Genomic DNA, 72,089 nt, shown 5'->3' on the forward strand with positions numbered 1-72,089 from the left:
CTCCAGGACCTTTTGTTTTGCTGAATGAGGGATACAAGTTGAGGGGGAAAGCTAAGTTGCTCAGGATGTAAGAAGGAATTCTTAGAGGCTGTACAAGGGGTAAGTAAGAGGAGAAAAGACACCACTGGCAGGGGAGAGAAATGTGGGCAGCAGGAGTAGGGAGTAGAATTAAAAAAAAGTTTGATGGGAAATTTAATTTACTAAGAGGTGTGAGCTGGGATCTTTCATCTCTGTTTTTTCATTTGCTGAAGATTTCAGTAAAATAAGTACTTCTTCCTAAACACACCATGGAATGCATTCATTTTATGGGATGCTGATTTTGGACCCAGGTGGATGTGGGGTGAGAGCTGAGTTCCCTGCCCCAGCTAAGTTATACTTTTGAATAAACTGTTTCCGTGGAACTTCCCATGCCAGGATCTCAGGCCTTTGACCAAAGTGCCAACTTGGCATGAATAAAGGAAAATAATTTTTTCCCTTATCTCCACTCCCAGAGCTCTGCAATTGCAGTTAAAGCTAGATGATTTATTAATAATTTAGTACAGTACTTATTCAGAAATTTTGTGCTTTGTTTTTCACTGTGGCAGACTAACTAGGCAAGAATAGAGTTGAAAAAAAGAGAAGTTGCTAGGCAGGGCCTAGGAGGAAAAACCAAAATAGACTTTTTATCCCCCCAGGTGTAGGCCCAGTGAGGATAATTAGGCCAGGTTGTCCCAGGGGGTAGATGTGGATAAAGTCTGGGTAGTTCAAAGGCTGAAGACAGAAGGGATTGACTAAAGAAGAAATCGAAAAAGAACTGGGCAGGTGTGGGCTCCACAGTCCAGGAACCCTAGCTGGCTGGATGACTGGGTTGGGAAGGAACTCAGATGGGACAGCAGTACGGGTACCTGTGAGGCCTTGGGAGCTTTAGTAGTCAGGATAAGCCAAGTTATGCTGCATTACAGATACACTCCGAAACTTCTGAAATACAAAGAGAGTCAAGCTGCTGTTAAAGCAGCTTCCTTGGTTAGTTCTTCTCCATATGACTACCAAAGGCCCCAGGCTGCTTCAATCTTGTAGCTATGCCTTGCAGAACACACGACTTCCAAGGACACTGTCGAACAGGAAAGAATTAATAGTAAAGAGATGTATTGCCCACTGTGGTAGCCACTAGCCACATGTGGCTAATTAAATTTAAATTGATTAAAATTAAATAAAATTTTAAATTCAAGTCTTTGGTCACATGAGGCCAGTGGCTACCACAGTGGACAGCACAGATATAAAACATTTTCATCATTGCATAGAGTTGTGGTGGACAGAGCTGGCCTGGAGGTTTACACAGGGGGCTTCATTGCCCTTCCAGGAGGCGGCCTTCATCACTTCTGCCACATCCCATTGGCTGGAACCCAGTCCCTTAAACCCAACCTCACCACTGTGTAAGCTGGGGTGTGTCCGCCCAGAAGGGAGTGGGATTGGTGAGGCTCTAACCACCCCCACAGGGGGCCTTGAGGGAATCTCACTGGGCCAGCTTGGAGGGACCCAAAAACTGCCCACCTCCAAACGGACCGAGGAGCAGACTGCCGAGCGCAGGAGCACAGACTGACTGAATTATACAATGAGTTCCTTCCTTGTACAATCCAAAGATGGAGTGAGAGGAGGGGAGAGGGAGAGGGAGAAAGCCCTGAACAATGGCTGAAATAGAATTTTTCCCCAAGCTTGCATAGTAGAAAATTAAGTCCAATTTTATTTGATTCAGAAAAAATAAAGAAATAGAGCATTTTTTCCACTTCAATGGATCCTGGGCATTTTTTTTGTTTTTGTTTTTGTTTTTGTTTTTGTTTTGTTTTGTTTTGAGAGGGAGTTTCACTCCTGTTGCCGAGGCTGGAGTGCAATGGCGGAATCTCAGCTCACCGCAACCTCCGCCTCCAGGGTTCAAGATATTCTCCCACCTCAGCCTTCCGAGTAGCTGGGTCTACAGCGCCCGCCACCACATCTGGCTAATTTTTGTATTTTTAGTAGAGATGGGGTTTCACCATATTGGCCAGGCTGGTCTCAAACTCCTGACCTCAGGTGATCTACCAGCCTCGGCCTCCCAGAGTGCTGGGATTACGGGCGTGAGCCACCGCGCCCGGCCAATCCTGGGAAATTTTTATCCACCACATCGTTTAAATTGTGAAAGTGTATGAGGAACAGCAAACATGTCCCTAAAGGTTAGTGCCGGAAGCCAAGTGACGGCCACAGACCACCCGCCATTCCTCTCCCACCAGAGATACCCTAACTTTTCTCTCAGAGGGGATCTGCAGGGAGGGAAAAACACAGAGTTTAAAATCCAGCAGGTGTGAGATCCCCTCCTGACACCAAAGTCAGGTCCCGTCAGCAGGGTGGGGCGGGGCCTGGCAGCCCTGATGTAGTGGCCACACGTGGAGTCTGTGCTGGGACAGAGAATTTTGCAAACGGCCAGACAATGCGGGCAGGACCAGGCCCCAGGCCACAGGGGCAGCAATACCGTAACTGGGAACGCAATTCAGGATGTCAGAAGCCGGGTGAATCGGGGAAATTCAGGAAGCACAGTGCAAAGAAGGTCCGGGCAAAGGTTCACGCCGAACTTTGTGCTCAGCCCAGGGCCTCTGAGAGCAAGCTCCGAAAGCAGCGGCCAGAAGACGTGGAGTGGGACCAGACCTTAGCCAGATCCTCAGCCTCTCCGCGTCTCAGGTCCCCATCTTAACCAAAGGAAATGATCTTTCCTACCTCCAAGTATTGTAATGAAGTTTAGATAGCACCTAATAAACGTTCTTTGTATAATCTTCTTTTATTGTGGATTTCTATTTGACTGTTGTCTTCAAAGACCTAGCTATAGCCCTGCCTTCTTCATGAAGCTTACAACATTTTCTTCTCTGACCTGTTTCAAATTAATTTGAATTTCATAAGACTACAGGCTGGTTTTCTAATTATCCCACAATTAAGTCACTACATAGATGTTTCTTATTGTTTTTCTCACTACTTTTTTCTTGTGTGTGTGTATATATATATATTTGTTCTCTAACTAGGAGATTATTATAAGTAGCAAGCCCTCTTAGAGTAGATTTACAATAGGTTCTCAGGGAATTATTTTATGAATTTAGATAGACGAGGGGCCCACTCTGGTGAACTGTGAGGTCTATTTTGGTTTGAATATAATTCATATGAGTATTATTGATAACCCAGATATCACTCTGAATCCTTGTGTTAAGGAAATCTGAATCAAAAAGCACAAAGATGTTATAATTTTTGAAAAAGGGAGTCTCAAGAAAACCATGGCTTGTTTCTAGAATATTGTAGATAGTTCCACTTCCAAACATCAAAAAGAACGTCTAACAGCCCAGAGAGGGACAAGGAAGCAAGCGACCCCAGGGTCCCATGAATGAGCAGCTTCCACCAGCAGGAGGGCCTCACGCAAGTGGATGCCTCTGCCTGAAAAGAAGGGGCTGGGAGACTTCAGGAGGAAGATGTCAGAGAAGGGCCTGGCCAGTCTCAAAATCTTGGAACCCTAAGCATAAGTCAAAAGAGATTGTCGTGGTGACAAGTAGAGGAAATATTGTTTACTACACTAAGTTGTAAACATATGGAGCAGATTATGCTAAGAATGTCAGGGGAAAATATAAATAGATTTTAAGTGGATTCAGATCAATTCATGCATAATGGAGCTTATTATTAATAGGTTCTTAAGGGAAAGTTGGAAATATTCTGCGGTTGTCGTCACGAATCCTTTGAGATCAACGTCAGATAGCAAAACTCTACGACTCACCCAACAAACCTCTCCCAGCACCATGTCGGAGGCAAACACTGACCCTAGCCTGACATTCTACAGCACTGATTCAGTTCTTATCTCTTTATATCTTGCAGCCAAGAGCCTTGAGCTTTATCTACATTGAATGGAATTAATTAAATTTAGAGACAGTGGAGTGGTTGGTTGAAAAATGGCTCGTCAATACTAAATAACTTATAAATACAGACAACCTCCCTCATTCCAACTCAGTGAAATCAATCCAACAATTTATTCAACCCCCAAAGTAGTACATTCCACCTTGGGGTGTTGCCGACTAGAGGTACATGACCACCTGCCATCAGACTTATCTTGATCTTGAGACAGCAGTCAGCCAATATTTTAAACCAAACTCAAGTGGAAAACACAAGAGAAAGAGGAAGTAGCTAGAGTCTACTGTTCCTAGACACAAAAAGAATTAACTTGACTACAGACAGGAAGGGTTGCAACTGGCAGGGGAGTTAGGAATGGGCTAGAGTAGAACCATTGCCTCAGTTTGTGGCTTAGGAAAAGAAATGCCAAAGGGGGATGATCGGCCAAGGATGCACATTGTGGGTTGAAGGTGGGGCCAAGGGCCACCTCCTCTCTCCCATGCAGGGTTCAATCCCATCTGAGACAAAACTATTTTCACACTATGCTGATTAGTTTATTGGAGTCCAGGATAAAGAATTTTATACCTTGATGTCTGGAACTGAGATTGAAATCACTCCAGAATTTTGTTGGAAATGCTAACATTAAACAAAAGGTGTGGGCTAGAAACAGTTTGAAGAAAGTCTGGACATTCTGGCATTCGGGGAGATGTGTTCAAGATGGCTTCTCCCAACTTCTCCCACACACCCCAACTTGTATAGCAGTGAGGTTGGGGTTAAGGGACTAGGTTCCAGCCAATGGGATGTGGCAGAAGTGATACAGGCTACCTCCTGGAGGGACAACAGAGCCCCTTGTATAAACCTCTAGACCAGCTGTGTCCACTGGAACTCTCTGCACTGATGGTGATGTTCTGTACTACACTGTCCACTGTGGTAGCCACTGGTCTTATGTGACCAAACACCTGAATTAAAATTTTGTTCAACTTTAATTGAATTAAATTAATAGAATTAAATTAATTGAGAGGTTGGAAAGGTTGGGAAGCAGACTGTCAAGAGGACCAGCAATAGAACAATAGTACTGATACTGGCCTCAAGTAAACAGAGAGAGAACACCTGCTCCCCCACACCATTGGTGGAGCTGTGGGATGACACCAGTACATCTCCTCTGCTCTGAATTTTTAAACTCTTCTGTTTTCACTAATAGCAAAGTTCTGGCTGTTGTCATCTTTCTCCCTTCATTTGTTCAAAAAGGTTGTTGTACAACTTAGCATATCATTGTCTGATATTTTCTAAATTCGGCACTCATGGTTCACACAGGATGAAGGTTGTTCAGCCACATTCACTGGGGAACCCATTAGCAATACAGGGCCATTTCAATCCTGTCTGATCTTGGCCTAAAGTAAGAACTACATTTTATGTCATGGATTAAGATACATAGTACATTCAAACACACAACTGAAATAAAGTTTTTATGAAATAACACTAGCCTCACTACAGAAAAGCCACTTGGTTATTTTCTGTTCTATTTATTCACTTATGTAAATGCTCATCACCACACGCTCAATGAACCACAAACGGTTCGTGATCTACAGTTTGAAAACCCTCAGCATGAGGAGAATATAGACATTCAGCCCACTCCTCACAGCCACCATGTTCTTGCGGGGGACTGTCAGGGTCTCCCGGCTCAGCCAGACTCACAGCTGGTGGGATCTGATAGATAAATGGTGCTCCTGCTTATCCCCATGGCTGCTTCCAACTTGGGCTTCCTTCTGGGCTCCCTCTCCTTGGAGGAGCCCCTGGAGAAGGCCCTTTCACAGCCCGCAGGCTGATTCTGGCGGGAATGATGAAACAGATCAAGGAGTCCTCCATGACCATGACCACGTCCAGATCTGAGGGCAGGAGCAGATCTGCTCACGGTGGCTTAGCAGACACTGATAAGGAGGATTTGGGAACAGCCATTCTTCTTTTCGCTATGATTTTAAAACTTTCCATTCTCAAAACGATGTTCAAATCAAGTCTGCAAATGTCATGAAACAACTTATAGGCTCTCATGTTCTCACCCTCTGTTGAGAGTGAATTGTTCCTCCCCCATGGCCAGGTCCCTCGCGGGGCTGGCATGGCAGGGTGGTCTCTCTGCTCTGCTTTTCTGAGGTTGGGGTGCACTCCCACTTCTGGTGGCCCTGGCAGCCTCCTGGGAGCAGCGGGGAAGCTTCCCTTAACCCACCTTTCTCCCGTTCCTCCACTGCCTTTGCAAGGTTACCCTTGAGTTTCCTGGTACCCTGGCCAGGCAGACCAGGCTGATCAGTTACCTCCTGCAGCTCCCATGTCTGAAATCTGCCCCTCTTTTCCACTAATTGATGCCTTGGGAAATAAGGTTTCTAATGACTAAAAGCAAATGAGGTTGAGCGTGCACTATGATGCAAATAGCAAGGGTCGTGATAATTCTAGACCAAGTAACACCTGCTTGACCACTGTTCAACTCCCGAGCACACTGTGCTGAGCTGAAGCTGGCCTTTGCCTCTGCAGGAGACTTCAGCTGGGATTCCACTGGGCTGGGTCTAGAGGGGGCTTCTCTCAGAAAAAGCTCAGGGCATGTCTCCCCACATTATGGCCAACCCTCTCTAGAAAGACATTTTATTTAAAAACCTATTGGTGTCCTAGTTCTATGAAATTCCTGTTAATATAAGCCCTGAACAAACTTCTTTGGCGGCCAGAGCCCTGGAGCCGTGTTAGAATGCCATCTTCCCTGTGTTCTTTTCTCGGAAAAATCCCAAGAGACTAGGACTCAGCCAGCTTCCTGTTGAAGATTCTAAACCCCTGTGTTTCCCATCAGGACTGCTGACAAAAAAGAGGGGGCTCTCCAGGCAGGACCCCACAGAGGGTGGTGTGAGCAGGGACTGGAAGACAGGAGAGGCAGGGTGTGAGTCTAAACCAGCCTCGGGGCCATTCCTCACTGCTGAGGGAAGAGGGTAGGCAGATGGCTCCGTTAGGAACTCTGGGCCCCCGATCGCTCCAGTTGACTGGGGCCTTGCTATCTTTTCATTTTCATCCTAAAATGATTAGGTTTGAATGCTGAGGTTTCATGTTGAAAATGTAATGAGAACCTTCGTGGATTGGAATGAGATGCAGAAAGCTGCACAGATGGGGTTTCTTTCTGGGGACTGGGCAAAGGGAAACGCTCAGGCAGGAAATGGATCTGGCGCCTTCCAAGACCTTCAGGTTGCTGGGCAGCCACTTCTCGGGATCCTAATTTTCCAGCTCTTTCCTGAGCACTGCCGCCCGCTTTTTTGTCTCATAATCACAGAGACAGGGGAGACACACTGTGGGAAACAGTAGTGTCTGGCGCTGCTAAGCAATTACACGGAATGAAAGGTTTGCCATCTTATAAGTAGCACTAAGCGGGGAAGGGGGAGGTCAAGAAGAGGCCAAAAAGGGAAAAAACCTCAATTTCTTCAGCTACCCCCAAAAGAAAACCAGACAAATGTTTGGCTTGGGCATTGTGGGTGCCCAAACAATCAGGTAAAAAATTTTAAATCTGGTGACTATAACCATTTTGAATTTGTGATGCTAAACAGCTAGCTTTTTATGGTGTTTTTTTCCCCCAGAAACTTCACAAAGAATAAAAATTTACCTCCACGCCAAGGAGATATATTGGGTCTTTCTTCGAACATCTTTTGAAGGCCTTGAGTGGTGAAAAGCAAATCACGTCCCATCGCTTCAAAAATGCTGATTTCAAAAATTCCCTTGTTTTCAATATCACTCCCAGATACAACTCCACATACTCCCTTAAAGAAACTTCTTAAAGAAACTTCTGAATTCACAGCACAGCCAACTGAAATTTGTGGTCGTCATTTCTGGCTGTATTTGGTCAAAAGGAAAATAGCCCTACTGAGAACGCCAGGCTCAGAGCTATATTTTGGGTACGGTGGTTCTCTGTGGCCTCAACAGCTGCATTGCCCAATTACAGCATGGCGCATGTCCCTGAGCTCTGGGTTTCTGAGTCTGTCCGCACACTTACTTTACTTCCCTGGGCATCATCCATGAAAGAGAGCACAATTCCTCTTGGGTGAGAATAAGAGGAGAGGGAAAGAGCTATTCTCTTCATTGCAATGAGGACATTACTATGCTTACAGGAGTGAAATCTGCACCCTTGGAGATAGTAACTGTGAGAGTTTTGCTCATTTTAATGGCCTTCACTTCACCCTTCCACATCGTAGAAGTGGTCAGAAACAAAACATTGGAGTCATTTATGAAATAGAAAGAGAGTGGAAAGTGATCAGTAATTTGCAAATACGGTTCTCATTTACTCCCCTCAAGTTCATTTGATAAACCTCACCATTCCTGGCTTACTTGACCCAGATCTCTTCAGAGGATTTTACCAAGTGAACAGATTGTCACTGCTTCTTGCCTTCCAAGAGCATTCTTTATCTGAGTGGCTGAAGGTGGATGAAACCAGGTTCCTGCAGTTATGATGTAACCACTGTAAACTCTGTGGAGCAGGAAGTGGGTGTTGTTGTCATGGGGTCATGGGGCTTCTGCTTCTCCACCCACTTATATCTATTAATACTCCAGGCAGTTCAGCAGCTGACTTAGGGAATCAAGGGAAGCCCCTGGGATAGGTAGTTGACACTAAGGGCAGATCTTTCCCACTCTGAGAGATATAGCATGCCCCTTTCTGTCTTGTTCTCCCACAAGATCCTCCCCCATGCTGAGGCCCATTCACTTCCCCTGCTTGAAGAAGAAAGAGGTGAATGGCTTTTTCTATGGGGTATAGGAAAGAAGTGCAAGCACATTTTACCACTTACACCCTGTGTACCACTTGAATCAAATCTTAAAGTTTTCTTGGCATCCAAGAAACAGAATCTTAGCTCTTCTATCCACCATAGTTTTAGACAGATGTGAGAGAGATGCAGCCAAGGTTTTGTCACTTTGCTGAATTCTTCAGTGATGGTTCTCAGTTACAGAACATGCTTCTGACATTGGTGAAGGGGAAGTTTCACAATTTTATTGCTAGGAATATATATATAAATACATATGTATTTGAATATACACATGCTATTAATATAAATTTTTGGCATTTGGAATAACTTTAGTCCCTGAAAACCCAGAGCAGTTACACACTAGCAAAGCTGAAAATGTTTAAGGAGAGCAAAAGAGGAACAGAGTGAGCATGAGCCTTCAGATTCTGCTACACTATAGGCCATGGGGACCTGCACATGCTAGGCAGGAAGGGCTGAACGGCCAATCCACCAAAGCAGGTATTTAATGATGCTGTGAGGGACTTGTCATTACGTGCCACACAACAGAGCATCTGTGTGTGCAGCTTCATTTCCAAGCAAGAAGCAATGCTTGCTAAGTGAAAAAGACTTTAAACATCTCCCCATGGCTAGGGAAAAGGAAAGATGAAAGCTGCTCCCAGGTGGCATAAGGAAAAGACAGCTAGAAAAAGACAAATCAACAAACAGATGTGTATCTGAGTGCCTCAGTTTGAGAGACGCTGAGCGGAACCTGTATCCTAGAGGCTCTCATATTTGTTACACACTCCCTAGGTGAATCCAATGTGCAGCTAGGTTGGGAACCTCCAGGTTTGAGCACATGTACTAAAACAAAGAGAATTCTGGCTGTGGTGTGGACTTATCCATTCTTAACAAATCCTTCTGCTGTCTTCAAAGGGCCCTGACTTCCTCATTCTTAATAAGAGAAAATAAAATCCAGAGTAACTAGAGTTACCTACCAGATTCCTCACTTACTAGATTGGCAAAACCCAAAGATTTGACAATCGACTCTGGGGAGGGTATGGGAAAACAAGCATTCTCATAGATGAGGGTGGAAATGTCGGAATGACAAAATACCTTCCAGGGCAACTTGGCATATCTAGTATAATTTCACTGACTCTTTGACACGGTAATTCTACTTCTGGGAATTGATCCTACAGAAGTAACTGCACACATACAGAATGTCATATTTACAAAGTGATTCACTTTGTAATAACAAAAGATTGGAAACAACCCAAGTACCCATCTATAGAAGATGGGTTTAGTAAATTATGACACTCCTACGTAATGAAATGCTAGGCAGCTGTTAAGGAACAATGAGGACACAGTTTAAATATGGATGTGGAAAGGTGTCAAAGACAAGCAGAAAAGGAAAGGTGCAGACAGAATATATCTGCTCATATTTACATCAAGAAACACTGGACTAATATTCAAGGAGCAAATAGAAGTAGTTACCTATAGGGAAGAAGTGATGGGGAGATAGAGAACAGGGTAGAAGAAAAGATGAGTGGTTATCAGGCTTCTCAATCTATACCTTTTATATTTGACTTTTGAATCATGTGATTATATTAACCATTTCTCCTAAATTTTTTTTTTAAAAAGACCCTGAGGCACTCCCCACCACACACACACACTGATCAAATACAGATTTTTACACTGGATGAGTCTGTTTTGATGATTACAGTCAAGATTCTGGTACCCAAAAAGTACAAAACAGTCATGAATAGTCCTTCAGAACTTGAAAAGAGAAAAAATCTTTGTAAAATAGTATGCTGTAAGCCAAGAGTTTTTTTTTTAATGGAGTAGAAGTATTAAGATTCATAAGAAGTTTAAGAATCAAAGAAATTTAGAAATCAATTGTCTCATTCATTTCTCCTTCAGATAAGGAAACTCCAGTTCACAAGTTTCGGTCACTAGTCCAAGGTCACACGATTAGAGTCAGAGGCAGCCCTGGAATCTAGCCCTCCTGGTCTTAGGTCACTGCTCTGTGTCTAATCCCAGCTCCTCCGGCAATACTGGAGATGAACTCTAAGACCATCCTCAAAATGCTTACAGCTCTAGACTAGAGACCCTATGAGGAAAGATGAGGCAAGAACTGAAATAGTCATAGTCTGGAGGGGTGAAAAGAGAGAAACGTAATAAAAGTGAACCTTATATGATGCCTAATAAGTTGGAAGGAAACCATCTGTTTTCCACTTTTAGTGGAGAGGGAACTAGAGTTTATGCTGTAACGAAGCATGAGCTAGAAAGAGGAAATTCCTAATTTGACTGGTTATGGACAAAGATATCAGCAAAGAAGGCTCTCATGTTGCCTTCACTAGAGATTTTTAAAGACAAGGTTTTATTTCTCATCAGTAGTTCTTTCTAAATCATGTATCGCTTAACACAGCTTGATAATTTGGGAAGGACCTCAACCTCACCTAAGACACGATTACCCCCTCAACTACCCAATACTGACTCTAGCAGCTATGTCAGCATTTCCAGCTCTTTGGGGGAGAGAGGTAGCATGCTGTACTGAGAACAGTTCCCTACTAAATTTCTTTTTTTTTTTTGACAGAATATTGTTTTTTTTTTCATTTAATAGCAAATATTTATTGAGTGCTTACTATGTGTCAGGTACTATTCTTAGTAAATATTCCTGGTAGTTTTTTTCTTCTTTTTTTATTATATTTTAAAATTCTGGGATACATGTGCAGAATGTGTGGTTTGTTGCATAGGTATACATGTGCCATGGTGGTTTGCTGCACCCATCAACCCATCATGTAGGTTTTTATGTTTTTGTTTTTGTTTTTGAGATGGAGTCTCACTCTGTTACCCAGACTGGAGTGCAGTGGCACAATCTCAGCTCACTGCAACCTCTGCCTCCCGGGTCCAAGTGATTCTCCTGCCTTAACCTCCTGAGTAGCTGGGATTACAGGTGCTTGCCACCATGCCTGGCTAATTTTTTGTATTTTTAGTAGAGACGGGGTTTCACTGTGTTAGCCAGGATGGTCTCAATCTCCTGACCTCATAATCTGCCTGCCTCAGGTTTTAAGCCTTGCATGCATTAGGTATTTCTCCTAATGCTATCCCTTGCCTTTTCCCCAACCCCTCAACAGGCCCCGGTGGGTGATGTTCCCCTCCCTGTGTCCATGTGTTCTCATTGTTCAACTCCCACTTTTGAGTGAGAACATGTGGTGCTTGGTTTTCTGTTCCTGTGTTAGTTTGCTGAGAATTATGGTTTCCAGCTTCATCCATGTCCCTACAAAGGACACAAACTCATTCTTTTTTATGGCTGCATAGTATTCCATGGTGTATATGTGCCACATTTTCTTTATCCAGTCTATCATTTATGGGCATTTGGGTTGGTTCCAAGTCTTTGCTATTGTAAACAGTGCTGCAGTAAACATACATGTGCATGTGTCTTTATAGTAGAATGATTTATAATCCTTTGGGTATATACCACCCAGTAATGGAATTGCTGGGTCAAATGGTATTTCTAGTTCTAGATCCTTGAGGAATCGCCACACTGTCTTCCACATTGGTTGAACTAATTTACACTCCCACGAACAGTGTAAAAGCGTTCCTATTTCTCCACATCCTCTCCAGCATCTGTTGTTTCCTGACTTTTTAATGATCGCCATTCTAACTGGCGTGAGATGGTATCTCATTGCAGTTTTGATTTGCATTTCTCTAATGACCAGTGATGATGAGCTTTTATTCATATGTTTGTTGGCTGCATAAGTGTTTTCTTTTGAGAAGTGTCTGTTCATATCCTTTACCCACTTTTTGATGAGGTTGTTTTTTTCTTGTAAATTTGTTTAAGTTCCTTGTAGATTCTGGATATTAGCTCTTTGTCAGCTGGATAGATTGCAAAAATTTTCTCCCATTCTGTAGGTTGCCTGTTCACTCTGATGATCATTTGTTTTGCTGTGCAGAAGCTCTTTTGTTTAATTAGATCCCATTTGTCAATTTTGGCTTTCGTTGCAATTGCTTTTGGTGTTTTAGTCATGAAGTCTTTGCCTATGTCCTGAATTGTATTGCCCAGGTTTTCTTCTAGGGTTTTTATGGTTTTAGGTCTTATGTTAAGTCTTTAATCCATCTTGAGTTAATTTGTGTATAAGGTGTAAGGAAGGGGTCCAGTTTCAGTTTTATGCATACGGCTAGTCAGTTTTCCCAACATCATTTATTAAATAGGGAATCCTTTACCCATTGCTTGTTTCTGTCAAGTTTGTCCAAGATCAGATGGTTGTAGATGTGTGGTGTTACTTCTGAGGCCTCTTTTCTGTTCCATTGGTCTATGTATCTGTTTTGGTGCCAGTACCATGCTGTTTTCGTTACTGTAGCCTTATAATATAGTTTGAAGTCAGGTAGCATGATGCCTCCAGCTTTGTTCTTCTTGCTTAGGATTGTCTGGGCTGTATGGGCTCTTTTTTGGTTCCATATGAAATTCAAAGTAGTTTTTTCTAATTCTGTGAAGAAAGTCAATGGTAGCTTGATGGGAATAGCATTGAATCTATAAATTACTTTGGGCAGTATGGCCATTTTCACGATATCGATTCTTCCTATCCATGAGCATGTAATGTTTTTCATTTGTTTGTGTCCTCTCTTATTTCCTTGAGCAGCAGTTTGTAGTTATCCTTGAAGAGGTCCTTCACGTCCCTTGTAAGTTGTATTCGTAGATATTTTATTCTCTTTGTAGCAATTGTGAATAGGAGTTCACGCATGATTTGGCTGTTTGTCTATATTTACCAAGTAAATGGAAAACAAACAAAAAGCAGGGGTTGCAATCCTAGTCTCTGATAAAAGAGACTTTAAACCAACAAAGATAAAAAAAAAAGACAAAGAAAGGCATTACATAATGATAAAGGGATCAATGCAACAAGAAGAGCTAATTATCCTAAATATATATGCACCCAATACAACAGCACCCAGATTCATAAAGCAAGTTCTTAAAGACCTACAAAGAGATTTAGACTCCCACACAATAATAGTGGGAGACTTTAACACCCCACTGTCAATATTAGACAGATCAATGAGACAGAAAATTAACAAGGATATTCAGGACTTGAACTCAGCTCTGGACCAAGCGGACCTAATAGACTTCTGTAGAACTCTCCACCCCAAATCAACAGAATATACATTCTTCTCAGCACCACATTGCACTTATTCTAAAACCAACCACATAATTGGAAGTAAAACACTCCTCAGCAAATGCAAAATAGTGGAAATCATAACAGTCTCTCAGACCACAGTGCAATCAAATTAGAACTCAGGATTAAGAAACTCACTCAAAACCACACAACTACATGGAAACTGAACAACCTGCTCCTGAATGTCTACTGCGTAAATAACGAAATTAAGGCAGAAATAAATAAGTTATTTGAAACCAATGAGAACAAAGCCACAATATGATAGAACCTTTGGGACACAGATAAAGTTTAGAGAGAAATTTATAGCACTAAGTGCCCACATCAGAAAGTGGGAAAGATCTAAAATCAACATCCTAACATCACAATTAAAAGAACTAGGGAAGCAACAGCAAATAAATTCAAAAGCTAGCAGAAGACAAGAAATAACTTAGGTCAGAGCAGAACTGAAGGAGATAAAGACACAAAAAACCCTTTAAAAAATCAATGAATCCAGGAGCTGGTTTTCTGGAAAAGATTAACAAAACAGATAGGCTGCTAGCCAGACAATAAAGAAGAAAAGAGAGAAGAATCAAATAGACACAATAAAAAATGATAAAGGGATATTACCACTGATGCCACAGAAATGCAAACTACTATAGTATTCAGAGAATACTATAAACACCTCTACACAAACTAGAAAATCTAGAAGAGATGGATATACACCATCCCAAGACTAAACCAGGGAGAAGTCGAATCCCTGAATAGACCAATAACAAGTTCTGAAATTGAGGTAGTAACTAACAGCCTACCAACCAAAAAAAGCCGAAGACCAGACAGATCCACAGCTGAATTCTATTAGAGATACCAAGAGGAGCTGGTACCATTCCTTCCGAAACTATTCCAAACAATAGAAAAAGAGGGACTCCTCCCTAACTCATTGTATGAGGCCAGCATCATCCTGATACTGAAACCTGGCAGAGACACATACACAGAAAAAATTGCAGTCCAATATCCCTGATGAACATCGACGTGAAAATCCTCAATAAAAAATACTGGCAAACTGAATCCAGCAGCACATCAAAAAGCTTATCCACCACGATCAAGTTGGCTTCATCCCTGGGATGCAAGGCTGGTTCAACATATGCAAATCAATAATCATAATCCATCACATAAACAGAATCAATGCCAAAAACCACATGATCATCTCAATGGAAGCAGAAAAGGCCTTGATAAAATTCAACACCTATTCATGCTAAAAACAATAAACTAGGTATTGATAGAACATATCTCAAAATAATAAGAGATATTTATGACAAACCCACAGCCAATATCATACTGAATGGGCAAAAGCTGGAAGCATTCCATTTCAAAACCGGCACAAGTCAAGGACGCCCTCTGTCACCACTCCTATTCAACATAGTATTGGAAGTTCTGGCCGGGGCAATTAGGCAAGAGAAAGAAATAAAGGGTATTCAAATAAGAAGAGAGGAAGTCAAATTATCTCTCTTTGCAGATGACATGATTGTATATTTAGAAATCCCCATCATCTCAGCCCCAAAACTCCTTAAGCTGATAAGCAACTTCAGCAAAGTCTCAGGATACAAAATCAATGTGCAAAAATCCCTACTAAATTTCTGATGTGGTTAGAGTGTAGAACACAGCCTCCTATATGGTGGTGAAGAGGGTCCATCTGAAACCACACTGCCCTGTTCTAACTCAGTTCTGCCACTCTTCAGCTGTGAAGCTGGAACAAGTGACTTAGCTCTCTGTGAAATGCAATAATCAAACCTGCCATGTCAAGAACAGTGCTTGGCACATATTTTGTTTTTTTGTTTGTTTGTTTTTTGAGACAAAGTCTCACTCTGTTGCCCAGGCTAGAGTGCAGTGGTGACATCTCGACTCACTGCAACCTCCACCTCTGGGGCTCAAGTGATTCTCCTGCCTCAGCCTCCTGAGTCGCTGGGATTACAGGTGTGCACCACCACACCCAGCTAAGTTTTGTATTTTGGTAGAGATGGAGTTGTGCTATGTTGGCCAGGATGGTCTCAAACTCCTGTCCTCAAGTGATCTGCCCACCTCAGCCTCCCAGAGTGCTGGGATTACAGGTGTGAGCCACCACACCTGGCCTTGACACGTGGTTAGCTTTCAAGAAATGCTATATTCTGTAGCAAAGCCTGCTGTATTCATCAAAATATGTCTCCTCTCCATCGTTGGCACACACTAGACTATGTGTCCCCACATCTAGGTGGCTTGGCTGTGTTTCCCAATGGGAAGTGGGTGGGAGTGATGTGTGATACTAAGCCAGGCCCTTGTAGACTTCCTGCACATCTTCCTTCATGCTCTTTCCCACTCTGGCTTGATGCAGATGAGCCTGGAGAACTTGAAAGCCCAGGTGCCATAGGAGGGAAAGGGCTAAAGTCTGAATAATTGCATAGAGGAGAGCTAGTCACTGACCAGGAAAGCCCATTTGGGACTTTCACATGACAGACAAGTAAACTCCATTCTGAGCCACTGGCATTTCATCTTCATAGTTTACAGCAGTGAGCCTCACCAAAGCTTATATAAAGAACTCTTAAGGGCAATGGCCTTGCAGCCTTGCCACAGACATCAGTTGTTTGGATCAGCTCCCTCTAGACTTCCTCTCATCATTGCAGTTGATTCTAAAATCTGGGCGGAACAGGAAAGAAGGAGAAGGGACCAGACGGTAGAGGACTACTGCTTCTTCTCATTTGTTATTCTATTTCTGCTGATACTTGCTTCAATTACTATAAGTAGCTCTCTGGCTTTTAGAGAATCTCTGTGTATTTTCTCACCTTCACATCCAGGGACTCCTTGTGGGTGGCTTCTTTGGTCTAGCCTGATTTGATGTTTCTTTTCACACTACAGGGTGGACACGAAAATCACTGGCCATTTTCCACATGACATCAGCCTTGGTGAAGTAGCATGAAGTGCTCCATACAGCACAGAAAAAGTTCTCCTGCTATGAGTAAATATTTGTTGAGTGAATTAACAATCCTTTTGTCAACGCTTATTGACACGAAAGGCTATGATTAATTATCTTATGAATAATCTACCTTGTTTGACATATATTTTACTTGTATTAAATTCTCAATTGAATCAGCTAGTATTTCTTTCTCTGTGCACCGTTTCTTATCAAATATTATGGCATAGAGTTTATTCTTAAATTAATAAATACAATATATGTTAACATTGACAAAGAGGATGATCTATTAGGTTGAAAATTTCCCTTTTTTTCTAGCTGACAAACTCCTGATTATTCGAGTTTTACAACTTCTGAAGCAATGGTTGAAGATGTGAGAAAGGCTTCTTTTTCAGCTTGTTTCCCTTACCACAAGCCTTCTTCATGGTCATACGGCAGTTTCATGGGAAACCCACACTTGACCACTCTCTTTGATGCTCAGACAGCTCACACATCATGAGCCTTTTTTATTTTCAGCTTTAAGCCAGCTTCTGACTCAATGTTCAACACATGAATCAATCGTATGCTGAGCAGTCATGTTGGATTGGGGAGTCTTTGTCCTAATTCCTTGAAATTCATCTCTTTCATGAATATGTCATGTTCTATTTCCTTAAGAGAGTCACTTGTAACTTCCTATAGAACACAGTTTTCTAAGACCAATTCAAAGATATCCTTCCCTCAACCCCTTCTCTTAATGATTAATAAATGAATAATTGGATGTTAGGATGAATGGATAGACGGACGGTGGGTGAATAGATAGATGGATTCTGGTCTTCCAGCCTCTATACCTACTCATCAGAAGAACCCTAGAAACCTCAGCATCATTTCGTACCTTTGGATATGATCCTTCAGGTGCTTAGAATTTAGATCAGGTGGCCTTCCAAATGGTCAACTGTGCTCCCTTGCCAATATTCTAAGGAGCCATATTGAAAAATTTAAACTACTCAGGCAAAAGCTAAACCATTTAGATCATTTTCTCATAAATATAGAGGTATTGGAAGAAAAAATCAAATAATAAATCTTATGCAACCTTTGCCTTTTCTATTCAGAAAAATCTGAAAAATCTAATTTGAAATTTAGTTTCATTAGGTTTTATTAGCATCTTGAGTTTTAGATATTATTTTCATGAGGAAAGTACAATTTTTCTCCATTTTTTCTTCCCTCTGGCATAGTTAGACATGTTGCCTGACTCTGCCTGTTTAACACCATTTATGACTGGTCTGTGATTGGTTCAGAGAATATGTGCATGGGCTTTTTTAAAAGCAGCAGCATTCAAAGTTAGAACGACATTTGTTCATTCAAGCAGCAAGCTCCGCCAATTGGCAAAGACCTCTTTGCAATAAAAATAGGAAGAAACAGCCTTTTTATCATCTAAGGTACTTGTAGCAGATTCACTGAGGAACTTTCCTCACTCTCTTATTCATTCATATTGTGTAGAATGCACTGGATTCCATCTTCTTATAGTCCTTTAGGGAGGAATCATGGTGGCTTTTATCCAGCAAGTCTTGGCAGGCTCCAGCTATACATTGTTATTTGATTAAGGATTTGGCATATGAGCTAAGGTAAGCCTTTTTATGGCATTATCCAGAATCGGCTTCCTAGTAAATGACATACTCCCCAAAGAATGTTTCCAAAGAGGCTGTTGTAAAGCTTTTCTGTGGGTAGAAATTGCACGTGTAGCCTGCTTACTTTATTTCATAGACTGGGTAGAATACCGCCAACTACTCCAGGATTTCTTAAACTGAAACTTGGAGTCCCTGGATGTGAAGGTGGGAAAATACATGGAGATTCCCTAAAAGCCAGAGAGCTACTTATAGTAATTAAAGCAAGTATCAACAGAAATAGAATAACAAATGAGAAGAAGCAGAAGTTCTCTATCTTCTGGTCCCTTCTCCTTCTTTCCTGTTCTGCCCAGATTTTAGAATCAACTGCAATGATGAGAGGAAGTCTAGAGGGAACTGATCCAAACAGCTGATGTCTGTGCAAGGCTGCTAGAAAAACTAAAAAAAAAAGCCTTCTGGGGAACACTTATACACTGCTGGTGGGAGGGTAAATTAATTTAGCCATTGTGGAAAGCAGTGTGATGATTTCTCAAATAACTTAAAACAGAATTATCATTCAACCTAGAAATCCCACTATTGGGTATACCCAAAGGAATATAAATCATTCTACCATAAAGATACATGCACACCTATGTTTGTCACAGCACTATTTGCAATAACAAAGACATGGAGTCAACCTAAATGCCCATCAATGGTAGACTGGGTAAAGAAAATGTGGTACATATACACCATGGAACACTACGCAGCCATTAAAAAGAACGAGATCCTGTCCTCTGCAGCAGCACGGATGGAGATGGAGGCCATTTTGCTAAGCTAACTAATGCAGGAACAGAAAACGAAATACCACATGTTCTCACTTATAAATGGGACCTAAACACTGAGGACACATGAACACAAAGAAGGGAACAACAGGCACTGGGACCTACTTGAAGATGGAGGCTGGGTGGAGGGTGAGGATGGAAAAACTACCTATCAGGTACTGTGCATGTTACCTGAGTGACAAAATAATCAGTATACCAAACCCCCATGACACACAATTTACATATGTAATAAATCTCCACATAGGCCCTTGAAATGGAAATAAAAGTTAAAAACAAAGATAAAATAACAACAGAAAATAATAAAAGAGCCTTTTGGGAAGTGGACAACTGCAGTGTGATGACAGATATGTGAAGTCAGGGGGCCCTGTCTCAAAGGACACAGTGATGTTTAAGGACTCTGCCTTTCTAAGAGACTGACAAGTCATTCAAGTGGACTGAGTCAGCCCCAAATGGTCATGCTCACTCCTTCCTCCAGGAGCCCTTACTTCACAGGAGGTTCTCAATGTAGCCCCCTGAGCCAGTCACTGGAAGAGACAGAGCCAGAAGATCAAACTGCGAGTCTTGGCCTGAAACTCAAGTCAGCTGGCTCCATTTTCTTTCCACATCTACCTTCACTGCACATTGCCCAAAATAGCCTTTCTAGTTTCAGCAAGACAAGAGCTCCCAGAAGTTAGGCGCTAGCAGTACTGCAAACTATCTTTAGGGGGGATTAATTCCCTTCCGAACCTAAGACAGCAAAGTGCTGTCTTTACCTAAGATTAGTCTTTACCTAAGACAGCAAAGTACTCACAAGCATTTCAGACTCTGGGGATCCACACACCCCAGAATACAAGAACTTTCTGGGCAGAATTTTGCAAAGTCTCATATCCCTTCCAGCCCCTGAGTAAGCAAGGTCAGAAGTACCCTTATCTGCCAGTGGAAGGAGACGTCCCTCCTCAAGGGCCCTGGAACCCACTATGGCTTCCCGATGGCCACTTTGAAGGAGGCCACTCAGCTCCATCTGGTGCTGGCTGTAGGCAGGGGCCCTGCAGAGAGGTCCTGGAACCAAACTGGAGGGTGGCTGCCGGCTTTGTATTTCAGTTAAAATGAACACTGCATTTGAAATGCTCTGGTGATTTTGTTTAAATTCTTTAAACTATTTTTTCTCTCTTAGCTCCATCTTCCTTACCTCCACTTAACCTACATGCTGGCAATGGGAAACGGAGGGAAGAAAATTCATTTTCTGAAATTGTATATATGAATTTTTGTCCTTGAATGATATTTTCAATGTTTTGACAAGATGGCTCAAGCTTCCAAAATCTCTACGCTCACATTGACTTGATTTTTAGAGTCACATTGGAAGTGTCTGGCAACAAGAAAGAATGTTTGAAATTAGTGATATTCCAGCAAATGCAGGCTGTATGGTTTGGGAAGTCTCTGCCTCTCGTAGTGGTGCATGTGTCTTTGGTCAGCCATGGCATGGGGAAAAAGAACCTTATCTGCACCTGTCTGCAGGGCACTGAGCACCGCTTCCCTGGGGCTTTCTGTGTCTCTCACCAGCTTCCTACCTGCATCATTTTCCATATTCTCTGTCCTCTGGAGTGCCTAAAAACCCAGGCTGTGGGGCGATGCTGGCTCCACCACTGACCAGCCAGTGACTTTGTGCACTTTGCCTAAATTATCTTAACCCTTGTTTGCCGAGTACATAGTAAAATACCCAGCCACTCTTAGCCGTTATGAATTTCAGTGTTTCTGTAGATTCTAAGCCAAATGAGATGTAGGCACAGATATCAAAGATGACAACATGAAAGGGTTGTAGGTGAAGTTGGAATGGAGATCAAAGCAAAATTTCCAACTTCTTTTTTCTTTTTCTTTTTTGAGATGGGGTCTCCCTCTGTCACCCAGGCTGGAGTGCAGAGGCTCCATTTCTGCTCACTGCAACCTCCGCCTCTTGGGTTCAAGCAATTCTCCTGCCTCAGCCTCCTGAGTAGCTGGGATTACAGGCGCGTGCCACCACTCCCAACTAATTTTTCGTTGTTGTTTTTAGTAGAGATGGGATGTCACCGTGTTAGCTAGGATGGTCTCGAACTCCTGACCTCGTGATCTGCCTGCCTCGGCCTCCCAAAGTGCTGGGATTACAGGCATGAGCCACCGTGCCCAGCCAACTTCTTTTTCTTCAGCTGAGACTTTGGGATGCACTCGGGGTGAGGGACAGTGAGGGCTGCTGAAGTCAGTTCTCCACCAGCCACAAGGACAACTGTGACTCGCCCTACCCCTCATCAAGCATAGAGTTCCCAGGAGCCTAGGAGAGAGGGCACTGAGCCTCCAGACCCTGGCCAGACTCTCCCCGAGGTTTGCCTCCCAGCTGGAAGCAGAGGTGTCAAAGGAAGGCTTATGGCTGGAAAGTATGTTCGAGATGAGAGAGAAAAAAAGAAACCGAGACAGAGACAGGCAGAGAGAGTGAGCACTAGGCCGTGCATAGAGGGGCCACTAACAGGGTAGACGCTCGCGGCACAGGTGAGCAGGAGCGCAAGCGGCCAGAGATGGGGGCCCCTTCCCCTGCGGCGGCTGTGTTCGCATTCTTGCTGTCTTCTGTGGCTGAGAGTAACCACACAACAGTCCTCAGCCAAGATAGCCTTTCCCTGTCTTCACACAGACGCAGGAACCCCCAGGGATGAGTGCTCAGGAAGGGAGTGGACAACAGAACCCTCCCTAGGACGCGGACCCTCTTAGGCAGGTGGCATTTGTCAGCCCGGGTTTCCTTCCTCCCCACCCTTTCCATCTTTCTCAGGCTCCTCCCAGCCTCTTCCATATTCCTCTCCCAGCCCCGTGCTGACATCCCAGCTGCTCTGGCAAGGATGGGCAGTGATAAGAGGAGCCCCGAGCAGGGAGGCTGGGGCCTGCAGTTTCACGCAGCTGTGAAGTGCACCGGATGGAGTCTGTAAAGTGCTGTGTGAAGCTTGCTACAGCTGAGTCCCGTGGGCGGAGGAATGGGAGACGTGCCGCAGATGAGGCAGAGCCAGCCTCCCCAGGTAGTGCCTTCTCTTTGAAACCGCCTGGGAGGAGTGTGGGGTGCTGATGAGCCCCAGAATAAAATAGACATAAGCATGTCAGATAATGCTTCATTCTCGATAGCAGTGCCTTCTGTCTTAGACTTCTTACGCAACAGCTAATTCGTCTAACTAATAAAAGAGGCGTGGAGAGCAGTTCACGGAGAAGCTCCTCTGCCGCCCATGGTTAGGGGCTGCACGTGCTCTGTACTCCGCAAATGCCATGCCATGTAGCTGAAAGCTTGCATTTCTCTCTAGAACTCTTCCAAAGCTCTCATTTCTCATTTGGCATCTCTGAGCCTCCGAAATTTCACTCTAAAAGTCTCCACTCTTTTCCCCTTGGTTGTTTTTCCCTTTCAAAACAAAAGCTTCTTCAAGCCACTGCAATCTCACCAGAGGTATTCTCAAGCGCGTTCTGCTCTGAAAAATAAAACTCATTGTGAGCCTGCTAGGAGCTTCTGCTTGGGGTGGCAGACGGGGAAGTAGGGGGCACGCAAGTAGGGGAAGCCTTCAATCGACACTGCATCTGGGATGAGCAGTTTGCGGAAGGTGTTTTGGAAATCTTGGGCACAGGAAACGTGAATTTTTAAAAACAATAACAACAACAACACCACACACACACACACACACACACACACACACACACCCCAGACAACAGAAGAAAACAGCATTGTTATCGAAAAGTGACCTGAGTGGAATGGAACCGCATGGGTCTTGTGGGTGCACGAGCCCCAGGCTGGCTGGCGTCCTTGTGGCCTGGCTGGGCAGTCCGCCCATCTGTTCTGGCAGCTCTGGGCAGACCCTGCCACAGACCCAGCCCGCAGACCCCGCCACAGACCCAGCCCACAGCCCCCTGGGGCCACTGCCCCTTTGTCCTCCCATCCAAGGAACCCTGCGGTCCTGAGAGCCCTCCTTCACCTCACTGTCAGTGCATGAGGGGCCTTGAAAGCATGGCTACATCACCCAGGAAAGCCTTAAGCCAGGGGTAGGGTTTGGGCGGGGAGGGGAGCAGCCCAATTATCAGGCAGGAGCAGCAGGTCATGTTCATGAAAGCCAGAAACGTCTTCTGCAAAGCCAGCCCCTTAGCACTGCGGTATGAGCCTGAAGGCCTTCATCAGATCCTTTCTGTGACCATCTCCATTCTCCAGTGCAAGCTGGTTCTGAATTTGGAGTAACCACTTTTATTTGGGGAGCTGGGGGAAATGTTCACTTTTAACTTTGATACCTGTGCCTGCAGCTCCTGTCTTGTTGCTGCCCTTTCCCAGTGGAAGGCTGGAATTACAGACCATTAAAGCTGGGAGGGGGCCTTGGACCTCACCAGGCCAGCCTCTCCATCCTACAGACAAGAAACCGCAGTCTGACCTAGGGGACAAATGGCCCTGGCACCGAGACTCTTCCAGGCCCCACCCAGGCGCTGTCGCTGGGCCCTGCCTCTCGTTGCAGCTGGCTTGCCTGAGTTATTTTCTGTTCCGTCTGTAATGATCCTATTGTCACAATGGGTCTCTCCCAGTAAGAGTGCACTCCACGCATCCCCTGAGGTCACCTATGTTCTCTGCACACAGAGTGCTTACTAAATGAGTCTTGATGGACAGGCGCTGCAGCCTGCAGAGACCTCATCTGATGTCTCGGCCAGGCCAATCTGCCCTTTCCAGATGACCTTCTCTCCCATCCCTTAAAAGTGTCCTGTGATGCTCCCCAGATGTTCTGCAGAAGCATCCAGGAGAACCGAGCCCCCAGGGCAGAGCGGCAATGTGCAGGCGCCAGGCCTTGCAAGCCCAGCATCTTGGAACTCTCTTTGCACAGAGTTACCTTGAGCCAAATACAAGTTTCTAGAATCTGGACACACGACACAGTCTCGGCAAAGCTGATTACAGAGGAGTGTCAGCGAAGTTCTTGGAAAAAATATTTTCAGGAAAAGAGTGTTTGGCAGCTTCCCTGAGGGGTAAACAAGCCAACAGAAATTAATCAGGAGAATCCAGGGGCATGTACCAGTAAAGCAGGGGCAGCTCATCCCAAAGCATTTGCCTGTTTTGTGTCTTCCTAATACACTAGCCAGGAGAGAGGAAGACCTGCATGCGGACTAACAGAAACCATTTTGGAAGACAATGTACATGCAGTTTAACCTCTTTAAAGTGACCTTGTTAGACAATTTGGCCACTAACATCTCCCATGGAATTTTGAGATATGAAAAAAGCACCAGATGCGGCTGTTTGGCAGAGTCCTGTCCTGGCTATGGGACTCGTTCTGAACTGAAAGCTTCTAGTCGGCCTGTTCTCAGTACTGGCTGGATGAGGCCTGGAGTCGGGAGTCAAAAGCCCAGGTCTAAACAAGATTTGTCTACCTCTCTGTCACCTAAGCAGGACATGTGGTGAGTGGTTCATCTGTGGGTGCCCTCCTTCCTCACCTGTGGAATAGGATTTGCCGTGCCTGTCTCACAGGCCTGCTGTGACGGCTGAACGAGGAGCACACGTTCATCAAGGGTGAAGCATGGTCAAATGTCAGGCAATACGATTCTACTGAACTGCACTGCTGATTGAAAAAAGCAATGCTCTCCTTCCGTGAAAAATGACTAAACTCTCTTTATCAGGTGCGCTCATTAAGACAAACATACACACCCCTTGACACCCCCTTACTAGCCCCCAACACACAGAAACCACACCAGATATTTTCAGCAAGAACTTAACGTAGGAAATTGGGTGGCTACAAAACTCTTGCAAGGGCTAAGCGTTCATGGCTGGTCAGCCAGGAGCAACTTCTAGAACGCTGCAGAAATGACAAAAGAGAGGAGCTTGGGCCCCTGAGGTGCCCCTTGGAGCTCTGCTGCCTGCATCACAATGAACTCTGGGAGACCAGGACCCAGGACGCTGGATCGAGAACGCTGCAAGTGCCACTTGGCAAACACACAGCAAACAAATGCAATCTAATCTCTACTACATCGCTCCTGTTAAACAGCCAAAATGAAGCAGAAAAATAGCTCCACCTCACTTCTCTCCTACAAATCTCCCACCAGTACAATAATCCGATGGAATGTAATCCACATCTCATACCTCAGCTGTAAGACATAGTAGAAATGTTGTTTTTAGCTTTCCAAGCTCTGCAGCTGGAAGGAAGATGGGATGATGGCTGAGCAAACCAAGCCCCAGTATCCACCCTTCTCAATGTTCACACAAACCTTGTGCTAGTTGGAGAGCTTTGAAAGCTTAGCTGTGCCCTGTATTATCAGGGCACAAGCTAAGAAAGTTTCCCAAAGTAGTAATCGTGAAATTCTCTGCTACCCAGATCACCTCACCTTGTCTTCTCCTGTCTCCTGGGCAAGGGAGGACTGTGTGTACCATGGATCCCTTCAACAGCTGGGAAGAGGCTATGGATCCGATTTCAGAATAATACTTTTAAGTGCATAAGGTTAAACTCATAAGATTACACAGGAAACCAATAACATTAATAACTGTATTTCAATGAGATTAATTTCCTGTATAATCTTACGTGTTTAATTTTATGTGCTGCTTTACCAGCACATTAACAAGGTGTTGCAGCATGTCTAACAGCAGTTGTAATCTTGAAAATATGACGAGTGTAAACAACATTTCAGGATATTGGCAATAACTGGATTACACTATGAAATTATCTTAATTCTATTAGCGGTAAAAGTCACAGGTTCTGCTAAAATCGTAGAAGTCTACTGCCTACATCCAAGAATGAAAGACATGCTGAACTTTTGATAGAGTGAAAGTAAAAATGTATTTTTCCCAGCCAAGTTCGTGAATGCTCAAAGGAACCAGGTTAGGAGCCCCTAACTTGCGTGCCATTCCTTTCTGCATGGACGAGGTTGGCTGAAAGGAACCTGCTTGACTGGGGCTTCCCTCCCTTCCTTTGAAGGACTGGAATGACCTGCTGTCTGTACACTTCACTCCCCCTCCCATCCTGTTGGCCACACCCAGCTCCATGGATGCTGGGAAATGTAGTTTCTATCTGGGCAACCATATGCCCCGAAAAACCTCAGGAGGCCCTATTGCTAAGAGAACAAAAGGGAGGATGAACACTGGGGAATAATTGGCCATGTATGCCACACTTACTCACTTCATAAAAGTACAAACAATTAAAAGCTCAAATTAGTTGAACCCCTTTGCATGGGACTTAAGGCAATTTGCCTTCTTTGTTTGGAAAATACTCGCTGCTGGCATTTCTCAGACATTCTTTAAAGGTACTAATTATTGAAATAGATCTCTATGGCTCTGGCAGCCAAAGAACAAAGCTCTATTGTGGATTCATGAGGGTCTAGCTGAGGCCTGATTTGGTTTTCTGGCCAATTGAGCTGCCTCCGGCTCTCAGGACTGCTTTGTCATCTGCATCCTAATTCAGACTCTACGGAATAATTTTTACATTATAGCTGATGGCAAAATTTTCAACCCCCACTTTTTCTGAGACAGGGTCTCACTCTGTCACCCAGACTGTACAGTAGCATGATTTTGGCTCACTGCAACCTCGACCTCCTGGGCTCAAGCAATTCTCCTGCTTCAGCCTCGAGAGGCTAGGACTACAGGCCCATACCACTATGCCCCACTAATTTTTTATTTATTTTTTGCTGAGATGCAGTCTCACTATGTTGCCTGGTCTTGAACTCCTCAGTTCAAAGTTCAAGTGACCCTCCCACCTCAGCTTCCCAAAGCGCTGGGGTTACAGGTGTGAGACACCATGCTGGGCTTCAGTCCATTTATTTAAATTCCTCCAGAGAAGAAATGCTCCTTATATGGTTTGATAAATAAACTGTGAAGCTCTGGAGGAAATCCACATTCTCCACCCCTCTGCCCATATCATTTTAGGCATAGATACATGTTGAACCCCTGTGTGTGTTGGATGACTCCATACATTTTGGGCTCCTCTGTTGTGATGTGGGGGCCCTTCAGGGGCTCTAAGTTAAGCTGCTCACCCCTGTGTTGGTTGGCTGGGCTTCTGGAAGGGAGGGAATTCCAGAGACAGTGATGTGCTAGTCTCTACACTTTGATTTTCTTCTATGAAACCTAAACTTTTAATCCAGCCTTCTTAAATGTTACACCCTGTTCTCTACCATACCATTAGGAATTAAGAAAAGCGTTTGTGTCCATATTCCCCAGGAAGAGGTCAGGGCGGGTAACATTCCCTAAGGCCACGATGTGGCCACAGCAATGAGGAGAGACCTATCTAAGGAGAGGAGAATCTTGGAGGCATCAACCTCAGACCTACCTACCGCTGCCCCTTCCTTCACAGCCAACCTGGAGGATCTGGGAGAAGCTTTTCTAAGATAACCTGAAGGTTTTCGTGTACACCATTGCATCACAATGTTTAGCAACATCTCAAAAATCAATGAGTTTAGACGGAATATATAATTATTTCTACCATCACTATCGCTCTGGAGATTGGAATGACTTGACACTGCCTCTTGGCTGCACACATCTTTCATCATAAGCTCAAAAACTCTACATAATAATAGGTCACACTATAAAGTCATGAAGAGATTTTACTGAACAGAATTCTTCCATTTTAGTGAAAATTCCAAATAAGCACCCAGCTCAGCTTTTGGTCTTGTGCTTTCCTTCTCCTCTTTTCCACAGCTCCATCGTGGATTGCCTTAAAGGAAATTCTTCCCATGCTTTGCAAGGGACTCCTGCCAAAGACCCAGTTTTAACTTTGTGAGGTCAAACTCCACCTTCATAGTGTGATTTCTGAGCTTACTGGTCATGTGTTGGTTTGAGGTGCCCTCGATGTATGTGTTCTTTGTGCTTTATCTGGAAGATGCAGTTGAAATGCTAAATTGTGACTTTCAACACCTACTCCCCAGGTGTGCTCTGCCAGGGAGCCGGCACCCCCAGGGCAGACCAAGCACATTTTTAAGATGCCAAGTGTCAGAGTCCGAGTCTGTGATTGAGGGTTAGAGGAGGACAGATTTTAGATGACTAATTGGATTCTTTTTATTTTTTAAGGACCATATTGGAAAAATCTATTTATTCATGGCTCAAACCACCTAGTAATGTTTCCTAGGAGTAATAATGGTAATGACATTACCCCTGTTATTGGCCAAGCATCATACTATGCATTTTATGTGCTTTTCATCAGTGGATCCTCATACTACCCCATGATATATTTTATCCATTTTATAAATGAGGAAAATAAGGTTTAAATGATTTCCCAGGGTTTCATAGCTAATAAATGGCAGAGCCAAGATTCCAATCCAGTTCCATCTCATTCTAAGGCTCATGCTCTAATGACTGTTTTTTTTGCTTATGAACCTGCACCAACCCCTCTGCGGGTCCATAGTTTGCAAATACAGAGGACCACCCAGATCAGTCCTGGCTTAACACAGTGCGTTACTTCTCTTTTGTCTGGTTGAGAGTGATGTCTAAGAAAATGTCTCCCAAGATTGGAGGCAAATGAGACAAACCATGTGCTATACCTAGACCAGTATTCAGTTCAAGCAAGTATCCAGCAGAAAGAGTTACTTTTATTATTTATATTATTATTTCAGCCCCCCGAGTAACCCCCAATCCCAACCAATGCCATTTGCAAGGAAGACTGGCCTGCAACAAATGCTGCATGCCTGGCTGTCCTCTTCATGGACTTTCCAAATTGTTTTTTTTTTCTAGCTTTTCTAGAGCAAGATTCTGAGACTCCTAGATGTAAGGTTAAACTGAATTCGGTTTTTAAGAGATGTCCATAATCCAGAGACACAGGAGAATGGAGACGTGGGCCACTGTGTGTCAAATGCCTCTTGCATTTCTGCATCCTGCTGCCTACCCAGGCGACATTTGTCAGGCTGATGTCCCTGAGGAGGCTTCCTCTGAGATGGGCTGGCTGTGGGGCTCACCAATGGGGCCAGAACTCCTACTGAGACACTGAAAATTGTCCCTGTGGGGTTAAGTCCACTGAGTTAAAGCTTAAGTCAAATTTCCAAACCACTTTTTACAGGAAATGGTAACCATAGGAAAGAGGAAATACAGAGGATGTCTTTTAAAATAGTAGCTAAATCATTAAGCATGCAAGTATGTGATTAGCAGTGAAGATAAGATTCACATATGTATTCTCGCAGCTCCCACCTCTCTCTTCTTTTCTCCTCTGCTCCTCTCTATGGAAAGAAGAAAACAGAAGAGCTGGCCAGACATTGAAGAATGCAGCATGCACACAGAGAAATCATAAAGGATCTTGCTAGCACTGAATATCTGAGCCGAAATTCAAATGCTGTTGACTTAACAGAAACCAACTGTGTTTTTTTATGAACAAATCTAAATCATACCAGATACTTCAGGGCTGGATTTGCAAAGAGGCCTCAAGACCTTTTTTTTTTTTTTTTGAAAGAGCCATGGTTTCTCCATGCGCAGGCACAGCCTGCGTGGTGTGTTCCTGCCTGTGGCTACTGTCACCCTGCCCCAGAATGCAATGCCAGGCCGCGGGCTTGCGTTAAACAGTTCCCGAGGTGTTTGCTTAACGTGTTTTCTTCTTTTGTTCCTCTAAGGAAAGAATGCACACTTTAATTTCTGCATTTACCTCAACTGGCTTGGTAGGTCTGAACTGCAGAAACCAGGCCAGGTAAGTACTTGTTTGGAAGATACACAGCCAGCATGGAAAACCCACATGGAGCAAAGCGTGGCTGGGCTCTCAGGTCCCCGATTCAGGGTCTCCATGAGCCCCAGAAGTGTCAGGGCCTAATAGCAGCAAACAGAAAATGGTTACATGGGATGCTGCTCTGGCATGGCTTTCGGGACTGGCAGGTAGCAGTCTATAGGAGTCAGGGGACTAAAGTTGCAGCAGGAGAACACGAGAAAGGGTCTCATTTCCCCTAAGAACCTTTGGAAGACCTGAAAAAAAATGTGATTTCCAAGTCTGACACCACAGCAGAGGCATGGTTTTTAGTTCACACAGAAACAAGCCTGGGGTTGAACCATTCTAAGAAAGGCCTGGCAGGGAGCTCGTCACTCATCTCACCTGCACACGAGGTCAAGTGACCAGATACGCTGCCCTCCTACCTGGCAGGGCCGTCTGGCCGCCAGGTCCCAAGAACCTCTCACAGACTCCACATTCTTTCCAGAGTGGACCCGGCTCTGCGTGCTGCTGGGGGAACCTCCTGCTTACCAAACAATATGACTGTTGCCAGATGTGGGCATCTGGCCAGCTTTTACATAATTCAGGCTTTTCTATGCTCAAGACGGTACAATTTAAAGGAGCCTTAGAAGTTGTGTTTTTATCTCCTCTCCTCCTCCTCCCCACCGCCCTTCCTGCTTTTCTTCATCTCAGCCGCAAACTCGCCCAAATACGTGGAAAAACATGATTGTGTGCGGTGTTCATCAGTACCTATGGCTGGAGATAACAAGACCATGCATTTACCTTATGCTTGCTACAAATGAAAATTAAAATGACTCTGAGGATTGCTGCCTGCCTCCTGCTGCCCGGGCCTTGTCTTCCAGACACGTCTCCCCAGGTTTTCAGTTCTGAAGGACCCCATCGGGAAGCCCGTGCTCAAGAATGCGAGACGGAGGATGGAGAGCTCAGCACGATGGGGGCTGATAGATTTTCTTGTCATCAGAAGTCATCTTTTATCATGGAAAGTTACTCTTCTTCTGTAAGAAGATCAAAGCGCTGCACAAGAGCCCAGTAACTAAACACCAATCAATCAATTCATATTTTGAAGTCAGGGCTAAGGTGGGACTTTCTCGCTGACAAAACAGGGTCCTAGGTTCTGGGAATTTTAATTCCCATTTAATTTCTTCACTCTAGTGAGGTGATCATGTTGCTTTTCATGTCTTCTTTTTTTTTTTTTGAGACAGAGTCTCACTCTGTAGCCCAGGCTGGAGTGCAGTGGCGCGATCTCGGCTGACTGCAAGCTCTGCCTCTCGGGTTCACGCCATTCTCCTGCCTCAGCCTCCCGAGTAGCTGGGACTACAGGCGCCCGCCACCACGCCTGGCTAATTTTTTGTATTTTTTAGTAGAGACGGGGTTTCACCATGTTAGCCAGGATGGTCTCGATCTCCTGACCTTGTGATCTGCCTGCCTCAGCCTCCCAAAGTGCTGGGATTATAGGCATGAGCCACTGTGCGTGGCTACTTTTCATGTCTTCAAACCATGCCTGCTCTTGTCATCTGTAAGGCTGCTGGGCAATGGAAGCTACAGCTAGGCTTTGAGACAGTCACACTTGCTAGAGCACACACGTTCAGAGATCTTAGGGGATGGCAGACTCAGTCTCTGTCTCTTTCCCACTCTGTCTCTTTCACACACACACACACACACACCCCCCTATCTGTTGGTTCAGCCTCTCCCAGTTAGAATGAAATGTCAAAATCCTTTTGTTGCTTCAACTTTCCGTCCTCGTAGGTGTCCTCCAGCTGGAAGTAGCCATCAGAATGTGCCACCAATACATGGGAAAGAGCCTGTGCAGGGCCCTCGGCTTAGCAGGAAGAGAGACTCACAGGGCCATGGGGGGAAAGCTAAGACATTGGGGGCAGGTGTCCAGAGTGGGGGTGTGGAGAGCAAGGAGCCCAGCTCCCAGCCCCACCTCCGCCTCTCACTGAGCAGATTCCCACCACCCTGCACTCCGCCTCCTGGTCTGCAGGGAATGCTGCTCTTCTTCACAGGGCTGACCCACCATGGTGCTGGCTAGACGAAATGGCTTGATAAATATTGCCCTTCTTGTGGCTGCAGGTAATGACCATCGTGGCTGTCTCACCATGGCTCTGCCACTGTTACTGGTTTGGGCAACTCACAATCTCCTTCAAGCCTCTTCCTTCTCCTCTAGAAGAGAAGAATAATAATATGGCCTCACCCAGTCCTTGTGAGTCTGTAATGAGGCCTGGAAGAGAGCACGCTTTGCAGCCTCTGAAGTGCTCCCCCCAAGCGAGGGAAGCCAGCTCATGCTAATCCCAGATGGGCAAACCTGGAGGCCTCTGGCCTCTTCAAAGCGTGAACACACAGTCAGCACTTACCAAGTATGCACCCCACACCTAACACTGGCCATGAACTTTTCTTTGAGTTATTTTACTATTGATAAACAATTGCACTGATAAGTCATGGTCTCATTGTGACGATTTCCCTCAGTTTGGCCAAGATTAAAACCATCTCTTTACCTTCTTTCAAAACCCAGGCACATTTTAGGAAGCTGAAGAGTCTTCAGAAAAATTGTCGTTGAGTCTGCGTTTCTGGAGCATGTGTACGTGAGCATCTATTTCTGGAACAGGCCTAGAAGCCAGAGGGAGAGGCTTCCTTCCAGGGCTTCCAGACCGGCCACTAGCATGAAGGCTGAGGACCAGCCCCAAGATGGACTCAGCTTGATTTTGCAGGATAGTTTCAGACTGTAAGCAGTGGGATGTGTTTGAATTCAGTATAATTCTACTATGGAGGTCAATCAAGCACAGGAAGAAAGGAAAAGGATCGCGTCCGGAAGCCAGTCCACAGACCAGCCTCAGTCAATACTGCCATATTGAAAAGCCACAATGGCCACTCCATGATGATAAGCACATGTCCTTTATCAAATTTCACCTCTTTACAGGTCCAGATTTACCTAATACAGAACAAGTGGCCACAAGTAAGCACTGTGATACGCAGGCGCTCTCTCATTTAACCCTTAGGGCCACCCAGGGAAACTGCAGTGGTTATTTCCCACCCACAGACAGATGGGCGACGTAGCACTGGGCTGGAGGCTTCCTCTAGCAGGTGGGTGTATGTGCCATCCTTCCGTGCCTCGCTCCCAGAATTGGGGGGCCCTGCTTTCTGGCCCCACCCCTTGCCTCTTCAAAATCACTTTTTAAGAAAGTCTAAGGGAAATTTCAAACTTCTCAAAGTGTGGTGACAGTTTCTCCACCATTTCTTCTTAGATCCACCCAAAAGTCCAACCTCTATGCTGAGCATGGTGTCCAGGGTAACCCTGGATTAACCTGGAGAGGAAGATTGAGACACGGCTACCTGAAAAGAGAACCTGGACTTGCTTTGCCAACAGAAGCAGAATTTAGATGAAGCAACGCATACCTCTCTAAAAGCATCTTGGGAGACACAGGGTGTGAAAGAAAGAACGTAGATGTGAGCCCTGGATGGTCTAAGCATTGAACCTGGGTCACTGCTCACTGACTACGCCATCACGAGCTGCAACCTGTACCAGGCAGATAACACCAACTCTTGAAGTGACTGGAAGGCTTAAAGGTGGTAATGTGCATGAAGTTCTTGGCTCATAATAAGCCATCAATAAATAGTGATTTTTATTATCTATTTTAAAAATATTGGAGGCTGTGGTATGTTATAGTGACTTGAATTTGGGGGATTAAGTTTGTTTTAACCAGGAAATACGGGTTGTTTCCATCTTCCATGTGAAAGACGTGTCTAAAATATATGCATGCTTTTATTTGCCCTCCACAGAACTGAAGAAAATCGAGTTTTTCTGTGATGGTGAAGGATCTTGCTGCAGCCGGGGGCAATCATTCTGAAATTGCAGCCTTGTCATAGATCAGCATTTACAGCACACCTGGGGACCATGTGGACCAAGGATGGGCATCAACCCCTGCAAGGAAGCAGGTTTTGTTTTAAAGAAATCTCTGATGTCAGAGTATTTTACTAGGTTTTGCCTTTTACTTATCAAACCAGATCGGAACTCTGTGCAGGGGCTGGCTGGGTTCCCAGTGAGGGGCTGGCTCCCAGGTAATCAAGTTTTGTTTATTCTTCATTTATAAGGCACATTCATCTTCCCCAAGTAGAGGGAAAGTGGTGCCGATGGCAGAAGCCCAACTTCAGCTGAACCCAAGACCAGCTTGGACCTTTATAATCTGACTGAAGTCAGAATTCCTTAAAGTCATCTGTCTCCCCAAATTTATTTCCAACCCTGAGCACTTGAATTATTCTAAGGGAAATGGAAGTGGAGAGGCAGGAGGGGGTGAAATTCACCCCTGTTTTTCTCATTAACTCCTTATGAGGGTTTAGAGATTTGTCACTAATCTTAGGGAAATATAGATACATTTCGTTTGGTCCAAGACAATACATTTCTGAGTTTACACATTGAGAGGAGGAGTCTTGGTTTGTCTGTGGATGATTAAGCTCTGTGTTAAGACCAGCCCCCGAGTGCCCCACACCTCCCAAAGTTCATGGCAGTGTCCTCAGGTCCCTGGAATGCCAGCAGGCCTTAGCAAGCAGCAGTCTGATGAGTGAAGTGTAAAGGAGTCAGAAACATACAGATTGCATTTCCCTGAGAAAATAGATCACTTGAAAAACGAAGGGGCAAAGTGCTTGGGAAAATGCATTATGGATTTTGTCGAGGCCAAAAAGGATGTAAACTACTTCAGATATTCTCTAAATGCCACATGTGAGCAGGCATTTCAAGCAACACACTCTGTGTGGGAGTGTATATAGGATTGTGCAAGACTTGGGAACTTCACCAAGACCATGTCCATTTGTGCATCCTCGAAGGCCCTCTAAGTGGTTTTGCAAACAGTCAAAAAGAATATACACTGACAAGACAAGTGCTATTATCAAAGGGGGAAACTGGAATTTCACTCATTGTCCTTTGTAAGAAAGATGCCCTGCCCTTTTTTCCAATGTTCTGAGTTGAAAAATATCAAATGGAACAATCAATGCAAAGGTTTTCTATAGACTTGTGGCTAATTTTTTAAGATGTTTAAAATTGTGTGGCTGCAAACACATCCTGCTTTAACCAGGACACATTTTAGCAATCTTCCTAAAGATTGTTGTCAAAATGGATGAAAGAAGAGCCCCAAAACATACTCTTCACAGCTAGCTTGCCCAGAGACGAGGAGATGGCAAAACCCAGCCCAGTGACCCCCAGTTTCCCCCAAGGTTGCATGCCGCCTCCCAGCCAGGACTCCCAGAAGCAAGGAAGGCTTCCTCTCAACCTACCAGGCCGGTCCTGACCCAGGCCCTCATGACATTCTGGGCAGTGAATCACCTACAGCATCATACTCAGGCCTTGGCAGAGCCTACAGGGTGAGGAACCTGGGAGAGCAAAGCAGACGGGAAGGTGAAGCACAAGCACCCTCAGCCCACCTGTCCCAGCCAGGTCTTCCCAACCCACCGGGTCAGGCTTACCTGTTCCTATTGCTTGTTCACCCAGGAAGCCCCATCTCCCTCTGCGCTCTCTATCTCTCTCTACATTTCTCTATCTCTTTCTCTAACTCTCTGTCTCTCTATCTCTATGTCTCTGTCTCTTTTCTATCTTTATCTATGTCTCTGTCTCTTTCCCTTTATGTCTTCCTGTCTCTCTATATCCTTATTTCTAGCTCTCTCTCTACCTCTCTCTACTCCTCCTTCTCTCTACTCCTCTCTCTATCTCTCTCTCCTGCCATGCAGTGTGGCCTGAGTCAGGATGGGCGTGGATCTGTTCTAGGACTCAGTATGAGGACTCTTCAGCACCTGCTTTGTGGGTAACATAGGTGGCCTTTCATCCTCCGTCAGCTGACTGTCACGTCTCACTCTTCCACTGGATCAAAAATTGGGTAGGAACAAGGGGTAACAATTCATGAGATTCCCTCAAAGGCCCTGGAGTCTTCATCCTTGAAAATCTCAACTCCACACCCCAAAGCCTCCCGAAAAGGCCTCCACTGAGGTTTGCAGCCAATCCTGACTTCTCAAGTCCCTGGTCTTCCCATTCCTTTAGATCACCGATAATCCAGTTCTCCTTCTCCCGCCAGCATGTGTGAAGATGTCCCCTCCCCACACAGTTGAAACTGGGCCTTGGTCATGCATGTCTGCTAGAAGGCGAGCAGAGCAATGCATCTCCTGCGGCACAGCACACCGCTGGCCCCTGCAGTGTGGACGATATACTGGTGGGAGGGTGGCATGCAGGTGGCACAGAGCAGGAACCACACACTCTTTCTTTAAAGTGCCAGACACTGAAGGTTTTGGGCTTTAGGGTCATTTGGTCTCTGTCACAACCAACCAACTCTGCCATTGCAATGTAAAGGCAGCCACTGATAATGCATGAACACAGGAGCATCAGTTCCAATAAAACTATATTTACAAAAGCAGGCCATGAGGCAGATGGCCCCTGGGCCGATTCCTGACATAGGTGGTGTCTGCTCTAGAGTCACCCAGGCCACCGTGAAATTTCCATACATTAGAAAGAAACCCTCACTGCTTTCAGGCACTGAAATCAGGGGGCTGTTTGTTATCACAGCATAACCCAGCCTGTCCTGACTTACACAAATTCCTCTTTTGTCTCACTTAACCCTAAATTTCTGCATTTCAACTCTGGTGTCATTTGTTTACAATTCACACATCTTTATTTGTTACCTGTTTCTTCTCCATCCTCTCTTGCTCTCCTGAGATCCATTTTTTTTATTTATTATAGACATGGGTCTGTATTTATGGTTAACATAAATAAATTGCATTTATTTCCAGCCAAGATCAGAGAACATAATTTGAAGAAGGTAATATTAAACACAGATATAACAGAAATACTTTATGTACAACATGGTGACTATAGTTAATAATGACGCATTATATTATTTTAAACATTGCTAAGAGAGTAGAGTTTAAGTGTTCTCACCACAACAAAAGGATGTCAGGCAATGCTATGTCAATTAGCTCAATTTAGCCATTCCACAATGTATACCTATTTCAAAGCAACATGTTATAGACAGTAAACATATGTAATCTTTATTTGTCAACTAAAATAAATAAATAAGAGGCATAAGAACAAAAAATACTTTAAGTCCAATAGTCTGAAATGCTTTAAATCTAGAGTAAAGGATAGACAATGAATGTGTATTTATTCATCTTAAGTATTAGAAGGAAAGGGGTGTTTACGACTCCTTAATAAGTCTGAAGTACAAGCCCATGGAAGAGAAGGGTGGACAGACTTCTGGAAGAATTGGAAAGAAATACCAAACTATCTGTAGCCTTAAATCTTGAGTTTCTCAATTTGTAAAAAAAGAAACAGGAGGAGAGAAAATACGGTATCTCAGAAGTTATTTCGATAGTCAGATTTTCCTCTTGAAAACCATACAGCTCAGAAACAAGCGAGAGGTTTCAGGGAAGAAAAAAAATCCCGCTCCTTTTCAGTGCAATAACCTTAAATTCCCAGCAGGACACAAACCACATGTTGGTGTTGTGAATAAAATCTGAAAAGCATCTGAGGGTAAGTGTTTAATTATACTTGGCGTGGCTACACCTTTTTACTCTCAAGACAGGAAATCCCTGGACTGTTAAGTAGGTTCAAGCCCTCAGCAGAACAAATGAGAACCTTTCTGGCTGCCCTTCCAGGATGGTTACAGCCAACTTCATTTCTAGGGCAGGAGTAGCACAAGGATCCCAAACATCCAATTACAGGGTTCCCTGCAGTCCCAGGCCAAGTGAGCACCCCAGAAAGTCCTCAACAGCACCAAAGAATTAAACCTATTTCAGGCCAAGCTCCACATCTGCCTCGGAGTGTTTAAAGCACCTTGGTGACTGAGATTGCCTGCCCCAGGTTTCCTTCCAGATATTCTGAAATTCTTATCTGGATAACACTGTGCTCTCTGCATGAGAGGCAGGGGGCAGTGATTACAGGTCCAGACCCAGGCAGATTATGAAGTAGCTACAACATCGTGTCTCAAATTCTTTTTAACACACGCTTCCTATATGTGACTCGAAATCTCATTTCTTACTTCAAAGTGTATCAAATATCAAAACAAATGTTATGAATAAAAACCCACTCATGCAATGATAAAGTTCCAATCTGAGTTTTTGGCCACTATCTCACTATTCCATTCTTGAGAATCACTGAGCTAGAATTTCTGGTTCCATTCTTATTAACGGTTTTCACTTCATACATCTGTTTTCCAAATCAACCTGCATTAGTCCATTCTCACACTGCTATAAAGAACTACCTGAGACTGGGTAATTTATGAAGAAAAGAGGTTTAGTTGATTCACAGATCAGCAGGCTTAACAGGAAGCATGACAAGGAGGCCTCAGGAAACTTGCAATCATGGTGGAAGGCAAAGGGGAAGCAAGCACGTCTTACTATGGAGAAGCAGGAGAGAGAGAGAGCCAAGGGGGAAGTGCCACGCAATTTGAAACCATCAGATCTTATGAGAACTCACTCACTATCATGAGAACAGTGAGGGGAAAATCTGCACCCATGATCCAATCACCTTCCACCAGGCCCCACCTCAATTTGATATGAGATTTGGGTGGGGACACAAATCCAAACCATATCACTACCCATCTATATTATATCCATTTATTCATGCAACAAACACATATCAAGTGCCCACTACCTACTAAGCTGGGTACTAGGTGTTAGGGAGATAAAGAGAAATAAATCATGACCCTTGCTCTAGAAGAATATAAAGAGACAATTTTAATGTACTATAGAAAATTCTATGTTGAAGTCATGTGCAGGATGAGAGTCAGGAGAGTCACATGTATCCCAAAGGTGGTGGAGTGGGGTGGGTGTCACCCAAAAGAACAAAAGTCCATCCCTCTCTCTACCTCCTATGCAAACCTGCTCACCAACCCCTCATTCAAATAAAAGTAAAAATTAAAAAGTTTCACAAAAGCATTGAATATTATTTATCTCCATTGTTTAATCCAGTTTACTGAATTTACAATAGAGAAAGTTGAGGTTTGAAAAGATCGGTAACATGCCCATAATCACATGGCTGCTTAGCAGTAAAACAGGGATAAAAGAAAGTATGATGGGCTGGGCATGGTGGCTCATGCATGTGGTCCCAGCACTTTGAGAGGCTGAGGCGGGCGGATCACTAGGTCAGGAGATCAAGACCATCCTGGCCAAGATGGTGAAACTCTCTCTCTACTAAAAATACAAAAATTAGCTGGGTGTGGTGGCACGTGCCTGTAATCCCAGCTACTCAGGAGGCTGAGGCAGGAGAATTGCTTGAACCCAGGAGGCAGAGATTGCAGTGAGCCAAGATCGCGCCACCGCACTCCAGCCTGGCGACAGAGTGAAACTCTGTCTAAGAAAAAAAAGAGTATATGCTGAATAACTGCTTTCCCCATTCCAGTTATCCATTCTGCATAACAAACCACCACTTATTTTGCTCATAAATCTGTGATCTGGGCTGGGCCTGGCAGGAACAGCTCATCTCTAATCTATGTGGCACCAGCTGGGATGACTCACGGGAACTGGTGGTCATGTCCCAGACAGCTCCCTCTCATGGCCAGTAAGACTGTGCTTGCTGTTGGCTAGGAAGCTCAGCTGCGGATTTGGGCTGCATGCCTGGGCTCCTCCCCATTTAGGCCGCTCCACAGAGCTTCTTGGGCTTCCTCAAAGCATGGCAGCTGAGATCCACGTTCAGATTCACGAGACAGGAAACAGAAGCTGAAAGTTTCTTAAGGCCGGGTCTCAGAACCAGGCACAGCATCGCTTCTGCTGTATTCTGTATATCAACGCAGCACAATGATTCAAGGGGTAGGAACATAGGCCTCACCTCTCAGTGGGTGGAATGGTGCAAATTCTTTTTTCAATTCACTGCATCTTCCCAAGCAATTTTGCATTCTGATGGACCTCAAAGATTTAGTTCAAAGAAACAGAAATGAAGTGCAAGAATAATGGCCTTTTGCATCTGTGCTCTGTGTGCTGTGGGCTGCTGTACTCCTTTGAGGGGTTTTTAGGCAGCAGCCCACTGAGGAAAGCAGAAGTGGAGGGGGAGAAAGAGATGGGCTATTTCCAGTCAATGAAGTCACCCATACACCCCTCAGAGCCGTGGTGCCCACACTTTGCTGCAAATTAGAATAACCTGGGGCCCTTCATGAATATGCAGAAACCCAGAGCCACCCCACATCTGTGAATGCGCCATTCCCAGAGGTGCTCAGGAAACTCTTTTTAAGAAAGCCCCCAGAGGATTGTGAAGCTGCTCTGCAGCCAGCACCTGTCTGCAAATGCAGACTTTGGAACCTGCTCTCAAGATTGCTGGCACTGAGCTGAATATTTTTACAGACATTTAAAAAAAGAAAATTGAGTTCCAGCCCTCTCCCCTCCCCCAGTTATGAATTCCACTGTGGTTGTGAGTAGTAGTCATAAGATACAGAACTCACAGAAATGTATGGCTATTCCTTGTCCAAGAGCTCTGTGATGGGAAATACTGAGATAACTGAGGCACAGTGAGAGCCCAACAGAGACCGGTGCAGATTTGGGTTCCAGGTCCTCTGTACTCTGAGCGTCCACCTCCTCACTGACCAGGATCTGAGGCCTGCACAGTGGCTCACACCTGTAATCCCAGCACATTGGGAAGCTGAGGCAAGAGGATCACTTGAGAGCAGGAGTTCAAGATCAGCCTGGACAACCCAGCAAGACCCCATCTCTACAAAAAATACAAAAATTAGCAAGCCCCTGTGGTCCCAGCTAACTGGGGGGCTGAGGTAGGATGATCACTTAAGCCCAGGAGTTTGAGGCTGCAGTGAGCCGTGATCTCATTACTGCACTCCAGCCTGGGCAACAGAGCAAGACCCTGTCTAGGAAGGCAGGCAGGCAGGAAAGAAAGAGTGTCTGACCATCACCTGTCCCTCAACAGTGATAGCTATCATTACACTATCCTCAAGTGACATGAATTTTTGCCTCTACTTCCCCTGATTTACAACTGCAGTACCCTCAGCACTTTGCTTCCTTGCCCATGTGGGCAAGGAAGAGCTCTATCTCCACCTGAGAAGGTGGAGCAGGCAAGTGCATTTAACCAGGTGAGCTCTATCCCTGTGTTTCCACCTGAGAAGGTGGAGCAGGCAAGTGCATTTAACCAGGCTGAGAACAGCTGGTCCCTAAGCAGATCAGAGATAGGATAAGCTGCACTGGTCAGACTCTGCTTTCAGGGATCTGAGGCCAGGAGAATGCACAACAGAGTGGTTAGCAGGGCAGGAGGGGACACTGCAGGCAGCCTCCATGGACCCAGGCAAGGGGAGGCTCTGGCTGAGGGCTCTTCAGCTTTTGCCAAGGGTCAACACCTTACACAGATGATCATTAAGACAGCTGGGCCCCAGGCCAAGAATTTATAGATGAAGACATGGAAGCAACATAATATTCCAAAAATAGACCATATGTCAATAACATTTCAAATAGAGGGAAAGAGGAATTATTCAATAACAAATCCTGGGATAACGGGAGAGCCATTTGAAGAAGAAGAAAAAATAACCCCAGTCCCTACACCCAAATAAAGTATAGATCAAAGTTTTTCTTTTTAATTTTTTAATTTTTTTTTTTAATTTTTTTGAGATAGAGTCTTGCTCTGTCACCCAGGCTGGAGTGCAGTGGCACCATCTTGGCTCACTGCAACCTCCGCTTCCTGAGTTCAAGCGATTCTCCTGCCTCAGCCTCCCGAGTAGCTGGGATTATAGGCATGTGCTACCACGCATAGCTAATTTTTGTATTTTTAGTAGAGATGAGGTTTTACCATGTTGGCCAGGCTGTTCTGAAACTCCTGACCTCAGGTGATCCACCTGCCTCAGCCTCCCAAAGTGCTAGGATTACAGGTGTGAGCCACTGCATCAGGCCAAGATCAAAGTTTTAAATGTAAAATAAAACCAAACAATGAAGAAAAATGTAGATTTTAAAGTAATTTTGGATTCTGGAAGCCCTTTGTAAGCATAACACAAGGCCTAGAGGCCATGGAGAGAAACAGTGATAAATAATTTGTATAAAAATGCCAAACATCTGCATAACAAATGATGATAGTGGTGACACTGACTTTAATGCCGAAAACAAAGTCAGAAGAAACAGGCTGGGAAAATATTTGCAACACCTATGTCAAGGCACTGACTTCCAATATACGTACGCAAATCTATATTTTGTAAATACATAGAAAATGTTTGAAGGACATAAACAAATATTAATATTAGCAGTTTTTGCTACCTCTGAAAGAGACCAAGAATGAGGTTTAATTTAGTGTTTTTCTGTTTTAAATTACTGTCTTTCTGGACTAACCGCTGATTTTCTGTCACCTCTGTAATTAAAAAACAATAACAAGTGGTTCCCTAAAAGCCTTTAGCTGCTGGAGTAAAGCTGCTGCAACGGTAACTTTCTAGGCTCCTGGTAGCTAGGTTGGGACAGCAGTTTGAAGCAGGGACCTCTTTCCCAAACTCCTGAAATCACAACTTGTAGGCAATCATATCTTTCCAGCATCGAAGAAAAAATACTTTGAAAGACTTCATGTAAGAATTTCATTCAAATATATTGAATGAAAAAACAGCTGGCACAACCTAGAGAAAGATGAGTATTCCAAGTTTTTCATTCTTTCAGAATTACTCTTTCTTTTTAAAACCATCTGAAGTAGCTCAGGCCCCATATACAGGACCACAGGAGGTCCCACCCTTCTCTGAGTGTGCGAGTAGAAGCACCCTGGTCCCATGGCTGTCCCCATTCCAGTTCCTTATTGCCCCAGGACTATCCCCACCCCCATTCTGGCCTTGTCTCAGATGTCACCCTCTCCCCAGCTGCTCCATAGCCTGGCCACAGTCTCCTCTCTGGCGTACAGGGTGCAGGTTACCTGTGATCACCTGTGACTGTGTGCCTTCCCCCACCTCTGCTGGTGATCAAAATCACCCTTGGAACTTTGGAAGATGGAGACCCACTCTCTGGGAGAAAAAAGGAGGTTAAAGGCCTTTTTTATTATTTATAAACTTTATTTGGGTGTGACTGATGTACAACCAACTGCACATCTTTAAAGATTATAATTTGATTAATATATACATATGTATATATTCACACATATACATACATACCTATACACACACACATATACACCCATGAAAGTATCACCACAATCAAATACTACTTTTTTTTTATAAAAACACCCTGAGAGTTTCCTTGTGCCCCTTTGTAATCCATCTCTCCCTGTATTCTCTGTTCTCTGGTCATCTCTGACATGCTTTCTGTCACTATAGATTAGTTTGCATTTACTAGAAATTTACAAAAATGTAACTATCCTTTTATGCCAGGTCCTTTGTAGTGCCTGGCTTCTCTCTCTGAGCATAATTATTTTGAAATCCATTCATGTTGTTGAATAAACCAATCATTCATTCTTTCTTATTGCTGAGCAGCATTTGATTGTATGAGCAGATAACAATGTGTTTATCTATTCACCCACTGGTGTTGTTCAAGAAATAAAACAATCTGGACAGAAAAAGATCTCTCCATACCAATAGAAGAGGGAAAAAAGACATTTTATCATTGAGTAAGTATTACCATATTTACATGTATGTGAGGCAGCCTGAAAATGACTACAAAGCTTGGGGGGGCAGGGGGCGGGGGGGCTTGGGGGAGGAGAGGAAATCTGGCACTTTTTCTGGAGCAAGTCAGAAGAAAGAACAATAAGTTCTCTTGTCGTCAAGACTAAATGACCACTCCGCACACAGTATCCTATACATTTCCTGCAAGAAAGCCTTGAGCTAATTCGCAAGATTCATTTATTTGACTGGACCTGAGGAGCAGCCTCACATTAAAACACTGGTGCTGTGGATAGACCCCCAAATCTGGCCATAAACTGGCCCCAAAACTGGCCAATAACAAAATCTCTGCAGCACTGTGACATGTTTGTGATGGCCATGATGCCCACACTGAAGATTGTGGGTTTACTGGAATGAGGGCAAGGAACATCTGGCCCACCCAGGGCGGAAAATGGTTTAAAGGTGTTCCTAAGCCACAAACAATAGCATGAGGAATCTGTGCCTTAAGGACATGCTCCTGCTGCAGATAACTAGCCAGAGCCCATCCCTTTGTTTCCTGTAAGGAATACTTTTAGTAAATCTATAATCTAGAGAAACAATGCTTATCACTGTCTTGCTGTTAATAAATATGTGGTTAAATGTCTGTTCAGGAATCTCAGCTCTGAAGGCTGTGAGACCCCTGATTTCCCACTGCACACCCTACATTTCTGTGTATGTGTCTTTAATTCCTCTAGACCACTGGGTTAAGGTCTCCATGACAGAGCTGGTCTCAGCAAGTGGCACCCAACATGAGGGCTTGAACCTGTGTTGAGGGGTCACTGCAGCGACAGTTGGAGAATGTGGAGCTAAGCTGGAGGACACCTGAGTACTCTTAAGCAATCTGCGTGGTGAGTAAGAAGGAGAGCTTGGGAGCATCAGGGTAACAATGACACAAGTGTGGGCTCCAGTTCATTCCACCTTGAAACCTTTTTACACTAATGATGAAGAGGAAGGAAAGTATAATGAAGTAACAGAAGAGGTGACAGAGCAGGTTTGTTTGCCAGCTAAAGCTAAAGCGGCAAAGGAGGAAGAGGTTCATCCCTACCCTTCTGCATCCCCTCTTTATTTTGAAGAAAAAGAGTGGCCTGACCCTCCAGATCTTTCTTTTCCGGAGGACACTGGACAGAAAGTAGTTGCCCCAGTGACTGTTCGAGAAGCACCTTGAGCAACCGCTCTCAGTTCTATTCAAGCAGGAATCCAGCAAGCTAGAAGAGAGGGGGTTTTAGAGGCTTGGCAGTTCCCTGTTAGAATACATGCCCCCAGATCAACAGGGAAATATTACAGCTATGTTTGAGCCTTTTCCTTTTAAATTACTCAGAGAATTTAAACAAGCTATTAATCAATATGGACCAGGTTTTCCTTTTGTAATGGGACCATTAAAGAATGTTGCTATCTCCAGTCAGATGTTGCCAGTGGGGACGATAGGATTACTTCTAGGTAGATCTAGTTTAAATTTGAAAGGAATGCAAGTACAAACAGGAGTCATTGATTCAGATTACAATGGGGAAATTCAAATTGTTATATCTACTTCTGTTCCCTGGAAAGCAGAGCCAGGAGAGCGCATAGCACAGCTCCTGATTGTGCTGTATGTGGAAATGGGGAAAAGTGAAACTAAACGAACAGAAGGATTTGGAAGCACAAATAAACAAGGTAAAGCAGCTTATTGGGTGAATCAGATTCCTGATAAACATCCTACCTGTGAAATAACTGTTCAAGAAAGAAATTTAAAGGTTTGGTAGATACAGGAGTGGACATTTCAATCATTTCTCTACAGCACTGGCCATCCATGTGGCCAATTCAACCCGCTCAATTTAACATAGTTGGAGTTGGTAAAGCCCCTGAAGTATATCAAGGTAGTTATATTTTGCATTGTGAAGGGCCCAATGGACTATCTGGGATTATTCAACCAATTGTAACTTCTGTACCTATAAATTTACCAGGGAGACATTTATTACAACAATGGGGAACACAAGTTCTAATTCCAGAACAATTATATAGCCCTCAAAATCAACATATGATGCATGAAATGGGGTATGTCCCTGGTATGGGACTAGGAAAAAATTTGCAAGGTTTGAAGGAAACGCTTCAAGTGGAAAGACAAAGTTCCTGCCAAGGTTTAGGATATCATTTTTGATGGCGGCCATTGTTAAGCCTCCAGAACCTATACCTTTAAAATGGTTAACAGATAAGCCAATTTGGATTGAACAATGGCCGCTAAGTAAAGAGAACCTAGAGGCTTTGGAGGACTTAGTTACTGAACAATTAGAAAAAGGACACATAGCTCCAACATTTTCCCCTTGGAATTCCCCAGTCTTGTAATTAAGAAAAAATCAGGTAAATGGAGAATGTTAACTGACTTAAGAGCCATTAATTCAGTTATACAACCTCTGGGGACATTGCAGCCAGGACTGCCTTCTCCTGATATGTTTCCAAAAAATTGGGCTTTAATAGTCATATATTTAAAAGACTGTTTCTTTACTATCCCCTTAGCTGAGCAAGACTGTGAACAGTTTGCATTTACAATTCCTGCAGTAAACAACCAGCAGCTTGCTAAACGTTTTCATTGGAAAGTGTTGCCACAAGGCATGTTAAACAGTCCAACAATTTGCCAGACTTATGTAGGTAGGACAAGCAATTGAACCTACTTGTAAAAAATTTTCACAGTGTTACATTATTCATTATATGGATGATATACTTTGTGCTGCCCCCACTCAAGAAATATTACTCCAGTGTTATGATCACTTGCAAAACTCGATTTCTCGTGCTGGTTTAATTATAGCTCCTGAAAAAATTCAGACTACTACTCCTTACTCCTATTTGGGGACCTTAGTAAATGACACTACCATTGTGCCACAGAAAGTAACCATATGTAGGGATCAACTGAAAACATTAAATGACTTTCAAAAATTACTAGGGGACATTAATTGGATATGACCTGCCCTAGGCATTCCTACCTATGCCATGAGTAATCTATTTTCTATCCTCAGAGGAGATCCTAGTTTCACTAGCCCTCGGCAATTAACAAAAGAAGCCGAGGCAGAGCTGCAGCTAATCGAAAAGCAAGTCCATAAAGCTCAAATAAATAGAATAGATCCAGAGAAGACTCTAGATTTGCTAACTTTTCCAACTCAGCATTCACCTACTGCTGTTATTGTTCAAGATCAAGATCTTGTAGAGTGGCTTTTTCTTCCACATACTAATTCATGGACTCTAACTCCTTATTTGGATCAAATCGCTACTATGATAGGAAATGGGAGAACTCAGATTGTTGAATTATATGGATATGATCCTGGAAAAATTATAGTCCTTCTCACGAAGGCACAAATACAGGAAGCTTCTATAAACAGTCTTACTTGGCAAACCCATTTAGCTGACTTTGTGGGTATTCTCGATAATCATTTTCCTAAAATGAAACGGTTTCAATTTTTGAAATTAACTAATTGGATTCTCCCTAAAATAACTACATTTAAAACCAACTGAAGGTGCCGAAAATGTCTTCACAGATGGGTCTAGTAATGGTAAAGCTTCTTATTCTGTGTCGAAATGTAAAGTTTTTCAGACACACTATACTTCAGCTCAAAAAGTGGAGCTTGTAGGTGTAACTGAGGTACTGACTGCTTTTAAAATGCCTAATAATGTGATTTCTGATTTTTCATACATGGTTCATTCCAAACAATTAATTGAAAATGCTCAGTTATGATTTCATACAGATGAACAACAGATGACTTTATTTACCCAATTGCGAACAGCAGTCAGGAGTAAAATGCAACCTTTTTACATCACTCACATTAGGGCTCATACGCCTCTTCCAGGACCTTTGACTGCAGGGAATCAAATGGCTGATTGCCTAGTTGCTACTGCAATATCTAATGCTAGACACTTTCACAATTTAACCCATGTTAGTGCCTCTGGTCTCAAACACAGATACAGCATTACCTGGAAAGAAGCTAAAGCTATTATCCAGCGATGCCCCACTTGCCAAATGGTGCATTCCTCATCTTTTACAGGAGGAGTTAATCCTTGAGGATGGGAACCTAATTCTCTTTGGCAAACGGATGTCACAAATGTTTCTTCGTTTGGGAGATTAGCTTATATACACATATGTGTGGACACCTTTTCTCATTTTTTCTGGGCTGCATTCCAGTCAGGAGAGTCTTCTGCCTGTGTTAAATGTCACCATTTGCAGTGTTTTGTGGTGATGGACATTCCAGCTTCGATTAAAACAGATAATGCCCCAGACTAAACTAGCCAAGTTCTAGCTACATTTTTCTCTATATGGAATATTAAACACATTACTAGTATCCCATATAATTCTCAAGGACAAGCCATTGTAGAAAGAATGAATCTCTCCCTGAAACAGCAGTTGCAAAAGCAAAAAGGGGGAAACAGGGATTACAGGACTCTCCATACACAATTTAGTCTAGCATTATTGACTTTAAATTTTTTGAGCCTGCCTAAAGGCCAGATGCTATCAGCAGCTGAACATCATCTACAGAAACCAGCTGCAAAGACAGAAGCAGAACAACTGGTTTGGTGGAGAGATCCGATAACAAAAAGTTGGGAAATAGGTAAAATAATAACTTGGGGTAGAGGTTACGCTTGTGTTTCTCCAGGCCAGAATCAACAGCCAATTTGGATACCATCAAGACACCTGAAACCTTATCATGAGCTAAATGCTGAGGAAGAGATTCCGGGAGGATCCTGAGGAACCCCCTGGTTGCAGCCATGTTGAGACTGACGCTGAGGAGGACCCCAGCTGTCACGAGCAACATCCGTCAAACACAGCCACCTACCTGGGGACAGATCAGGAAGCTGTCACAGATGGTGGAAGAAAACCTGAGGAAAGTGGGACAGCCAGTCACAATGAGTAATTTAATGATAGCTATGATAGCAGTGATCACCATTGCCATGAGTATTCCTTCAACAAGGGCTGACACAGAGAACAATTATACTTATTGGGCGTATTTATCAATCTTGGCTGGCAATAATGCCTGGATGTAATCACTCTATGACACAGTTACACATGCTTTCTGATCTCAGTATTTACCATAATAAATCTGCTCCTATAATTGAGGCATATCCCCCTCAAAAACCTATTTGTAAACAGAATTGGACCTGGCCAGAAATAATGAATATACTCGTTTGGGAAGATTGAATTGCAGAACAGGCAGAGGTGCTGCTCAATGATTCCTATGGAATCATTATTGATTAGTCCCCTAAGGGGATGTTTAGCTTGAATTGCACCTCTCAGTCTGCATGACACAGCCACACTATGTTCAGTTGGTTTAAACAAAACAGTCAGATGGTAGAAATGGTAAGAAATACAGCAAGAGTTCCTATTATCTGGAAACATGGCGGTATAGTGGCACCTCAACCTCAGATGATATGGCCTGTTGTAGCAGCTAAACATAAGGATTTGTGGAAACTATTAATGGCTCTTAATAAGATCAAAATTTGGGAAAAAATGAAAAAGCATCTAGAAGGACACTCTACAAACTTGTCTTTGGATATTGCAAAATTAAGAGAACAAATATTTAAAGTATCCCAGGTACACCTGACCTTAATGCCAGGAACTGAAGTGCTTGAAGGAGCTGCAGATGGATTAGCAGCTAGTAACCCAATAAAATAGATAAAAAACACTTGGAGGCTTTATGATTTCAATGATGATTGTGCTTTTAATCTGTGTTGTTTGTCTTTCTGAAGTCTGCAGATGAAGATCCTGACTCCTGAGAGAAGTAGCTCACCACAATAAAGCTGCCTTTGCTTTTATTGCCTTGGAAAAACAAGAAGGGGGACATGCTGGGGATAGGCCCCCAAATCTGGCCATAAACTGGCCCCCAAACTGGCCATAAACAAAATTTCTGCAGCACTGTGACATATTCATGATGGCCATGACACCCACGCTGAAGGTTATGGGTTTACTGGAATGAGGGCAAGGAACATCTGGCCCACCCAGGGCGGAAAATGGTTTAAAGGTATTCCTAAGCCACAAACAATAGCATGAGTGATCTGTGCCTTAAGGACATGCTCCTGCTGCAGATAACTAGCCAGAGCCCATCCCTTTGTTTCCTGTAAGGAATACTTTTAGTAAATCTATAATCTAGAGAAACAATGCTTATCACTGGCTTGCTGTCAATAAATATGTGGGTAAATCTCTCTTCAGGGCTCTCAGCTCTGAAGGCTGTGAGACCCATGATTTCCCACTCCACACCCTATATTTCTCTATGTGTGTCTTTAATTCCTCTAGCACTGCTGGGTTAGGCTCTCCATGACCAAGCTGGTCTTGGCACACTGGAGATTGGGCTCAATCCCTAAGAGGTACCTCTTTATTCCAAAGGTCAGAAAAAGGACTCCAATTCACTATGTCTCCAAGAAGACACTAAGAAAAGAGGGGAAAGGAAAACAGTCTCTTCACATTTTATAAATGGAGAAAATCATTTTCATTTACCCTTACAGAGAACATTTGGGTGGCTCCCTATTTGGGGCTACTTCAAATAAAGCTGCTATGAACATTCATGCCCAAGTTTTTGTGCCAACATATGTTTTTGTTTCTCTTGAAAAGACTTAGAAATGGAAAGACTGGGTGGATCAGATCATAGGATAGGTATGTTTAACTTTTAAAGAAACTGCCAAAGTGTTTTCCAAAGTTATTGTACCATTTTACATTCCCACCAGAAGTGCATGAGAGTTCCAGTTGCTCCACATCCTCATCAGCACTTAGAATGCTCAGTCTCTTTCATTGCAGCCAATCTAACGGGTGCTTAATGGTAGTTCGTCTTACATTTCATTGATCTTTACCTGACACAAATTATGTTCAGCATCACCTCATGTGCTTGCTAGGCATCTGTAAGTGTCTTACAAACCTTCTTCTCTAAGTGTCCAAATAGTTTTCTTTTGAGTTGTTTGTATTTTTATAATTGATATATAGGAATTCTAATATACTTTCTACACAAAACCTTTGTTTGATATTTTCTCCTACTCTGAAGGAGACTTTTGCATGCCCTTAATTGTCTCTTTGGAAGAAAGAAAATAATGTTGATGAAGTACAATTAATAAAAATTAAAATTGATATCTAACAAGAAAAACTACAGTTTTTCTTTGGAAGAAAAAAAGTAATGTCAATGAAGTACAATTAATAAAAATTAAAATCAAACTTCTGACCTCCAGAACTGTGAGAAAATAAATTTCTGTCATTTTAAGCCGCCAAGTTTGTGGCAACTTTTACAACAGCTGCAGAAATTTAGTACACTGGTCACACTCACCAGTTTGTGTTTGTCCTTTGCATGGGTAGTTCAGGGGTGAGGCTGTGTGGATTCATACACAGAATTAGAAGGGGTCCTCTTGGTTTTTTCCTCTGCAATTATCTGCTCCCTTTTTAATCTTTGGGGGATCCCTTTTCTAGTTCCTCTAGCAAGAAGGATGGAGTTTCCATTAAAGTTTTAGGGACTCCATGACTGGGACCCACTGCTGTGTAAGGTCATTTCTCCAAGTTTTAACTCCACTCTGCAATCTGCCTGTTCTTGTTTACTTCTCAAAATCCTCAAATCACTGTTTTGTATTTTGCCCAGTTCTTAGTTGTAATTACCAGTTTGGGGCAGGGGTATAGTGGGCTTATCTGCCTGATGGAACAGGAGCCTCCCTCCTCTTTCAGCCTGTCAGGTGAGCACCTTGCTGTAGAACATGTGCCAGAGCCTGTCTAGAGAAAACCTTTGTACAAGTTTTTCAGTTCTGCGGGCTTTTTTGAAATTCTTAGCTTGAGAAAGATGGAGAACAAGTGGGGAAAATGTCAGATTCAACCAATGCAATGATAATTATTAGTCCTTTGTTGTTTTTATCAATATGCAGTGTACAACATTACTTCTGCTCACAACTGACTAATCAAGAAAATAGCAGACTATTTTGGAGTAAGCAAGAATGACTAACCTTGAACAGCAATTCATTCCACAAATCCTGTGCCCCAGGCAGCGTGCTTGGTGCTGAAGATTGAAATGAAAACATGCCATGATCTCCATCCAAGAAGGGTTTATGATAGAATAAACAAGTTCATATGGAATTCCCTACTGTAATTCCCTGTGACAAAAAGTGATATACAGGAAATGGTCTGGAAACACAGATGAAGGAGAGATTAATTCTTACGGCACTTGAGGTGAAAAATCCATGGGGAGGAGACATTGTAGATTGACTTTAAGGGATTTTCAAATTTCAACAAATGGAGGGCTGACCAGGGCATTTCAGGTAAAGAGAATAGTGCAAGCAAGGCTCAGAGGTTGACATGCCAGCACAATGCCAGAGGGGCAGCAACCAGGCATGGTGACAGCACAGGATAAGTTACAAACACCCACACAGACCCACCACCAATGCCTCAAATGCCTGGAGTAAGAAGGCCAAGGCTGTGATTCCACTGCCACCACCCCCACCTGACCCAGCAACAAAATAGCAGCAAGATACTCTTTGAGTCAGGACCCAGATATGGTTCCTCCAAAGACACCTACTCTTCTTTTCTTTTAATACTGAGATTGGACATGGCAGGCACTGAGCATGGTTTATTAAGATAGTACTAAAGAAGGGTTGTCTTTGTTCATTTTGTGTTGCTATAACAGAATGCCTGAGATTGGGTCATGTATAAATAAAAGTGTTTATTTGGCTCATGATTCTGGAGGCTGGGAAGTCCAAGATCAGGTAGCTTATCTATTAGAACCCCATGCTGCTTCATCTCATGGTAGGAGACAGAAGAGGAAGAGGGTGCCTGCCAAGACAGCAAACATGAGAAGGCACAACCCACTCTCACATTAACTAATCCAGTCCCACAAGAGTGAGAACTCACTCCCCAAAGGAGGGCATTACTCTATTCATGAGCGATGCACCCTCATGGCCCAAACATCTCCCACTATACCCCACTTCCAATGCCACCACATTGGGGAATCAAATGTCAACATGAGTTTTGGTGGGGATGAAAAAACCATACGCAAACTGTAGCAGGGTTCTACACAGGCAGAACTATGGATCAACAGGCATTTCTTTCTTCTACCCCATCTGCCATTCTGCCTTCTTTCCTCCCTCTCATTTCCCATTTCTCTGTCCAAATTTCTCAACCAGACAAACTGGGGCAGAGTTCTGACACATGGCAAGTCACTCCTAGAGGGAAAATAATGTTTTCCTACAACAAAGAGAAAACAGCATGTGAGGTGCCTGAGTGCCAGCTGATGTTTCAAAATAGCAGTAAACACTGCTGGCAATTGTCCGGAGCCTAAGACAAGCCTCAGAGTTTGGGCTGATATACCACACACAGGGTAACTGCCCAGCTGTGATTTGCTTGGGCATTGTTCTCGGGCAGTGAAGGGTCTGGGTCACCAGCCTGTTTTGAAACATAATGTGAGCTTACAGCTCCAGCAACATGCCACCGTGAGTTCTGAAAAGAGAGAAAAAAACGAATTAAATGTTCTAGAACTTAATCTTTTGGGTCATCCTATTCACCCACCCAAAAGAAAAGAAAAGGTTACTCTTTTGAATATAATCCTAACTCTGGTGGTTTCCAACAGCAATAAATAGTTTAAGCCTTTGGGGACTCTAGGCTCAAAGCCATTCTGATCTGATGTGCAATAAAATTGAAGAGAAAATGGTTATTGCCACATGATTTCGAGTAGATGTTTATAGGGATATAGATAGATGAATAGAGGTATAGACATAAATATAAATGAATGTATAGGTATCTTATAACCTACTTTAGTCAAATATCAAAGAGACACTCAGATGCAAATACACAATTAAAACTTAAATGTTGCACTTTAAAAAGATTATGTTTGATGTTTTCTGTAGAAGCCACTTCTATAGTACAAAACAGATGGGAAATGTCCCATGGATTACTGAATGCCATGGCCAGCTACAGGGAGTTTCCGTGTTAGAAAGAAAATCAGTCCCATCCGTCCCGGACTCCTCCAGGAGATCTTTTTCACCTTTAGGGCCTTCCAAGAGCCCAAGACATATTCCCCAGTAACAGCCTTTGCAAGTTCTTCCTTCTCATCTTTTCTACCTGCAAATGACCCTCATCCCTGGATATATCTGCACATCGGGGTTCTAAGACCCCTGGACTTTGCTGTACCTGCTCTACCCTCCCACTTTCCTTCACACTCTCTCAGCCTGGCCCCTCCACCACCACCACTGCCCAGTCCATTAAGGAAATGGGACACCCATCATCCACCCTTCTTACATGAGGCCTGTCCTCCAGGGCCAGACTTCCATTCCTTCCCTTCTACTAACTCCTCAAGCTCTGGCTCTATGGCAAGATGCACAGATGGATATGATCATCCCTTTGTCCTTGAAGACCTTATGATCTGATATGAGAAAGTCACCTATCTCACCACCTCTAATGTGGCTCAGCCACCTCTATGAACAAAGTATCGGCAGAGCAAATCCATTCATTCTGACCCAGTGAGAGGATGGGAGTGGGGACACATCAGAAGGTGAGGTGTGAGCTGCATTATGTACACTGACGAGAATTCTACCAGACGAGAAGAAGGAAACAGGCATCAGAGACACTCTGGGAGAGGAAGTGGCCTGGGCAAAGCTCAGAGAGGAGGGAACAACCCAATGTGACTGAGACGATGTCCATGGAGGCTGGGGGCAGCGGGTGGGACTCAAAAGGTCTGCACCTGGATCCCGCCATGCTAAGATGCTTGCTGTTTATCTTATGGGCAACAGGATGCCATAGAAGGCTTTGTAAACAGGGATGTGACAAACACATCTAGTGACAGTGGGAGCATGAACTGCAGAGGGAGCCCCTTTCCTCTCCCTCCTTCCCCATACCTAATTAGAATCCAATTTAAAACACTGTCTCATCTCTACCCACCCTCTCCTACACATCTGCTGCAGCAGTCTCACAGGTCTTGCCTCCCCAGTCTCTCCCTACACAGAGTTACCTCACATATACCTTCATTAACTCCCTAAAACACAAATACCATCCTATCAATCCTAAAAACCCTGTAATCCATGTAAATATCACCTTACCCCTGTATTCTGCACCTGTAAAGCCAAGTGGTGACTTCCCTGGCCATCCTGACACAGAAGAAGCCCGAACCAACAGGAGGCCCGGAAGCCCAGGTCAGAGGAGCAAAGCCAAGAGGCTCCTTTGACCTGGGAAATTATTCTTCACCCATATGTTGTTACTTGCTCTATGTCAAGCACTCTGCTGAAGGTTCTTCCTGAAATGCATTATTTGATCATCACAATTTCAAAGTTGGTAGCACTTCTGTACCCGTGTCACAGACCAGAACATGAAAGCACAGAGTCCAAAGAACTCTTCTCAGGTCACACACCCTAGAGGTGATAGGGCTGGGGCCTGTCCTGGCTAACTTGCCGGGATCACACACTAGTAAGAGTCAGAAGTACAACAAAACCCAGGTCCCCTATTTCATTCCTAGCTCAAGACTTCTTGAGTCTTGACATTGGATTATGACATTGGGTTTCTTTTTCTTCCTTTTCTAACGTGACCTTCTGGGATTTTTCTGCTGATGTGAAAATAAACTCTAAAAGTCAACAGCATCTCAGCCTCTTTTCTTATAAAGGATTTTTGCTGGCCGATTTCTGAGACCTCACGTGACTTTGACTGAAGACCTTTTAATTATTGGGGTCACACTTTAAACCTTGACTAGTCTCAAAACTTCTCATGGTGGCTTATAATACATCTTCTACATAAGTATTTTTAATTGACTTAGAATTTAGCTGTAACATTTGTTTGATGGAAATGATTATAAAATACATTCTATTTCAAAAAATGAAATGTATTTTTATTTATAGTATAAATGCAAATTATAGGAAAATATTTTAGAGCTTTAAAAAATGCCTAGTGACACTAACACAGGAGAATCATAAAGCAAGACAGCTACCTTAAATGAATACAAAAATCACTTCAATATTTATGTACAGCCATTAAAAATGGTTTCATTTTATCTTGGATTTTGAAAGATTTCACTTCTATAAAAGACAATTGATTCTGTTGAAGGTATGATAAATAATTAATGTAATTAATGAGTGTTGATAGCCACAGATCTATTTCTCTTGGGAAGGAGATGAGAAAGATGTCTCTAAGTTCTGTGTACATGTAGGAGTGTACACAATTTTCTGAATCCAGCCTTAGCTCAAGGTTTCTGAGATTATTTTAATTATTATTTTAAGCTTCCACAGGTACTTTTTTGGGAAGGAGAAGGAGAATATTTCACAAGACTGTTTTTATCCCCTGCCTCTGAGAAGCTGGTGTATTCCTGATGTTTCCCAGGTGCTGAGGACAAACCCCAGGTGAATAAACTCCACAGGGCAACCACACCGTTTTGTGTTTCTCAAGGGTCTTCTGTAGGCTATGATTCCCTTGTTGTAGTATACTGAGCCAGAAATCACATGTCACGTACTCTATCAACAACAGTTAGAAATAGGAAGTGGAACCAAGCAGCTTTGCCTCTTAAGCATCAGGATTGTTTCATGTTGGTTTTGTGTTTTTAAGTGGCTACGGATTTCTTGTGTGTTTTCTGAGGGGTGTGGTTTGTGGCTGAGTGATATCTGTAAGAATTTAAAGAGTTTGCTTTTCTTTAGAGCAAACAGAAAAATAACTAACTCAGATCACTACCTTTCTTGGTTTTATCAGTCTTCCTTTGTTTGACAAATGCCACATAATCTTAAATTATTTCTGAATGACTATTAAAGATATAGTAACTGAGAGAGTCGAATTATTCATTGCAAGGAACAAAAAATTACCATTACTGTAGAATTCCTGGGAGGACATGAAAATAGTCCAGACAAACCTTTGATTAATTCGTATCCATTGCAATGAGTTTATCTGTGTTAATACTCCATAGTATTCTCAAAATCATGGGTCAGTTAAAATCTTCAAAACTTTTTATTGAAAAATAAAAATAGAAACCTAATTTTGAAAGTTCGGTTCTGAAGAGTTGGATATTTAAAAAACTACTATAATTTAGTTGCATTTTGCCTTTATAAATATGAATCATGTTCCCCGTCTGGTAAATTTTGTTTAACTAATCAAGATCTGCATAAATAATTTGAACACAACTGGAAGCTAGTAAACTTTAATTTGTTGAATATATAATTAAAAAGTCATAAGATTAACTTTAAAATAATGGTTTTATGTTTTCCAAAGGAAGAGATATATACACACACATACACACACATACATTTCTTATATATATATACACATACATGTAGAGAGTATATAAATGAATGTGTCTTCCTTATTTTTTTCTTTTAGGGACAGTGCCTCACGCTGTCATCCAAGCTAGAGTGCAGTGGTGTGATCACAGCTCACTGCAGCTTCAACCTCCCAGGATCAAGCAATCCTCCCACCTCAGCCTCCCAAGTAGCTGGGACTACAGGTGTGCACTACCATGCTTGGTTAAGTTTTGTTTTTGTAGAGATAGGGTCTCACTCTGTTGCCCAGGCTGGTCTCAAACCCCTGGGCTCAAGTGATCCTCCCAGTGTGCTGGGCTTACAGGTATGAACCACCACGCCTGGCCCATTACTTCTTTTAATTCAAAAATGTTCTTATTAATGGTGGCAATAGGCATTTTTCAATTCCAGTTGAATGTACATATTTATTTAAAATGTTTCAGAGGATTTGACATGAGTCTCTCGCCAGTGATGTATTTTTTCTTGATTAGCTTTAACCATGAATTTATGAACTTATTCATTCATTTATTCATTTATTTCAACAATTCATGAATAAAAAAAGTCTTGGCTTTCTTAATCAAGTATTCCTTTAACAAAACCCATCAAGGTAATTTTGATATAGATACCTGGATAAAGAAGACCCTGTCTGATCTGGAAAACTGAAATTCTAGGATCCTAATTAGACACACACAACAGATAAGCAATAGCCCCTCACTGCTCTCTCTGAAAAGGGTTTTGTTTTGTTTTACGTTTTGCTGTCTGGGCCAGCTACATGTTAGGGGAAGAGATTAAAGGACAGGCTTCAGGAGACACTCATACAGGGTCTAGAAAAAATTATCACCAGCAAGAGAGAAAGGAGAAACCATTTCAACAGGCTGGAATAGAATGTGGAACAGGATTTTGTATAAAAGGACAGCACCTTGGAGAAGAGCTGGCATGGAGACGGGTTGGATGCTGGGTTGGGAGTGAGGTCACCAACTAAAAAGGCTGGCCTGGGCTCTACAGTTGATGAGGACTCACAGGAGGCTAAACTGGGACTGAGAATGGATATGTTCCTATTGTACAGATGCTAGCAGTGATACAGGAAGGGTAAGTGGGAGAAGGAGGAGACTGGAGGCAGGAACCACCATTCAACCTATTATAGGCAAAAGGAGGGTCACTACAAATATGGCAGGAAGAGCCCTCCTCTGTCATGGTGGCCTCTTCCGCAGTGGGAAAACTGCTCTTGGTATTTTACGTCTTCTTTTTCCCTTTTGTTCTTTCTCCCAATGCTAATGTGTGGGATGGGAAAAAGATACTGAGGTTGAGGGCCTGGCCCAAGATGAAAACTAACGTTTTTGTCTGTGAGCATGGGAAGGTTAGACACACGTGGAAGATTCTCACTCCTTCCTTTCCTGACATCCATTGTTTAATTGTGTCTAGAAGTCTGGAAAGTGCCAGACACAAGTTTGACTCCATGAAGAAAGAGGCACAGAGCAAATGATAATGATATCTGGACTTCAGAATAAACTGCAGATCTGAAGATATTTGGAAACCTTTTATTGGTTCCATACACACAGTTGTTATGATTACATCAGATGAATAATTAAAGAAGACAGACATACTATGCAGAAAGAAATAAAGTACAACGTGATCTGAGTCTGTATCATCACCTTTCTTCCTCTTCAGCATTTTCTTCCATGCTGCTTTATTAATTAAACCAAAAGTGTGTTTTGTTTCTCTGTTAAACAAAGTGAAATGATTACTGACATGTGATGATAGTTCCCAAAGAGTTTTTCAAATCGGACCTTTCTAAACCAGTTTTTACGAAAGGAAATCTGGCATGTTTTTTTTTAATCTTTTTATGTGCCTTACTGAATGCTGTTTACTTCATTACATTTTGTTTGTTTGTGTGTTTCTGAAGAATGTTTAGAGCCCTAGATAGGAAAAGACAAAAGAATAAGAACAGAAGAGCAACAGTATGGCCTCTTGGCTTATGATATAATGATGGCTTCTTAATGAATCCTGATCATGAACTGAGAATTAAACAATTGGGCTGAGGCCTTCTTAATGGGCCTATCAATGGTTTATGACAGTTTGAAATAATAGGAAACCCCTCTTGCAATTGTAATTCATTGGTTAAGCTTGTTACTCTCTGCTGAGCCATCATTTTGTCATTGGAATCCAACTCATTTCTCCTCTTACCCTAGCTATCCCTGCCCAGCAAAGATGTGGAACTGACAACTCATCGTATCACACGTTCTGGCCCCAAGGACTTCCAAATATCTAGGCTGCCCTTCATTTAGCAAAAAGAAAGTGTGCGTAGGGGTGCGTAGGCGTAGAGGGTGAGGGGAAGAATTCCCACTTCAAGGGACCACCCTAAGGACTCTTCTTTTCTGGAGTAGTTCCACACTGGCATTCCTTCCTTCAAACAGAAAAATGTGTAAGAAACAGCCACTGTATGCCTTGTACTCAGTGCTGGGAAGGCAGACAGGAATGAAGCACAACCCATGATTTCAGCGGTAGCCCTGCAGACAGACACAAAGAATTGCACCATAATGGAGGCGTGAAGTAAGTGTGGGGGCTGCCTAGGGGAGGTGGGACTAACTCTGCCGGAAGAGTATTGAACCGTAACAAATCAGGCAATGGGCTTGTTTTTGAAAAAAAAAAAAAAATCCTCTAAATTCAAGACTATATGAGCAACCAACTGGAAAATTCAGTATAAGCCTTCTGGTACCCACCCAGGCAGAATTAATCCAAAGGTCTTCTCTCTTAGTACTTTGTTCTTTTCATTCAGTAGAGCCCTACCACACTGCATAATAGGAAGTCGGTTATCTGCCTGTCTGCCTCCGTGTTCCCCTTCACAGGGCCAAACTCCGGGTTGGTCTTAATGCCTATTGGCATTAAATAAATGATCAAATGATCTAATGAAGGAAGCCGCTGCTACCTGTGTCTTCTGTGTTTCTCTCTATGCATTAGTATGGAGGGATCTTGAAACTTTTCATAAATTAAACTCAACCTCTTTCTCCCATTCCCGCCCCCACTCTCAACTCAGAAGCTCAGAGCCTGGCTCTAAGTCGTGTTTCTTCTGCATTCCTGGACAGTTATTTGTTATAATCGTTTTAGGCACTTTGAGGTTACTTAATAAATGTTGGCAATTTGACTGACAGATGAAATGGGTAGGGATGTTACACATTTAAAGTACAAACAGGAAATGTTTATTAAATAGAAGCTTGAAATAATTGTTTGAGATATGACAAGATAGAGTTTTCTAAACCTGTTTACTGTATGCAAGATGGGCTAGATGGAGTCCTTTGATGAATTAGTTTCTTGGGTTTTTTCCAAATATTTCTTGTTCTCTTTTCTTTTCATTGGGGCATATATTTCCCACCTTTGGCACAAGATTGAAAAGCCCTGGTGGTCCCACTTCTTTCTGTATGTACAGAACAGTGAGTTACTGTGTGGTCAACATGTCCGGACAAGTCTGAAGGCAGATCAGGGATGTATATGTGCATATGCGCGTGCGAGTGTGCATGTGTGTGTGTACATGCATATGCCCAACGTGTATACAGTTATAGGTCCATTCAGACAATTAACATTCTTTCTCCTGCTGTAGAAAAATAATATTACTTATATATTCAAACATTTGCTTCCCAAAAGCCAAAAGAAAAAGAAAATAAACTTTTTGTTAAAGACATTGTTGGTAGGTGGTTTGGGGATTGCAGATTATTGTTCTTTACTGCATCTTTTGGAAAATAAAATCAGTAAAAATTGAGAATTGCTTCTCAGCCTTTTGGCTGAGTGTAGTAAAAATTGAGATTGTTGTGTTAGAGGATTCACCCTTTTGATTTCTCTTATTATTTGAACTACAGAAAATAATGCGTATTTGGAGACCTTGTTTTTATTTTCATTGTCTTTCACCTTTATGTCTTATTAAGAATATTATTTTGGTAATATTTTGACTTATTTGTCTTTACATATGCTGATTTATCTTTTCCTTACTGGTTTTATGACCTATTTAAGTGATATTGATGACAAGAATGATGTTAATAATGAAAGTAAAAACGAGGCAAGGTACCTAGAGTCTTTTACATGGTATTATATAGCCATGTGCCACACAACAACATTTTGGTCAATGACAGATCACATATATGTCAGTGGTTCCATAAAATAATAATACCACATGCATACTGTATCTTTTCTATATTGAGGTATGTTTAGATACACAAACATTTACCACTGTGTTCCCGCTGCCTGCAGTATTCAAGATAGTAACCTGCTGTACAGATTTGTAGCCAGGGCCAATGGGCCATACCCTGAAGCCTAGGTGGGTAGTTGGCTGTACTACGTAGGTTTGTGTAAGTGCATTCTACGATATTCACACAGTGATGAAATAGACTAATGATGCATTTCTCAGAACATATCCCCATCATTAAGGAATTCATGACTGTACTTGAGTTTACCCTTAGAAATTCATGTTAAAATTTAACCCCCAACATGGCAGTGTTGGGAGGTGGGGCCTAGTAGGAGGTGTTTGGGTCATGGGGCACCACGCTTATGAGTAGATTAACACTACCTCACAGAAGTCAGTGAGTTCTCACTCCTTCAGAACTAGATTAGCTCCCAACAGTGGGTTGTTACAAGTTAAGCCCAGCCTCTTGTGTGTGCCTCTTTGAACATGTCTACCTGCCTTTCTGCTTAGCACAGCAGCCCTTACCAGAAGTCAAGCAGATAACAGCATCATGCTCTGGAACTTTCCAGCCACCATAATTGTGAGGAAAACAATCCTCTTTTCTTTATAAATTACCCAGTCTTAAGTATTTCATCATAGTAACACGAAATGGACTGACAGTTTATGTATGACATGTGTTTCCTTATTCCCCATTTTACAGATGGGAGACTAAAGCTTAGGGAAATTACATGATTTGCTCAAATTCACCTAGAAAGCTGGGTTCTACCCTGGGCTACTACTCCTCTTTCACTCTACCTAGTGTGCCTTAGAAAATTCAGCCACATTGCTGGTTTCAATTGCTACAAAAATATACGGATGATTTCAGCTGGGACATCCCTGCCAAACTTCAGACTTAAACATCCAGCTGCCAACTGGCTCTCTCCACCTTCACATTACAAAGATAACAAGTCCAAATCTGGATTTGTCATCAACACAACACCAGAGCATTCCCTACTCCTGTATTCTCTGTTTAGTTGATGTTTCCACCTTGGAGGCTAGGATTGTCAGATTCAAATGGGGATATGATTTTATTTTGTATAGTTTGTTTCAAATATCACATGGGGTATACTTACACTGTTTATCTGAAATACAGATTTAACTGGGTGTTTTCTATTTTATTTGTCATCCTACCAGAAATTCAAGCAATAAGTGTGGGAATTGTCTTTGAATCCTCTCTCATCATCCTCTCCAGCAATATCATCAATCAACTCCTGCTGATTTTACCTCCTTTTTTTTTTTTTTTTTTTTTAACGGAGTTTTGCTCTTGTCTCCCAGGCTGGAGTGCAATGGCACGATTTCGGCTCACTACAACCTCTGCCAAGCGATTCTCCTGCCTCAGCCTCCTGAGTAGCTGGAATTACAGGCACCTGTCACCACACCCAGCTAATTTTGTATTTTTAGTAGAGATGGGGTTTCACCATGTTGGCTAGGCTGGTCATGAACTCCTGACCTTAGGTCAGGATTAACCTGGGTTAGGGTTAATCTGCCCGCCTCAGCCTCCCAAAGTGCTGGGATTACAGGTGTGAGCCACCGGGCCTGGCCTGAGTTTACCTCTTCAATATTTCTCAAATATTCCTGCCTGTCTATTCCTGGAACTGCTGCCTTAAATCAGGCCCTTGTAATCTCGAGTTGTCCATTCCTGTGGACAATGGTTTCCTAAATGTGTTCCCTTATATTGCTACCTCCCACTCCACCTTTCCTCCAGACTTCCATCAGAAGGTTGCTTCTATGTTTCAGTGCTGACTGTGCTGTGCCTTTACTAGAAACTCTAAAACTCTTTAATGGCCTCCAAGTTCCCACAGCAGCAGTTCTCAACTGTGAGTACACCTCAGTTACCCAGGTAGCTTAAAAAACAAGCAACACGGCCTCAACCAGTCCAATTAACTCAGGATCTTTTGTAGTAGGGCTTGAACGTTCATAGTTTTTTAAAACTCTCTAGGGTAATACCAATATTCAGCCACAGCGAAACCATTAACCTGCTTCACAGAGCTCCTGCGCATGCTCACCTGACTTCATTTATTGCTGTTCCCCGCTTGCCCCTTGCACTCCAGGGACATAGCCTTGTTTGCTGTTCCTCCTGAACAGAGGTTGTTCCTCATCCTCATTTCTCTGCCCCGTCTTTGTATTACTCCCCTCCCACTCTTTTCCTACCCTCCTCTTATCTCCTAGCCTCAGTCAAGCTTACAACTCAGGTCAGGAACCACCTGCTCGAAGTCACTGACTTCACCACCTGCCTTCACATAGGCTCTATGAAAGCACCCCTCCCCATCGCCTCGTATCTATCTGCACATCACTCCACTTCTGCACTTGCAGATCTTTAAGGGCATATGCTATGTCTTAACTAATTTCAGTCTATGCAGTACCAAGCATATTATGTATCTGAATGAATGAATGATGAATGAATCATGTCACAGAGCCATGATTCTAACCCGTCTGTTTAATCCAAAATCTGTGCATCCTAATACCCTATATTAAAATTTGTTGTGTCATCTAATAAACTGGAATTCTATGTTCTACATTGGCAACAGAGAGAATGATCAGGTATGATCGCGTATACTCAGGATGATGGCCCTGAAGCCAGTTACCAAATACATCAGGCCCCTTCTTGCTTTCACATTTTTGCATACGTTGCTCTCTCAGCCTGAAATGCTCTCTCCCTCTGCTGCGCCTGCTGACATCCCAGTCATTCTTCAGCATTCAGGGAAAATATCACAATATCAAAGTCATCCCCACCCTCCAGCCCCCTCTGTTCCTATAGAATTGGTCCACAGTGCAACTGTAGTCCTAATTGTTTGGGACTGTGCTTGTTCAAATGTCTGTCTCTGCACTGGACTAAAAGCTCTTGGCAGTCTTGTGCAGCTCTGAGGTTACTCAAAGCACAATGAGGTACAATGAGTTTACTCAATAGGTTTTTGTTTCTGAGTGATTATATTCCATAGATTGTGTTAAGTATATTTTATACTATTCTAATTCTTTGAAAAATAGGTTAGATTATTCCATTCCGTGGCCCTGCTAAGCAACTAAGAATTTCTACTGCTTTGATCGCTGCTTTTTTATTTTTAAGCAGTTTTTACTGTTTGGTCAGGGATTCTTTCACTTCTCAGTGAAAGCCCTGAGAACTTACTGTAAAGAAACCTCTGAAATTTTTTTTACTATCCACCACCTACCTACCTACCTGTCACCATTTGTAATTGGATTGGACAAAGCTGGGAAAACAGTTTTTGTCCTCCACAACAGGATTCCCCCAATCCTTTTGCCATGGTTAATTTTTTACAGCTCCAAAAGCATGCCATTGAGGCCAGATCCGGGAAGAAGCAGTGCACACTTCCCTGCGAGTCTTTGATGTGAAGTTTTGGCTCCACTCCATCTCTTCCCCGGCGAGAGCCACAGCTGGTCACCATGTGCAAAGGCAGAGGTGGGGACGGAGCCGGCGTTCCCTGAGCCAAATGTGGACTCCACAGCTGAAGTGGAAAATCCACATCCTTAGTCTGATAAGTGCACAGTGAGGTCATAACCACAGTCCGTCAGACCTGGGTAAAATCTGACACTCTAGGGCTCGAATCCTGCTTAGCCACCTATTAGTAGGGATCTTCAGCAAACTCCTTGAGTTATCGCAACTGAGATCCCTCTCATCTATAAAATGGACTCAACTTTCTCTACTTCAAGCGATGCTGTGAGGATACACGACGGAATCACAGGGAAAGTCCCTATAACACCTGAATCACGGTAGAAACTTGATGAATGTGAGTGCCACGTCCATTCTTTGCCCTTTCAGTAGGAATTGTGGGGGGAAAAATGCAATCAACAAAAGCGTCTTCTTCCCTCAGGATGTCCTGCAAGTAACTTCAGTCTTGGTGAGTTGCACCTGTGCCCTTCACATTTGAAAGCAGTAATGTAAAGTCCCCTTCCTTCCTCTTCAGGTTTTTGCCATGACAGAGAGAACCTACAGAAGCCTACAAAGTCTCACTCGAGGCCAGGCGCAGTGGCTCATGCCTGTAATCCCAACACTTTGGGAGGCCGAGGTGGGCAGATCACCTGAGGTCAGGAGTTCGAGACCAGCCTGGCCAACATGGTGAAACCCCATCTCTCCCAAAAATACAAAAATTAGCTGGGCATGGTGGTGGGTGCCTGTAATCTCAGCTACTCAGGAGGCTGAAGCAGGAGAATTGCTTGAGCCCAGGAGGTGGAGGTTGCAGTAAGCAGAGATTGCGCCATTGCACTCCAGCCTGGGTGACAGAGCGAGATTTCGTCTCAGGGAGAAAAAAGAAAAAGAAAGAAAGTCTCACTTAAAGAGCCCCTGGATGCAACCTTCCCCCCCACTTCATTCCACTCATGAAAACTGGCATGATCAGGGCAGTCATGAGTTATGGGACCTTGTACGATGCCATATTTTGTTATGACCGTAATGTCAAATGAATTCCTCCAACCTTTTTACCAAGAGACTTTAGGAACCCTAGAAGTTTCCTAAAGACAAGCTGTCATGAGCAATGCAATGTTAGAAATAACCAGGTCGACACATGTTTGGTCTTTCCACAATGCCAGGCTTTTATTGATGCTATTTTAATCACAAAAGCCACAGGTTACATGGAGTTCCCAAGGAGGCAGTCTCCTTAGCAGGTCCCGCTCACTTGGGATTCAGAGCTGTGGGCACACAGGCTCAAGCCACTTCACAGGTCAGTCAATACTGCAAACCATACATCACAGTATACTTAATCAATATATAAATGTTATAGGTTAAACATTCCACAATAAACAAAGTAACATTTAACATCAGAGGAAAAAGAAATAGGAGAAAGAGTTAATGAAGCAGTCCAGGGGTAGTGAAGAAGACCACAAGCGTCCTGGCCTGGGCCTGGTGGTCCATCGGTCTCGCAAGAAAGAGTCCCTGAAGTGGCAGAGTCTTCCAAGGCAGATGCCCGCGCTGTCATCGTGGGTGACCGGAAGATGGTGTCAGTTAGGATGGCTGTTCCAGGCCACTGCAGGCCTGACTTTGATGGACACAGAGTCTTCTGGTAAGGACTGCTAGAGGAAGAGTGTGCTTGCTGTGTCCTTATGTGGTTGGATGCAGTCTTTATTTTTTATTTGTTTATTAAACAAAACATCTTATCCTTGTTGGCAAAATGCCCTGAGAAAAAAATGAAATGGAGTCTTTTCTAAGATGGAGTTAGTTATGTCAAAGGTGCTGTATACATAAGCCCTCTGACACCCCAGCATCCAGTGCCAGGTAGGTTTTTCTTCACTATTTGACCTACCCACTCTAGGAAGTGCACCACCCTTCCAAGGAAAAAGCCAGGCTCTAACTCCTGTGCCATGTGTTGCTAGCGCTCTGCCTGCCTGATTATCTGGATGGAAGAAGGGGTCAGGAGCAGCGATGGTTCTGCAAAAGAGCAAAGTGAGGGGGCCAAATCAGAGGGAGAGGAGGGGCTTCTCACTCCCCCCTGCCCCCATCTCTCAACAATAGGATTGCCTGCCTGGCAGCTGCTGTAGAAGTTTTGGAAATACAGGTCCTTAGTAAATCCTCAAGGTCTCAGGAGAGAGTAAAATCCAGGCCTTTCAACACAGGATACTCAAGTTAATCTGGAGGTCTAATCCACTTAGAGTGTTGCTTTTAACTCCCATTTGAAGTGACAGAGAGGCCAGCACTAAGGCAGATAAGCCCTTCCCTCTCAGTAGGGGCTCGGCCACACCAGCACCCCACGGGTAACCTTTCCGAGGCTTGTCCAGTTACATTACATGACATGTTGTGATTTATATTTTAGCCCCGAGGACAAAGCCCAAAGAACTGTGTCTCTGTGAGGTAGGGCCCCCTGGCTTTCTTTTCATCACTGGAAACCAGGGGCACCTCAGAGGCCCCATGCTGAACAGAAAAAACACTATTGGGGCACTCTGGATCCCTCTTTATGGATGCGGGGAGCCAAAGCCTCTGGGCTGACGTGGACCACATTATCAGAAAAATAATGACCACACTCTAAAAACAAATAGATGACTCCGGGGCTGTGGGTTTCTGGCAGATGTTCATTCAAATGCAGAAAGCAGACAGTGCTCTCCCTGCAGCTCTTCCAGACAGGTCCATCCTGAATGCCCTCCGTGGAAGGCCAGACAGGCGCAGCCAAAAAATAAGTTGATAAATAAATAAAACAAAAATAAACAGCCAGAGTTATTATTTTCAAAGACATAATAGAACATGGACAACGGAGACATTAACTCATAGGAAAGAGAAATAGATATTTAAGTCATTTCCTCTTCTGTCCCACCTGACTTTTAAATTGGTCTCCACTTTATTTTTAAGAACTTGAGTGATTTTTAAGAAAACAAATATTTCGGATATTTTAAGTCACTGTATTATAGTACCTGCCTTCCCTTCTAAGGATATAAAAGTTGGAGATGACACTCCTTTTTCCAATTTCCCCTTTATTTGTAAAAGTAAAAGGATGTGCACACATTTACATGTGTGAGTGTGTGTGTTGGGAGGCGGTGGGTGTGTGCATGTGTGTGTGTTGTGTCTTTCCTCCTACCACGACCTCTGTAAACTGATGACCTTCCTCTGGCCCTTGAGATGATGCATAAAGTGCAATTTGTAATTGCAATGTCTGATGTTGGGTTTACGATGCAATCATATCTTGCTTTCCCCAAAGGCTGCACCTAACCACACTGCTGGGAGATTCTGCATGTGCCTGGGACCTACCTAGATCCCAGTTTCCTCATCGATACCACAAGCCAATCAGAGCAGATGACATTGAAAGTCACTCTCCTATTAAATCCTATGAGGCTAGAAAAGTTCAGTTTTACCAAATGGATGTGTTAAGAGCTCATTTTCTTTTCCAAAGGACTGACAGGCAGAATGCCTTATGCAGAAAGACCTCTGGGTAGATCGTATTTCAGGAACAAGAGTCCCCATCCCAGCTCTCATGCTGACGGATGACCCAACCTGCCAAAACTCCATTCACACTTCTCTTTTTATGAGCATGTGGATAGCAGTCATCTTAGAAGGAAGTTGCTGAAAATCATTTTAGACTCAGTAGGATAAGAGGTCAGAGCAATTAAAAATTAAAAATGGCAGTTTGCTTATTAAAATGTGAGATCCCGAGCTCTTTGAAGCCCCAGACCATTCCTGCATATCTCAGTTCCCCTTGGTGCAGGCCCTGGATTTAAAGGCATTCTGGAGATGTTTATGACTTGAATTGAGGCCACTACCAATTCAAGGGTGAGAAACAGTCATCAGCAAATATTATGGCACCAAACTCTAGAATGGCTGGTGCCCTTTCATAAGAGTTCATTGCTCTATGGGGGGGATTAAAGCATTTCATATAAATCCTGTTTATGTTTTCCCAAGAATGTGTTTAAAGTATTCAGACACAAGTAAATGTGCCTGGCCTCCTAATCTCACCGCAGAAGATAAAAGAAACGTTTCTCTTTTGAAGTGAGTAGGTAGCAGCTCCATTTGTTCTTCTAAATTTCCCTGGAAAGGGTTGACTGAGTTGAAGGTGTTGGAATGGGGAAGCAGAAACCAGAGAAGCCAAAACCATCACCTCTGCACCCCCTCGAGGGCCTCTCTTTCTCAGCTGTGGAGCTGATACCCTCGCTGAGTGGGTTCATCCCTTGCTATTCCGAGCTGGCAAAGCGCAGACACCCCGTCCACATCCTTATAGGTCCAGAGCTGCCTTGGAGATCTGAACCCAACAGGACCATCTCAGAGTCCACAGCCAGCCTGAGTCAACGCTGGACTCTGTACTGTGAAAGGTATGAGCTCTATCAGGGTCTTGGTCAGACAAGGATTCTTGGAGAGAACCCAGACTCCTCAGAGAGGCAGGACTCATTCAGAAATCTACGTGGCAATAAACCTTGCTCTCCAGAACTTCCAAGGCATTGTCCCCTTCCACACACCCTCCCCATGCTGGAAGTTCTGAATGCCTGGTCCTAGGAACTCATTAATTTATATTTGCATCAAGCTTACATGATGGCTATGGGCTGTTTTAAGACTCATCTTGACAGGGAAACTAGAAGAGAAGTGATCATTTCAGCTACCAAAGTGGAGGAGAACAGAATCGCAGAGGGGCAGACTGAATGTGCCAGCAACAGGTGCCACTGTCTTTCCAACTCTGCCCCCTGGAATGGTCATCCTGGGACACCCTGGAGCCCCAGGCCCTCTAAGGACTGTGTTCATTCAGCTCACTGGAAATCAGCACTGAGGGTCAAGAAAAACCACAAGGCCCACCCCCAGAGCAATGAGAAGGACTCTCCCTGGCAGAATGAAAGTGTGGTTCTGCACCTGCTTCCCATCTCCTTAGAAGCCCTCAGCCCTGTGTGCTCTGCCACCTCTGCATCCAGGCCGGTGAGCTACTCCAGGACACCTTGAATGAGAGCAGCAGCCTTCATTCAATGCACACAGCCCCAGTCCAGCAAAACAGCTTCTTGTTCATTTCCCTGACTGAGCTAAAATAAAATTGTTGATTAATATTTGATGCTCTTTTCCCCTGTAGATATTAAAAAACAAATGGTATCCTTCACCTGTGGCCTATTTATACACTGTTTCTAGTTCCCAGGTTTTCTTGGAAACACAATGACCTGGTTTATTTTTCAAGAGTGAACAACAAATTCTCAACACTTGTGAGTTTTGGCCTACTTGTTCTGCTCATCATTCAAGAAATTATCATTGGATTTGCATAAGCCATCTTCATTTGAACTCTTTAGCCACGGGTACAATTTTCATTTGTGTTCTTTAGGAAGAATGTTTTTCCATGAAAATCTTGTGTCTTCTACATAAATATAAGACTGGAATAAAAGAAATAGGCTTTCCCTCCATTATTAAAAGCAACTGACTAAAGCACTTGCCCATCCTGATCATGGGTGCAAGTCATGCTCTCACCAGTAGGCAGTGAAGTTGGTTCTATGCTGCGGCTCTTCCAATACTGGGGAGGAATCACCATTTAAACTCCTCTTGCTGTATTCAAAACTCATTCTTCTTCCTTTGGTTTCTGTGGTTCCAAGTCATTTTCCTTACAGTTTCTTAAAGATTGAGTATGAACATGATCACTCAGATTCTGGGCCTCAGTTCCATCACTCTTTAGAAGGAATTGCCTAACGAGCTCCAAATCACTTTGACATTATTACTATTTATTGGCAGAGAAAATGTCTTTCTGGAGCTATTTACAGATTATGTACACACGATACATGTTGAACTAGAATGTCCTGGGATGTACATGGAACATGTTGCACTTCTTTGAAAACCAAGACAGAAAACTCTGCCTGGGAATCAGTGTTTGTAGCAAGAAGTAGTTTCATTAGAAATTATCAGAAATAAAAGAATATCTGGAATTATGATTGGAGTTTACTACTTCCTGCCTGCTATGGTCTCAATGTTTGTGTTCCACCAAAATTCATATATTGAAACCCAGATCCCATCGTGATGGTATTAAGAGGTGGGGTTGTTGGGAGGTGATTAGGCCAGGAACTTGAAGCCTCATGAATGGGATTACAGTAGTCCCCACTAGGGTTTCAGTTACCCATGGTCAACCACAGTCCAAAAATATTGAAAGAAAAATTACAGAAATAAACAATTCCTACGTTTTCAATCGAGCACCATTCTGAATGCCATGATGAAATCCTCACACCATCCCTCCAGACATGAATCCTCCCTCTGTCTACTGTGTCCACACTGTAGGCAATCCCAGACCATGGGTCACTTAGTAGCAGTCTCCGTTCTCAGATTGACTGTCACAGCACTGCAGTGCTTGTGTTCAGGTCACCTTTATTTCACTTGATCATGGCCCCAAAGCCCAAGAGCAATGATGCCGGCAATTCAGACAAGCCAAAGCCAAGCTGTCAATTGCTTCCTTCAAATGAAAAGGTGAAAGCTCTTGACTTAAGGAAAGATTAAAAATCCATATTTTAGGTCACTAAATTCTATGGTAAGAATGATCCTTCTGCCCAGGAAATTGTGAAGAAGGAAAAAGAAATTCATGCTGGTTTTGCTGTCACACTAGAAGCTGCAAAAGTGACCAAAGTGTGTGATAAGTGCTTAGTGACAATGAAAAAGGCATTAAATGTGTGGGTGGAAGACATGAACAGAAACATGTTCCAACTGATGGCAACGTGTTGCACCAGAAAGCATGCAGGCCACACAAAGATTTCAGCAAGGGATCCCTGAAATGAGTGACATCGAGCCATTTACTGCAAGTAAGGGATGGTTACACAGATTCAGGGATACAGAAGGTCAATAGTAGCCTAATGCTACGTCTCAAGGCCTCACTTTCTCTCATCCCACAGTCATTCTATCACCTCACATCATCGCAAGGAGAAAGGTGAGTACAGTACAGTAAGATATTTTGAGAGAGAGAGACCACATTCACATAACTTTTGTTGTATTATAACAATTATGTTGTTATAATTGTTATATTCTATTATTAGTTATTGTTAATCTTTGGCTATGCCTAACTTATAAATTAAGCTTTACCATAGGTATATGTACATAGGGAAAAACATAGTGTGTATAAGGTTTGGTACTATCTGAGGTTTCAGGCATCCACTGGGGGTGTTGGAACATAACCCCCATGGATAAGGAGGGGCTACTGCAGTGCCCTTATGAAAGAGGCCTGAGAGAGTAGCCTTGCCCCTTCTACCACATGAAGACACAGAGAGAAGGTACCATCTATGGACCAGAAAGCCAGGCCTCACTAGACACTCGATCTGTTTGAACCTTAATCTCGGACTTCTCAGTCTCTAGAACTATGAGAAATAAATTTCTGTTATTTATAAGCTATCCATTTCATGGTATTTTGTTATAGCAGCCAGAATAGACTAAGACAATGTCCTACTTTATGGAAAAAGAGAAAAATGATTGACCTGAAGGAAATTTGGGAATATGTTTCCACTGATTTACTGAAGTCAAATATCTCAGCCACCACCACCTCCTTTGGCTTATATTTAGGGACATACAGTAGGTGCTTACAATATATTTTCTTACTCTGCATATCTTGCCCCTCCACCTTCTTCTAGAAAAATATAAGATAACTGATGTGGTGTTTTATAGTGTTTCTTCTTACCAGGACATTTCTAGACAGAGCTGGGGATTCAATGGAGCAGTCCATCTCTGATCAAGCACCAGTTCACCTCATAGTGCCACCAAGACACCAAAGAACAAGGCAGGAAAAGATGTCCAGGAAGTTCCCATTCATCATATTGTAGAAATAAAAGTAAACTTGGAATGAAAACTGGCTCTGAAGGTCTGAATGTGTATGTTACCAGGAAGGTCACCTGTAAGGATCGAGTCTCTGTAAGTGAACTCAAGAACGACCCTCGGAAGTGGGTTCATGTCTCCAGTTACTCTAGAGAAAGCCAGCTGCCTGTCTGCCTGAAGCTCTGCAGGCAGAGAGGTGGCCTTGGTGGAGTGTGCATTAACCGTCCACTCCT

This window comes from Pan troglodytes, chromosome 17, assembly GCF_028858775.2.
Source record: "Pan troglodytes isolate AG18354 chromosome 17, NHGRI_mPanTro3-v2.0_pri, whole genome shotgun sequence".
In the NCBI taxonomy this organism is placed as follows: domain Eukaryota; kingdom Metazoa; phylum Chordata; class Mammalia; order Primates; family Hominidae; genus Pan; species Pan troglodytes.